This window comes from Myotis nattereri (assembly GCF_964212035.1).
Source record: "Myotis nattereri genome assembly, chromosome: 2".
Lineage (NCBI taxonomy): Eukaryota > Metazoa > Chordata > Mammalia > Chiroptera > Vespertilionidae > Myotis > Myotis nattereri.
The window spans coordinates 121,538,913-121,596,214 of record NC_138076.1 but is presented as its reverse complement, the minus strand read 5'-3'; the positions used below and the strand labels follow the sequence as shown (position 1 = coordinate 121,596,214).

At 41.9% G+C, this 57,302-nt stretch overlaps 1 protein-coding gene across 1 annotated transcript; it reads left to right on the top strand.

Moving 5' to 3' along the window:
* Window positions 1-1,958: 1,958 nt before the first annotated feature.
* Window positions 1,959-50,098, top strand: CCDC77 (coiled-coil domain containing 77; the record flags this gene model as incomplete). The annotated part of the gene is made up of 13 exons (XM_081084352.1): window positions 1,959-2,070; window positions 4,646-4,700; window positions 7,882-7,935; window positions 10,153-10,396; window positions 15,311-15,453; window positions 27,620-27,716; window positions 29,019-29,091; window positions 30,746-30,837; window positions 32,291-32,439; window positions 42,608-42,827; window positions 48,682-48,807; window positions 48,906-49,058; window positions 49,952-50,098. The coding sequence occupies exons 3-13, from the start codon at window positions 7,898-7,900 to the stop codon at window positions 50,096-50,098; spliced, it is 1,482 nt and encodes a 493-aa protein (XP_080940478.1). The 5' UTR covers window positions 1,959-2,070; window positions 4,646-4,700; window positions 7,882-7,897.
* Between the last annotated feature and the right edge of the window lie 7,204 nt (window positions 50,099-57,302).

The window sequence follows — 57,302 nt, the reverse complement described above, 5'->3', positions numbered from 1 at the left end:
GGGGTGTCCCTCAGCCCAGCCTGCATCCTCTCCAATCTGGGACCCCTCGGGGGTTGTCCGACTAACGGTTTAGGTGCCATCAAAGCAGTGGACAGGAAGGCAGCTGGAGCTAGCAAAGTTACCAAGTCTGCCCAGAAAGCTCAGGCTAAATGAATATTATCCCAATACCTACCACCCCACTCTTAATTAGTGGTAAAAGAACAGTCTCAGAACTGTTTGTCTTGGTTGGCCATTTAAGTTTAATAGTATAAGACAGGTTAATGATTACAATTCATCGCAAAACCTTCAGAAGGAAAGGAGAATGTTTTGTGTATTTTGTGTGTGGCAACTTTTATTAGTTTTTAACATTAGTACTTTTTTAAACAAAATATATTTTTATTGATTTCAGAGAGGAAGGGAAAGGGAGAAGAGAGAAACATCAATGATGAGAGAGAATCATTGATCATCTCCCTCCTGCACTGGGGATGGAGCCCACAACCCAGGCATGTGCCCCTGACTGGGAATCGAACCGTGACCTCCTGGTTCATAGGTTGATGCTCAACCACAGAGCCATGCTGGCCGGGCAACATCAGTACTTTTTAATGGAAACAACTTGACCAAAAATCTGTCACAGAATTTTGAAATTCATTAAAACAAAGTTAATGAGAAAAAATATTTTAGTAGTTCAAGTGAAAGGTAATGAGATCTGCAGTGGAAATAAATAGGAAGATATATATTTAATAACCAACATGAAGATAAGATCACCATGATTTGGTTTTTAAAAATGTAGAGGCACCCTAGCCAGTTTAGTTCAGTGGATAGAGCATCAGTCTGCAGACGGAAAGGTCGCAGGTTCAATTCCAGTCAAGGGCATGTACCTTGGTTGCAGGCTCCTCCAGGCCTGGGCCCTGGTCAGGGCACATACAGGAGACAAACAATCGATGTGTTTCTCTCACATCGAAGTTTCTCTCTGTCTCTCCCTCTCTTTTCCACTCTCTCTCTAAAAATCAATGAAAAAATATCCTGGAGTGAGGATTAAAAAAAAAAAAAAAAATGGAGGGGCCAAAAGAGGGAAATATATATTGAACCAAGGTGTCTGGGAAGATCTTGATCTAACTAATAACGAAAATCACAAAAGGGGAAAAGTCAGGTTTAGGAGACGATGGCAAGTTTCTTTTAGACATCCTTAGGTCTAATATCGGTGAAGAGTCTCAGCTTTTCCATAGCAGTAGCTGCAGCTCTGAGACTAAAGTTTCTTTCCCCTGGCCAGAAACATTGGTTAGAGCATTGTCCTGATACACCAAGGTTGTGGGTTCAATCCCTGGTCAGGGCACATACAAGAATCAAACAGTGAATGCATAAATAAGTGGAGCAACAAATTGATGTTTCTCTCTCTCAAATCAATTTTTTTTTTTTAAGTAAAAAAATTAAGTTCCTTTTCCTCTACCCCTGGGACACCTTCTCTTCTGGAAAGATGAGACCACAATTGGCTTTTTAACTAGCTTATATTATTAAAGCCAAGTTTTCACATCTCAGGAATCTGCTATCTAACAAAAATAACAGCATTTATATACAGAATCCCCTGACTGTACAAATTAAGCCACAGGCCCTCTGTTGGCTCAAGACACCAGTGCACTGAAGGAGAAAGTATCTTATCTTCACCTTCTTGTACGTTACAACACATAATAATCCTGTGATCCTTTCCATGACTATGCATCGCCTTTCTGCATCATTTTTTCATGAAAACCAAGTCGTTGAGCAAAAATAAACTTGGAGGGCCCAGAACTAGTTGGTTCTGGCCTCAAACATCACACCGGGAGAGCTGGCTTATAGGCTCCTGACACCCCCCGCCCAGAGAGCAGTGTGCAGAAATAAACTACATTTCCCAGCATCTCCGCGCGGTAAGAGGCGGGCAAGGGTGGAGTGGGGCGTGCCCCTATGTGAATAACCTTCCTATTGGTGCGCACACCCATGGGTGTGTAAAGTTGTGGGCGATTGGACGAATTCGTGCACGTTCGGTGGCGCCGCGACGCTCCCCTATTTAACTTTTGTTTTTCCGTTGGGTTCTGCGACCCGGTGGCTTAGCGTGGCGTGAGTACGGTTTCGGGTTCTGGGGAGGGGGCTAGGCTAGGGCCCTTGGGGAGGAAAACCAGGTGAGGGAGAAGTAACTGCGGAAGAGAGGGGTCTGAGCCTGTAATATGAGGGGGAAGGGGGTCGTCAGGAGGGCTGGGGACCGGAAGGGGAAAGTTACAAGATGCTAAGATTTCGGGGTGTTAGAGCATTGAGGAGCTATAGCGACGAGGGAGTTGGAAACGGGATGGAATTGAAAAAAGAGTACAGAATTAGGACGTCCTGGAGATGGGTTCCGGTATGCCCTCACGCCAAGCTAGTCTAAGCTTCAGTCTCATTTGTTAAATTAAGGGATAATAAAAAGTACTTCACAGAGTTGTTGTGGGCTTAGATAAAGTAAATGTCAAAGTGCTAAACAAATGTTAATTATAAGTAGATAGGCTCTAAAAAATATACCTAAACAAGGGTGTCACAGAGGAGTAGGAATACAAGTTAGCTGAAACCCATCAAGCAAGGGCATTAGTTTTTTGGGGGGAGGGGGTACAATGAAGAGTGAGGCACAGTTTCTACCTGCAAGGGACGTGCACTGTCATGGAAGAAATGGTAGCAGCAAAGAACTCTAATATGTTAACTTTTAGAGAATTACAGCTGCAGTCCTTTTGCAGTTAGATAATTTTGATAGATCATTTTGGATGGAGAGACTCGGGAAAGAGATGAAGGAGGTACTATTGGAGTTTTTATGGACAGACTGGATTTCATTAAGTGAAATTATGAAAGTGGAGGGAGCTCTGTTCCAGTTGGAGGAACTGGAGGCGAGGAGGCGAGAAAGCTATCTGGAAACCAAGGATATGCTTAGGGAGAGTATAGGGAAATAAGGCAGGAGAGATAGGTTTGGTCCTTAGGAAGAAAGCAGTGACCTCTAGGCTGAGTTTGATTTAATGCATTTGGCTGTGAGATGCTACTGATGACTTTTATGATGTTTAAGAAGATGGTCCAGGGGAGACCAGGTGTGTGTAGAACAGTGAAGCCATTGTAGTAGAGTGGATAAGAGGATAGGGAGATCCTGAATTAGCACGGTTATTGTCGAGATAGGATATAGATGACTATTACATGGTTGCTTTAGAGGGTCAAGAGAAGTAGTAATGAAATAATGAATTAAAATTTTCAAGTTCAGGTTGCTTGGAAGATGCTGAATTTAGTATCTAAAATAGGAAAGTCAATGGAACATGTTTGGATGGAAAAGATGATATATTAGGTTTAGGAAGTGTTCCTTTTGAGGTGCTAAAAAATATATGATTTCAGTGATTTTTTTTTCCTCTTTTGGTTAAACATTTCATGCTCCAATGGGACATAAACATGAAAATGTCAATTACATAGTTGGAAATTCAAATCAGGAGATAGAAAGAGATCTATTTGTTCATTTAACAAGTAGTTGTTATTCTATGCCAGGTAGTGTTTTAATGATAGAGGTAATCACAAAAGCAGTGAAAATAATGATGTTTCCAAAGAAATGGATAGAAGTAGTAAAAAGAAAGTTGAGGACAGAACCTTTGAACCAAGGGAGGAACATTTTCAGTAAAAATAATCTGCAGTTACTGAGTGCCTATTGTGTACCAGACATTGTGCTCAGTCAGCCCTTTCATTCATTAGTTTATTTAATCTTTACACTGACCTATAACAAATATGCTGTTCTCCCCATTTTCTAAGAAGTAACTGAAGTTTAGAGATTAAGTAACTTGCCTGAAGTCACACAGCTTAAAAGGGACAGATCTTTGACTCAAACTCAAGTCTGTTTGATTTCAGAATCCACACTCTCAACTACAAAGCAATATTTTTTTAAAAGGGTGATCAACACTGACAAATTAAGCATACACATCAAGAAGGGACTTGTTGGATGATAGATAGGAACCCAAAAGAGCAACGAAATTTATTAAAATTGTATGTCTGCTGACCAAGAACAGATGTAGTAGAAGTTAGATTGTTAGCGATTATAAAAAAAAAAAAAAAATGTGTGTACAAGCAACTTTTTGTAGATTTGCAATAGCCCAGAAGGAATGAGACTATCTATGAGGGAGAAGAGATTGCAGGTTGTTGGAAGACTGTTTTAAAGTTCCAAGTTACTCTTAGTTAGTTTTAGAACAGTGATATTTATCTTTAAAATGTCACCCATATTCATAAAATGTAGTGTTATTTGGACATACAAAGGAATGAAGTACTGACTACAGCAAGTACGGAAAACATTATACTGAGTGCAAGAAGCCAGTCACAAAAGACCACATACTGTATGATTGCATTCATATGAACGCCCATAATAGGAAGGTCTATAGAAACAGAAAGTAGGGTAGTGGTTGCTTCGGGGAGGACTGGGTGGAGCACAGGGGTGATAGCTAAAGGATAAAGGGTTCCTTCTTAAGTGATAAAAATGTTGTACAATTGACTGGTGATGGTTGGGCCTATCTGTGAATATACTAATCATTGAATGATACACTTTAAATTACTCTATTGTATGGAATGTGAATTATATCTCAATAAAACTATATTTTAAAATGTCACCTGTATCTATCATACCAACCCAATTACCATTTTTATTTTCTAGGTTATTTTCTACTAGAGTCAAATTGACCCAATTTGGAGAAGTTTTGTAGAAGAACGTAAGTTTGAAGAAGAAAAGTAATCTTTTAAACAAGAGAATAAATAGGGAGACGGTGCCCTAGCTGGTTTGGCTCAGTGGATAAAGCGTTGGGACTGAAGGGTCCCTGGTTTGATTCCAGGTCAGGGCACATACCCGGTTTGCAGGCTCAATCCCCAGTAGCGGGCATGCAGGAGGCAGCCAATCAGTGATTCTCTTTCATCATTGATGTTTCTATCTCTCCCTCTCCCTTCCTCTCTCTGAAATCAATGAAAATATATTTTAATAAGGAGGGGGTGTGGTGCTGGCTGGTTTGGCTTAGTGGATGGTGCATCGGCCTGCGGACTGAAAGGTCCCAGGTTCAGTTCTGGTCAAGGGCACGTGTCTGGGTTGTGGGCTTGGTCCCCAGTGTGGGGTATGCAGGAGTTGGCCCATCAATGGCTCTCTCTCTCATCATTGATGTTTCTATCTCTCTCTCTCCCTCTCTCTTCCTCTCTGAAATCAATAAAAAAAAATTTTAAATAAATAAAATCCGAGTGGTTGTCAGATTGTAGATATGGTGGTGATAGAGTCATTAGGATTTGGTAACGATTGAGTATCCTACATAATAAAAGGCTAATAGGCAAATTGCCCCCTGGACTGGGAGTTCAACCATGGGGTGGAGCTGGCCGGCCAACCTCCTGCAGCCCCTCCCCCCAGCTAGCCCCGCCCCCGATGGCCCCCCACCCTGATGGGGGCGGGGCCAGCTCACCAACCACCCACGGTCCCTCCTCCCGGCCAGCCTGGCCCAATCGGCCTGATCGGGGCAGGCCGGCTGGACCCCATCCATGCACAAATTCGTGCACCAGGCCTCTGATAACATAAGACAGAGAGGAGTAAAATTTCTCTAAGTTTATTGTCCTAAACAACTGGTGGATTAGTGTTAATCATTACTGGAATGTTGAATTCTGAGAAAAGGTCAGGCTTGGTGGTAGGAGTTATATATCAGGAGCTCAGTTTTGGACTTAAGCTTATGAGACCTGTTAGACATCCAAATGGAGATATGAAGTAGGTGGTCAGATATGTGTGAATTGAGTGGAGGGCAGAGGAAGGACTGGAGGTGTACACCTGAAAACCATGAGATTTCATGAGGTCACCAAGGCAATCCTATATAATCAAAGCCTAATATGCTAAGTGTCCAACTGTTTGATTTTTCTGCCAGTCGCTATGATGTGCACTGACCACCAGGGGGCAGATGCTCCAACTGGTAGGTTAGCATGCTGCTGGAGTTCGGCCAAATGGGACTGGGCGAGATGGGCCAGACCTGCCCTGGAGCCCTCCCGCAGTTTCTCCCCAGCCCTGATCGTGCACCAATGGGGTCCCTTGGCCTGGCCTGTGCCCTCTTGCAATCCGGGACTCGTTGGGGGTTGTCAGAGAGTCGGTTTTGGCCCAATCCCCACAGGCCAGCCTAAGGGACCCCACCAGTGCACAAATCCGTGCACCAGGCCTCTAGTAAAGTATAAAGAAAAGGAAGAATTATCAGTGACTGAAAATTAATGACCTGTGAGGAAGGTGGAGAACCAGGAACATGTGGTGTCCTGGAAGCCAATGAAAAAATGGTTTCTATGATTATGGGGAGGCACTTGAGTTCATAGCAGGAAAATGGTTACAGAATTAACAATAGTGATTATCTCTTCACTCTTTTTCACAAAAATCTTCCCCAAAGGACTGAAGATTGTAAGCAGATATATACTAGGTAGAACACAAGAATAGGACATTACATCATTTTTTTTTCTTTAATATATTTTCATTGATTTTTAGAGAAAGGAAGGGAGAGGGAGAGAGAGAGAGAGAAACATCAATGTGACAGAGAAACATCAATCAGTTGCCTTCTGCACCCCAACTGGGAATCAAACCTGCAACCAGGGTATGTGCCCTGACTGGGAATCAAAACAGCAACCTCTTGCCCTGACTGGTTTGGCTCAGTGGATAGAGCGTCGGCCTGCAGTCTGAAAGGTCCCAGGTTCGATTCCAGTCAAGGTAATGTACCTTGGTTGCGGGCACATCCCCAGTAGGGGGTGTGCAGGAGGCAGCTGATTGATGTTTCTCTCTCATTGATGCTTCTAACTCTCTATCCCTCTCCCTTCCTCTCTGTAAAAAATCAATAAAATATATTAAAAAACAAACAAACAACAACAAAAAAAACAGCAACCTCTTGGTGCATGGGTCAGTGCTTAACCACTGACCAGCACTGGCCAGGGATACATCATCTCTTGACTGGCTCAGAATGGATTGATAAAGCATGCTTGATAAGAAAGCTTTCCCCAAAGCTAATTAAAAAAAACAAACTCCCTCTCCCCTATTCTCCCTTACTCTCTTTCTTCCCCTTCTCTCCTCCCCCTCTTTTCCTTCTCCCTGCCTCACTTTGGTATTCCTTCCCTGAGGTTTTTCTTCCTGTAAATCTCTGTGATAAGACTGTTCAAAGTAGAGGAACTGAGGATCTGTCTTCACAGCAGCTCTCCCTCTCAGTAGCTCTCAGTGCCTTTCCTTTCCCCTTCTTCTCTCAAGGGCTCTTTTTTGCTTCTATAACTTGTTTTCTGAGCCTACACAGCCTAGCTGGCTCACTTCTGCTACCTCTGTAACTTTATAAATAAACTTTCTCTAAGAAAAAAGAAAAGATCTATCATCAATTGGAATGGGGATTGTGAATGAACCTTTTAAAGCTTATAAGTATTATTTTTTTCTTTCTCTAAGATAAAACAGCTACAGCACACACTAAATAAAGATAATATCAATGGCTTTGTATTTATCTTAAAGTTAGCATAATGGGTCCTCTACCTTAATTTCCACTTACTATCTCTTGCTTATTATAAACTTTTTGCATCTCCCTTCTCCTATAATTTCAGCAAAAGGTTTGTAAGTTTGTTTTGCATTGTTGCAGATAACCTTCATACTCAGGAGGGTTTTCTTTTTGTGCTTATCCATTTAAAATAATAAATGCCATTCTGATTTTATTTGAAAATAATAACAAAGAATACCTTATGAAAATTCAAGAGTCATAGAACTTCAGGATTCAGAACTACTTTAAAGAATAGTACGACATTTTAAAACATCACATTCTACCAGCAGGCACGTGTAATGTTGGAGGGGGATCCAGTCTCTGTGTGCTATACTGTTTTGTTCTGTTCCTGCCCTCTCATTCTGAATTTTTATGTATTTGACAGGTGTGAAAAGGACAGCATGAACTTTACCCCAACATGTACCCCTGTCTGCAGAAAGTAAGACATTTGCTTATTTTATGAGTTGTTAAAGAATCAAGACTGTCCCGCCATTGTGGCTCAGTGGTTGAGCTTCAACATAGGAACCAGGAGATCATGGCCCGGTTCCCGATCCGGGCACGTGCCTAGGTTGTGGGCTTGATCCCCAGCGTGGGGTGTGCAAGAGGCAGCCAATCAGTTATTCTCTCATTATTCTATCTCTCTCTCCTTCTCTGTTTCTCACTGAAATCAATAACAATATATTTTTTTCAAAAAGAATCAAGCCCTGGCCAGTTGGGCTCAGTGGAAGAGCATCGACCTGCGGACTGAAGAGTTCTGGGTTCAATTCCAGTCAAGGGCACGTACCTGGGGTTGCAGACTCCCCCCCAGCCCTGGTCAGGGCTTGTGCAGGAGGCAACCAATCAATGTGTTTCTCTCACATCGATGTTTCTCTCTCTCTTTCCCTCTCCCTAAAAAAAAAAAAAAAAAAAAAAGAAAGAAAAATATCCTCCGGTGAGGATTAACAAAAATAAAAATAATTTTAAAAAAAAGAATCAAGACTTCTAACCAGTGTCATCCCAATAAATTTAATTTAAAAAAATTCAAAATTTCTGTAGCCTTAGTGCAAGTTAGTTTAGGAACTAGAAGTTTTGGCAACATACTTCCAAACTCTGGATTTGAACTATATTAGACTCATTTCTCTATTCGTCTGATGTGGAATTTAGATTAAAAAGTAGTGCATTTATTTTTATTTTATAAGTAGTGCATATGAAATAATAATACCAGAATCCAGACAGTTTGAATGGGCCTAGTAGATGCCAGTGCCTCCTGGATTACAGAAGAAACAGCCAGCATACACCAGGGACTTGGAATTCTGGTTCTGCCGTCACCTTGTTACTTGACACATCTTCCTCATCCTCACTGCCACAGCCTCATCTGCAAAATCTCAGGAATGCCTCTCAGTTCATCTGTTAACCTGTTCCCCAGAGTAGTTATTAGGCAGCTGCCTTGGAAACATGAAACATCAAGTAAAATACTATTTCTGTCACTAGCTTTTTTTTTTTTTTTTTTTTCAATTTTAAAATTGATTTTGAGACAGAGGGGAAAAGGGGAGGGGAGAGAGAGGAGAAACATCAGTCAACTGCCTCCTGCACACCCCTACTGGGGGTGGAACCAAACCAGCAACCCTTCTATACACAGGACAATACCCACCAACTGAGAGCCACACTGGCCAGTGCTCTCACGAGCTTTTAATGATTGAGATAATATTAGATTTTTTTTCTTCATATTAGTTGAAAGTACATTTTAATATCTCTTCTATACATGCTCACTTATTAAAAGTGCTGACCATAATCATTAACTACAACTCTGGACTTCTGGTATCAAGTTTCTCCACTCTGCTGTCTTTTTTCTTACCTGATAAATTGCAGTCAATTAGCCAAAATGGAATACTTTTCACATGAGGGTTTCTTCACTTCTGCATCATTTATTTTCTAACTTTCATTGTTTTGGCTTAAAAATGCTTCTCCTTCAATCTTTGATTACCCTTAGAACTTGAATAGTCATGGTCTGTGTCATTCAAATGTCTCCAGCGGTAGAGATTAGAATTTGATGTGGTTGTATGGTTAGTAACTTGGCTATAGTTCCTAATGCTGACCCTTTACATAATGTTACTATGAACATTTTCTTGTGTGTCACCTTGTGCATATGTGCATGAGTTTCTTTAGAACAAGAGGAATTGCAATTTTACTAGTTTCTGCCAATTCATTTATCTGTAGTTTCACCAAGTTGCATTTCACCAGCAGTGTATAATTATTCCTGTTAGTGTATATCTTATCGTATTAAAATGTCTAACTGTTACTATCTGGTCTTACTTTATATTCCATTTTTTAAACATGAATTTTAAAAATTAATTATACACACTTTAAGAACATAAACCTGTTTTTTTATTTAAGAAATTGTTTTATATATGTTTAAACAGCCGAAACCGGTTTGGCTCAGTGGATAGAGTGTCGGCCTGCGGACTGAAGGGTCCCGGGTTCGATTCCGGTCAGGGGCATGTACCTGGGTTGCAGGCATATCCCCAGTAGATGTGCAGGAGGCAGCTGATCGATGTTTCTCTCTCATCGATGTTTCTAACTATCTCTCTCCCTTCCTCTCTGTAAAAAATCAATAAAATATATTAAAAAAAATATGTTTAAACAGTTTAATTAATATGTCCTTTCTAATTTCACATAGGTCAAGAACTCTTCCCAAGCATGGTGCTGCGCATGGCTTCAGTGGTTCTACCAGGTGGAAGGGCGTGTCTTTCTCAGATTCAGTGGAGTCAACTCCTTTGCCTTCCATCGAAGATCGTCTGGCTGTTCTCTGCCCTTCCCAGGAGCTTCTGGAATATTATCAAAAGAAGATGGCTGAGTGTGAGGCAGAAAATGAGGACCTGCTGAAGAAACTGGAGCTGTACAAAGAAGCTTGTGAAGGACAGGTAAAAAGAGATGATGCATTTCCTTTTAGGACTCTGAGGAAGTGTAGTTATGACTGAGAGAAGATCTCAAAGTGACAGCTTGTATCACAAACAGATATTTTTCAATTCCCTTCTACCCCAGCCTCGCTACCTACCCTTTGGGTACCTCATTAGACCATAATACCCCAAAACTGCGCCACCTCTAAAATCTTAAACTTTTATGTCTTGGTCTCTCTTATACTTCTAGTTCTTTCAGCCCTGTACACCTGACTATTCTTATCTCCATGGCTGCTTGACTTTTCAGTTTTCCAAATGTTGCATGTCAGTTTCTAACATCATGTCCTTGCCTTCTAACCTGAACCACATCACACTTCACTTTGGTAATAACTCTAATGCCTGCACATGACCCCTTGCTTTTACTTTTTTTTTTTTTTTTTGAATTTTCTTTATTTTTTTCTAATTAAATCTTTATTGTTCAGATTATTACATTAGTTACTCTTTTTTCCCCCCCATAACTCCCCTCCTTCCAGTTCCCACCCCACCCTCCGCTCTCACTCCCCACCCACTGTCCTCATCCATAGGTGCACGATTTTTGTCCAGTCTCTTCCCACATCTCCCGCACCCCTTTCCCCCCAAGAATAGTCAGTCCATTCCCTTTCTATGTCCCTGATTCTATTATAATCACCAGTTCATTCTGTTCATCAGATTATTTATTCACTTGATTCTTAGATTCACTTGTTGATAGATGCATATTTGTTGTTCATAATTTGTATCTTTACCTTTTTCTTCTTCTTCCTCTTCTTAAAGGATACCTTTCAGCATTTCATATAATACAGGTTTGGTGGTGATGAACTCCTTTAGCTTTTCCTTATCTGTGAAGCTCTTTTATCTGACCTTCAATTCTAAATGATAGCTTTGCTGGATAAAGTAATCTTGGTTGTAGGTTCTTGGCATTCATCACTTTGAATATTTCTTGCCACTCCCTTCTGGCCTGCAAAGTTTCTGTTGAGAAATCAGCTGACAGTCGTATGGGTATTCCCTTGTAGGTAACTGAGTTTCTTTCTCTTGCTGCTTTTAGGATTCTCTCTTTGTCTTTTGCTCTTGGCATTTTAATTATGATGTGTCTTGGTGCGGTCCTCTTTGGATTCCTTTTGCTTGGGGTTCTCTGCGCTTCCTGGACTTAGAAGTCTATTTCTTTCACCAGGTGGGGGAAGTTTTCTGTCATTATGTCTTCAAATAGGTTTTCAGTATCTTGCTCTCTCTCATCTTCTGGCACCCCTATAATTCTGATGTTGGTACGCTTGAAGCTGTCCCAGAGGCTCCTTACACTATCTTCATATTTTTGGATTCTTTTTTCATTTTGCTTTTCCAGTTGGGTGTTTTTTGCTTCTTCGCATTTCAAATCTTTGACTTGATTCTTGCGCTCCTCTGGTCTGCTGTTGGGAGTGTGTATAGTATTCTTTATTTCAGTCAGTGTATGCTTAATTTCTAGTTGTTTCTTTATCATAACATCGAGGGTCTCATTAGATTTCTTGTAGATCTCATTAAGTTTATTGGCGGCTTCTAGACAGTTCTTGAGAGACCTTAAAAGTGTGGTTCTGAACTCAATTTTGTCCTGTATCTTTGTCTCTGCATTTTTTTTTTATGCTTTCTTGGTGCACCCCCTAGTGGTCTTTGTGCACAGTCTTGTTGTAGTTAAGCCTTGATTGTTGTAGTTAATACTGGGGGGATTTGACTTCCAGGCCAACTGGCTGTGAGAGTCAGCTGTTCTGCAGTGGGAAAACTTCTGTCCTCTGGGGAGATACTAATCTAGCCTTTGCCTGAGGCTATCCGGCAAATGGCTCTGTGTAGGGCTTGGGTGGGGCGGGTCGCACGGGATCAACAGGGTGGGAGGAGGGAGCAGTTATGGCTGCTCTCAGTCCTGTCCCCAGAGGCTCTGCCTTTCAGAGTCCCAGCAACTGCTGCAAACCTTGGAGAGAAAGCTGCGCTCGCGTTCCGACCGATGCCAGACAGTCCCGCTTCTCCCGATTGAGTCTGGGAGAAGAACTGGAGCTCAGGGCCTGAGCCTCCCTCCCGATTGAAAATGACAACCGTGCCCTCAGCCACCAGCCCGCTCCGCACGCACCTCTGCACCTTTGTATTTTCCGCACTGCGCCTCCTCTGAGTTTCGGTATGCTGTTCTCTTTCCTTCTAGTTGAAGAATTTCCCCTCAGCCAGCTTTCCTGTGGTTCTGGGTGATGTCCGTTCCGTCTTTTAGTTGTATTTTTGAAGTGGTTGTGCGAGGCAGCATTCTCCGGTGTTTACCTATGCTGCCATCTTGGTTCTCCCCCCTTGCTTATACTTTTGCTCCATGTGCATAACTAAAGCTCTAGCTATAATGGGATCTAGTCTCCTGGAGCAAGGTTTGTCAACCTTGGCACTATTAACATTTTGGCATTGGTAATTCTTTACTGTGGGGACTATCCTATGAATTGTAGTATGTTTAGTAGCATCCTTGGCCTCTACTTACTAGATACCAGTAGCACACATATGCACGCACACACCCTCACCACACCCCCTGTTGTGACCATCAAAAGTGCCTGCAGACATTGCCAAATTTATCCTGGGACACAGGAAAAATCACCTCTGGTTAAGAATCACTGTCTTAGAAAAGGTCCCAAATTGTTAGAAAATAAATTCATGGTAAACAAATTCATCTGTATTCTCAGTCACTATACAGCAGTTTCCTTACCTATCCCTAGTCAGTTCCTTCTCCCTCCCCACCTGTGCTGCTGTATCTTCTCTACTCTCTTCCAGCCTGCAGCCCCATTTTAGCCATCTCTCCTCAGGCAGTCTTGCTTCCTGGTTCACAGAGGAAAAACCAGCTATCATGAGTGACTCCTTCCCACCTATCCACACTGTTACCTCCCCGTATCCATCTCTTTTCTTTCTTATTACTTCAGGGATAAGATATCTCTGCCTCTTCAAGCTGAATTGATTCAACACTCTCCCTGGCCCACATCCTTTTTCTTCCTAATAAACCCTTCATCATCTCTCTTCTCTTTGTGTTTTATTCTTAACCTTTTGCTTAACATGGGCTTTTTCTCCCCAGTAGTTTATATAAACATATTCAGGTCTTTCCCAACTTAAAAAAACAACAACAAAAAACCACCATTCTTTTTTTTCTTCTTTTTTTTTTCTAGAAGGGTTGACATTTGAACTCCTCCATAATGTGGAGGTCTAGAATTTATATGATAAACACCATTCTTGAGTTGTGCTTCCCCCTCTATTCTCTTGTGTAGATAGCTCTTTCTTTTCTTAGCCCCACTTCTGGAGTAGTTTGACTTTATCACCCACTCATGACTCTGTGACTGCAGTTTTGTCTCTCTCCTTACTGTTCCACTAAAACTACTCTTATGGTCTCTAATCCCATTTGCCAAAATGATCTCTCCTCTCTGTGACCTCTGTAGTGTCTGTCACTATTGACCTCTGCTTTCTGGAAACGCTCTTCCTTTTTTGATTTCTGTGTCATTTTTCTTTTCCAGTTTTTATCTCAGCTCTCAGTCTCCATTAATGGTTCCCCTTCCTTAATCTTAAATGTCAACGTTTTTGCACATTCCACGTTAAATGGTCTTATTTTTATCCATACCACCTCAGGAATAACATCCAAATAGCTAATGTTGAGTCTTTTCTCCTGAACTCCATGTTAATATGTTTATATCTGAACTAAACTCCCTTTTCAACTCTATTCACACATCCACATATACCCCTACCATTTTCTTTCCCTCCATTTCTTACCTCTTCACTTTTCTTTACTCTGTGTCTTACTCAGTGGTATGATTGCCTGTAATTATGCCCAGCCCCCGTATTCAATTATTTAATAAGTTCTATTGATTCTGCTCCCTAAATATCCCTTAATCCATTATATCTTCACCATATTGCCTCAACCCTAGTTAAAACTCTCATTATAACTCACCTGCATTATTGCAATATCCTCTTTAACCAGTATCCCAGCCTCCAGTCTCATACCTCTTCAGCCTGCCTCTCAGTTTTCACGTCAGTAATATTGAAATACTTGTAGTTGTCCAAGCATTTAAGACTTTTTGATGGTTAGGTATATACTGTTCTCTTTCCTGAGAGTACCCATCCTCATCTTATCTCTAGCAGTCTTCATCTTTCAAGTTTCAAATGTTTTTTTAATCCTCATCCAAGGATATGTTTTTTATTGATTTTAATGAGACAGAGAGAGATATAAAGAGAGAAACATTCATGAGAAACATTGATTTGTTGCATCCCATACGTGCTCTGACTGGGAATTGAACCCGCAACCTAGGTATGTGCCCTGAACCAGGAATCAAATCCGCAACCTTTTGTTGTATGGAACAATGCCCCAACCAGCTGAGCCATTCAGCCACGGCTAAGTTTCAACTTTTTGATGGTGGCCTCTGACTTTCCAGAAAGGCTTCAGAGATTTTACTCCTGCTGTACTTCCCCCCCCCCCCCCCCCTATCATTTTACCAGGCATATTCCTCCATTAAATAATTATTTTAATTGTTTGCATGTCTGTCCACAAAATTCCTCAGCTCTAGGCAGGAAACATACCGTTTCATCTTTGTGTTCCAAAATTTCATAATGCTTATTGAATAGAAAGCATTTTTTAAAAATTGTGAATAGAACAGGTGAGTCATCTGGCATTCTGGATTTTGTAGTCTGTAAAAGGAAGATATGAGAGCTTTGACATTATATGCAAGCATCATACTCACCCTGTAGCTTTTAAACTCAAGTCAATATACAACTTATTGTTGCTGCCATTTGAAGTCTATATTGGTGAAAACATTCACATTGTAATATTTCTAAAAAACTCACTTTTCCATTTCTTATAAGTAATATCTCTTATCCAATAAGAGACTCCTGTGAGGCTCAATATCTTTTCAACTACTTTTTTTTTTTCCCCAGCACAAACTAGAATGGGATTTGCAGCAGAGGGAAGAAGAAATTGCTGAATTGCAGAAAGCTCTAAGTGATATGCAAGTCTGCCTCTTCCAGGAACGGGAACATGTTTTGCGCCTCTACTCAGAAAATGATCGACTGAGAATCAGGTACCAAGTAGGAGAAGGGAAATGTGGGAGTTATATTTCTAAATCAAGGTAAGTTTCTCTGTGGTAACCCTGTTAGGTTGTATTTCCAGGAAAAAGACTCTGAGATGGAGATTTGCCTGCAGGTTAGTAGGGAGACTCTCAAGAATGACATCTGTAAGGAGACTTGAGCAGGGGAAGAATTTGAACTGTGATACAGTGGTAACAGAGGCTTTAGCCAGCCCTGTAGGGAGCTCTGAGGCTGGGACAGCCTTTCAGAGGCGAAGGAGTCAGACTTTTGTACCTTCACAGTGATCAGTTATTTGATGTAGGCTGCCACCAGGGAGGGGGTGTAAACTTGAGAGTGGCAGCCCCCTTCAGGCAAAGGCAATTCCTGGAGAAGGACTCAACAAATGGAGGGGTAGGGGTCTTGGTCCTGAAGGTGGTATCTGGGCAGTGTTCCACCGCATCTACTATAGTAGACTTTTACAAAACAATAATTTTGTACTTTTCAGTTGCAGTTGATGTACAGTATCATTAGTTTCATGTGATCAACCCAATGATTAGACATTTATATAACTTACAAAGTGATCACCCCAATAAAACTGGTACCCACCTGGCACCATCTGCAGTTATTACAATATTATTGACTGTAATCCCTGTACTGTACATTATATCCCATAACTGTTCTGTAACTACCAAGTTGTACTTCTTAATCCCTTTGTTTTTCACCCATTCCCCAAACTCCCTCCCATCTGGCAACCATCAAATATTCTCTTACCTATGAGTCTGTTTCTATTCTGCTTGTTTGTTTATTCTTCCGATTCCACATATAACTGAAATCATATGGCATTTTTCTTTCTCTGTATGATTTATTTCGCTAAGCACAGTACTCTGTAGGTCCATGTTGTTGCAGATGGCAAGGCTTCATTATTTTTTTATGGCTGAGTCATATTCCATTGTATAGTGCAACATTTCTTTATCCATTCATCTATTGATGGACACTTAGGTTGCTCCTGTATCTTGGCTATCGTAATTATGCTGCATGGAACATATGGGTGCATATGTCTTTCCTTTTTTAAAAAAATCTTTATTGTTGAGAGTATTACAGATGTCCTCCTTTCCTTCCCCACTTCCAGTGCCCCCCTCCACCCATCTGCCCTATCCCAGGTCTTCATCACCCTATTGTCTGTGTCCATAGGTAATGCATATATGCATATAAGTTCTTTGGTTAATCTCTTCCTGCCTCCTCCTCCCTTCGCTCTGAGATATGTCAGTCTGTTCTATATTTTCATGCCTCTGGTTATATTTTATTCATCAGTTTATTTTGTTCATTAGATTCCTTGTTTATTTTGATTTTTAGGTTCAATTTTTTAAAATTTTTTATTGATTTCAAAGAGGAAGGGAGAGGGAGAGAGAGATAGAAACATCAATGATGAGAGAGAATCACTGATTGGCTGCCTCCTGCATACCCCCCACTGGGGATCCAGCCTGCAACCCAGGCATGTGCCCTTGACTGGAATCGAACCTGGGACCCTTTAGTTCGTAGGCCAACACTCTATCCACTGAGCCAAACCAACTAGGGCTAGATTCAATTTTTGATAGATATGTATTTATTGCTATGTTATTGTTCTATTTTTTATCTCCTCCTTTTTTTTTTTAATTAAATCTTTATTGTTCAGATTAATACATTTGTTCCTCTTTTCCCCCCCCCATAACTCCCCTCCTCCCAGTTCCCGCCCCACCCTCCACCCTCACTCCCCACCCACTGTCCTCATCCGTAGGTGCACGATTTTTGTCCAGTCTCTTCCCACATCTCCCACACCCCTTTCCCCCCCAAGAATAGTCAGTCCATTCCCTTTCTATGTCCCTGATTCTATTATAATCACCAGTTCATTCTGTTCATCAGATTATTTATTCACTTGATTCTTAGATTCACTTGTTGATAGATGCATATTTGTTGTTCATAATTTGTATCTTTACCTTTTTCTTCCTCTTCCTCTTCTTAAAGGGTACCTTTCAGCATTTCATATAATCCTGGTTTGGTGGTAATGAACTCCTTTAGCTTTTCCTTATCTGTGAAGCTCTTTATCTGACCTTCAATTCTAAATGATAGCTTTGCTGGATAAAGTAATCTTGGTTGTAGGTTCTTGGTATTCATCACTTTGAATATTTCTTGCCACTCCCTTCTGGCCTGCATGGTTTCTGTTGAGAAATCAGCTGACAGTCGTATGGGTACTCCCTTGTAGGTAACTGAGTTTCTCTCTCTTGCTGTTTTTAAGATTCTCTCTTTATCTTTTGCTCTTGGCATTTTAATTATGATGTGTCTTGGTGTGGTCCTCTTTGGATTCCTTTTGTTTGGGGTTCTCCACGCTTCTTGGACCTGTAAGTCCATTTCTTTCACCAGGTGGGGGAAGTTTTCTGTCATTATTTCTTCAAATAGGTTTTCAATATCTTGCTCTCTCTCATCTTCTGGCACCCCTATAATTCTGATGTTGGTACGCTTGAAGCTGTCCCAGAGGCTCCTTACACTATCTTCGTATTTTTGGATTCTTTTTTCATTTTGCTTTTCCGGTTGGGTGTTTTTTGCTTCCTCGCATTTCAAATCATTGACTTGATTCTTGCGCTCCTCTGGTCTGCTGTCGGGAGTCTGTATAATATTCGTCATTTCAGTCCGTGTATGCTTAATTTCTAGTTGGTTCCCCAATATAACATCGAGGGTCTCATTAGATTTCTTGAGGATCTCACTACATTTATCGGCGGCTTCTAGACAGTTCCTAAGAGACCTTAAAAGTGTAGTTCTGAACTCAATATCCTCCATTGACAGTTTTGTCCTGTTTCTTTGTCTCCGCATTTTGTTATGCTTCCTTGGTGCACCCCCTAGTGGTCTTTGTGTGCAGTCTTGTAGTTAATACCAGGGAGGGTTTGACCTCCAGGCCAAGTGGCTATGAGAATCAGCTGTGTCTGCAGTGAGAGAACTTCTGTCCTCTAGGGAGGTGCTAATCTAGCCTTTGCCTGAGGCTATCCGGCAAATGCCTGTGTGCAGGGCTTGGGCGGGGCAGGTCGCACAGGATCAATAGGGTGGGCCCAAGAGAGCAGTTATGGCGGCTCTCAGTCCTGTCCCCAGGGGCTCTGCCTCTCTGAGTCCCAGCAAGGGCTGCAATCCTCGGAGAGAAAGCTGCACTCGCTCTGACCGAAGCCAGGCAGTCCCGCTTCTCCCGTTTGAGTCTGGGTCCCTAAAGACTCGCCCGGATCTGGAGCTCAGAGTCTGCGACTCCCTCCCGATTGAAAACGCCAACCGCGCCCTCCACCGCCAGCCCGCTCTGCGCACGCGCTCCGCACCTCAGAATTTGACTTCAGCACTGCGCCTCCTCTGAGTGTCCGAATGCGTTTCTCTTTCCTCCTAGTTGTAGGACCTCCACTCAGCCAGCGTTCCTGTGGTTCTGGGTGATGTCCCTTCTGTTTTTTGGTTTCACTTTTGAAGTAGTTGTTCAAAGCAGCAAACTCCGGCGTTAACCTATGCTGCCATCTTGGTTCTCCCTCCTCCTTCTTTTTCTTCTTCTCCTCCTCCTTCTTCTTTTTCCTCTTTCCCCTTCCTTCCTCCTGCTCCTTCTCCTTTCTCCTTCTCTTCTTCTTCCTCCTTCCTCCTCCTTCTCTTTCTCCATTTCCTCCTCCTCCTCCCCCTCTCCTCCACTTTTCAACATTTCATGTAATACTGGTTTGGTGGTGATGAACTCCTTTAGCTTTTTCTTGTCTCTGATGCTCTTTATCTGACCTTTAATTCTAAATGAGAGCTTTGCTGAGTAATCTTGGTTGTAGGTCCTTACTATTCATCACTTTGAATAGTGTCCTTGCCACTTCCTTCTGGCCTGTAAAGCTTCTGTTGAGAAATCAGCTGATAGTCATATTGCTGTTTCCTTGTAGGTAACTAACTGCTTTTTTCTTGCTACTTTTAAGATTTTCTCTTTGTCTTTAACTTTTGGCATTTAAATTATAATGTGTCTTGGTTTGGGCCTCTTTGGGTTCATCTTGTTTGGGACTCTCTGCGCTTCCTGGATTTGTAAGTCTATTTCTTTCACCAGGTGTAAGGGAAGTTTTCTGTCATTATTTCTTCAGATAGGTTTTTAACTTCTTGCTCTCTCTCTTCTCTTTTAGGAAGCCCTATGATGTGTATAGTTGGCTTGAAGTTGTCCCAGAGGCTCCTTAGTCTTCATATTTTTGGATTCTTTTTTCTTTTTGCTGTTCTGATTGGGTGTTTTTACTTCCTCATATTCCAAATTGCTGATTTGATTCTCAGTGTCCTCTACTGTTGATTCCTTATGTTATTCTTTTTTTTTATTTTTTTTTATTTTATTGATTTTTTTACAGAGAGGAAGGGAGAGAGAGAGTTAGAAACATCGATGAGAGAGAAACATCGATCAGCTGCCTCCTGCACATCTCCAACCGGGGATGTGCCCGCAACCCAGGTACATGCCCTTGACCGGAATTGAACCTGGGACCTTTCAGTCCTCAGGCCGACGCTCTATCCACTGAGCCAAGCCGGTTTCGGCTCCTTATAAGTTATTCTTAATTTCAGTCAGTATATCCTTCATTTCTAACTGATCCTTTTTTTATATTGTTGATGTTCTCACTAAGTTCCTTGAATTTCTCATTAAGTCCTTGAGCATCTTTATAACCATTGTTTTGAACTCTGCATGTGGTAGTTTTCTTGCTTCCATTTCTTTTACTTCTTTTTCTGGAGATTTATCCTGTTCTTTCATTTGTGACATGTTATTTTGTCTCCACACTTTGGTTGCTTCCCTGTGTTTGTTTCTATGTATTAGGTAGAGCTGCTATGTCTCCTGGTATTGGTAGAGTGGCCTTGTGTAGTAGGTGTCCTGTAGGGCCCAGTGGCTCAGCCTCCCCACCTGAGCTGGGCACTCTAGGTGTGCCCCTGTGTGGGCTGTGTGCACAGTCTTGTAGTTGAGCCTTGATTTGGTGTTGGCATCACTGGGAGGAATTGATCCCCAGGCCAGTTGGCTTTGAGGACCAGCTGTGACTACAGAGGAAGAGCTGCTGTGTGGGATACACCCCTACGGAGCAGGACTTTCTTCAATGGGGCTTTGGTGCTCACTGAGTCTGTCCCTTGAGTGTGTCGCTCGTGAATGTGTAGAATTGTAATCTGGCATGTTCTGAAGCTGTCCACTGGGTGCACTGGCTTTGGGGCCCTGTAGGAGGTACAAAATCAGTCACTGCCTGTGCCCTGCCTGGGGCTACCCATGAGGAGCTACAGAGCGATCTGCCCATGGCTGCTACCTGTGTTGGGCTTGGAAGTGCCCAGGAGAGGCCAAGCTGTAAAGCAAGGCAGGCTGTTGCTAGTGCTGGGCGTGGGGCCTCTTCTTGAGTGGTATGGGACATGCTGACGCCAGCTGTTGGTTGTTTGAGAGTTTTTAGGAAAGTCTGAAGCCTGAGCCAGGACAGGCCATTTATATGGAAAAGCCACTGCAAACAGCTTGGGTGGGGCTGCAAATTGGGTGAAGCAGGGTCTCAGTGAATCACCAGGACAGAGCTAACAGTATGAGCCAGGTTGATGGAGACTCAGATATGGCCCCTGCCAGTCAGCTCTGGGAGAGGGGGAGGTCTCAGCATAGGAACAGTGACTGCTACGAACACCCCAGTCTGGGACAAAGCCACCCTCAAGTTCTTGCTCCAATGCCAGACAATCCACTTCTTCCCTGTATGTCCCTGAATCCCCCATAGCCACTGCCCCAGCACTGGAGCTCAGAGGGAGTGAATCCGGGTATGTCCGTCCATGGTCCTTTAAGAGGAATTGTCTGGGTCTCTATTAGCCACCTTGTCACTCAGCCACAATCTCTGCTGGTTTTTATAGCCTGAAATTATGGGGGCTTCTCTTCACAGCACTAGAACCCTAGGCTGAGGAGTCTGGTGTGGGGCTAGGATCCCTTGCTCCTCAGGGGAGGCCTCTACAACATAGGGGATTAATATCCAAAATATATTTTAAAATTCTTAAATCCTTTCCAATTAAAGAAACTTATCTGGCTGGCATGGCCCAGTGGTTGAGAATTGACCTATGAACCAGGAGGTCATGGTTCAATTCCCAGTTAGGGCACATGCCGGGTTGTGGGCTCGATCCCCAGTCCAGGAGGCAGCCGATCAATGATTCTCTCTCATCACTGATGTTTTTATCTCTCTCTCCCTCTCCCTTCCTCTCTGGAATTAATAAAAAATATATATATTTTTAAAAATATATGATTAAAAAAGAAAAGAAAAGAAATGCCAAACATAGGTGTTGGACTTGCCTGATACATGCCTCCACCCCTCCTGCCAGTCTCAGTGTGGCTTCTTCTTTAATTCATTAGTTGTAGAGCCTCCATTCAGCCAGATTTCAGGTGGTTCTGAATGCTAGTTCTGTATTTTAGTTGGAATTTTGATATAGTTGTGGAATATGGCGAGTACCGAGCTTACTTATGCTGCCATCTTGGTTCTCCCTCTGTCTTTTCAATTTAGTGTTTTGGGTTTCATCAGATAAATACCCAGAATGGAATTGCTGGGTCAAATGCTGTTTCCATGTTTAATTTTTTTGAGGTACCCTAATACTGTTTTTCATACTGGCTGTACCATTTTACATTCCCACCAGCAATGCACAAGGGTTTCACTTCCTTCATATGCATACCAACATTGGTTTTCTATTTTTTTTTTTAATATATTTTATTGATTTTTTACAGAGAGGAAAGGAGAGAGATAGTCAGAAACATCGATGAGAGAGAATCATCGATCAGCTGCCTCCTGCACATCTCCCACTGGGGATGTGCCCGCAACCCAGGCACATGCCCTCGACCGGAATCGAACCCGGGACCCTTCAGTCCGCAGGCCGACGCTCTATCCACTGAGCCAAACCAGTTTCGGCGATTTTCTATTTTTTGAAATAATAGCCATCATAATGGGTATGAAGTAATAGCCATCATTGCATTAGGGCAATGCAAATCAAAACTCAAATGGTTTTGATTTGCATTTCCCTAATTAGTGATATTGAGCATTTTTCACATGCTTATTCGTCATTCATATATCTTCTTTAGAGAAATGTCTGTTCAAGACATTTGACCATTTTTAATTGGATTGTTTGCATTATTTTTGCTGTTGAGTTTTAAGAATTTTAAAATATATTTTGGATATTAATCCCCTATCAGATGAGTGATTTGCAAATGTTTTCTCCCATTCTGAGGGCTTTCATTTTACTCTGTTGATATTGTTCTTTGATGCATAAATTTTAATTTCCATATGGTCCAATTTGTATATTTTCCTTTTGTTGCTTCTGCCTTTGGTGTCATATTCAAGAAATCATTGTCTCCAATTCCCAAGAGCCGTGGTCAGCAAACTGCAGCTCGTGAGCCACATGCAGCTCTTTGGCCCCTTGAGTGTGGCTCTTCCACAAAATACCACGTGCGGGTGCACGTACAGTGCGATTGAAACTTCGTGGCCCATGTGCAGAAGTCGGTTTTCGGTCTGGGCAAGTCTATTTTGAAGAAGTACTGTTGATATTTGGCTCTGTTGACTAATGAGTTTGCCGACCACTGCCCTAGGGGAATCGGGCCTAAGCCGGCAGCTGGACATCCCCAAGGGGTCCTGGACTGCGAGCGGGCACAGGCTGGGCTGAGGGACCCCCCCTCCCTCCCCAGTGCACAAATCTTGTGCACCAGGCCTCTAGTTTTAAATAAAAGTTGCAAATGTGGGCACCCTTGTCTTGTCCGAGATCTTAGAAGAAAACTTTGTCTTTCACCATTGAGTATGATGCTTGCTTGGGTTTTTCATACAGAGCTTTTATTTTATAGAGCTTATTTTTTTCTATTCCTGGTTTGTTGAGTGTTTATATCATATAAGGGCATAGAATGTTGTCAAATGCATTTTCTTTTATCAATTGATGATTGTATGTTTTCCCCTTTCATTCTGTTAATGTGGTATGTTACATTGATTGATTTTTATGTTGAAGTATGCTTGTATTCCAGGAATAAACTGCACTTAATCATGGTGTATATCCTTTTAGTATGCTGCTGAATTTGGTTTGCTAGTATTTTGTTGAGAATTTTTGCATCAGTGTTCATAACAGATATTGGTCATTAGTAGTTTCCTTTTCTTACATTATCTTTGTCTGGCTTTGGTATCAGGGGAATGCTGGATTCATAGAATGAGTTAGCAAGTGTTGCCTCTTTTTCAGTTTTTGGAAAAGTTTGGGAATGATTGGTGTAGACCTTTAAATGTTTGGTGTAATTCACCAGTGAAGCTATGAGGTCTAGGGTTTTTGTTTGTCAGGTTTTTTTTGTTTTTGTTTTTTTTATTGCTTAAAGTATTACAAAGGGTATTACATATGTGTCCATTTTATCCCCCCGCCCTAGACAGTCCCCTAGCCTCCCCTATCCCCCAGTGTCTTATGTCCATTGGTTATGCTTATATGCATGCATACAAGTCCTTAAGTTGATCTCTTACCCCCCTACCTCCTGCCCCCCAACCCTCCCCGGCCTTCCCGCTGCAGTTTGACAATCTGTTTGAGGCAGCTCTGCCTCTGTATCTATTATTGTTCAAAAGTTTATAATGGTCTCTATTATCCATGAATGAGTGAGATCATGTGGTATTTTTCCTTCATTGACTGGCTTATTTCACGTAGCATAATGCTCTCCAGTTCCATCCATGACGTTGCAAATGGTAAGAGTTCCTTCCTTTTTAGAGCAGCATAGTATTCCATCGTGTAGATGTACCACAGTTTTCTAATCCATTCATCTACTGATGGGCACTTAGGCTGTTTCCAGATCTTAGCTATGGTGAACTGTGCTGCTATGAACATAGGGGTGCATATATCCTTTCTGATTGGTGTTTCTGGTTTCTTGGGATATATTCCTAGAAGTGGGATCACAGGGTCAAATGGGAGTTCAATTTTCAGTTTTTTGAGGAAACTCCATACTGTCTTCCATAGTGGCTGCACCAGTCTGCATTCCCACCAGCAGTGCACAAGTGTTCCTTTTTCTCCACATCCTCTCCAGCACTTGTCGTTTGTTGATTTGTTGATGATAGCCAGTCTGACAGGTGTGAGATGGTACCTCATTGTTGTTTTGATTTGCATCTCTCGGATGATTAGTGACTTTGAGCATGTTTTCATATGTCTCTTGGCTTTCTGAATGTCCTCTTTTGAAAGGTGTCTATTTAGGTCCTTTGCCCATTTTTTGATTGGATTGTTTATCTTCCTTGTTAAGTTGTATGAGTTCCCTATAAATTTTGGAGATTAGGCCCTTATCAGATATGACATTGGCAAATATGTTTTCCCACACAGTGGGTTTTCTCGTTGTTTTGTTGATGGTTTCTTTTGCTGTGCAGAATGTTTGTCAGGTTTTTTATTAGTCATTCCATCTCCTTAATGGGTCTAGCTTTGACCTAATGCAGAACTTTTCAACTGAAAGCTCACCTTCCATGTCACTTGATATATGGGTCAGAGCATTATTCAAAAGTATAGAACATGTTTTCTCCAGAACCTGAAGAGTCCTTCTCGGCATTATGCTTCCTTCTTGGTGATGGTAGGTGTGAGATGCAGTAATTTTTCCTTTACTTTGAAGGGAATGTTCTGGCATGCATAGAGTGGACCCCTAAAACTTCACTGATGTGCTTTGTAAAGTTATGTCAAACCTTCTGGAGCACATGTATCTTACTAAGGTTCAAATGCATTTGCCATTTCTTTTAATTTTTTTTTTTTTAGTGATTTCAGAGAGGAAGGGAGGGAGAGATGGAAACATCAGTGGTGAGAGAGAATCATTGCTTGGCTGGCTGCCTCCTGCAGGCCCCCTACTGGGGATCGAGCCCACAACCCAGGCATGTGCCCAGATTGGGAATCGAACCTTGACCTCCTGGTTCATAGGTTAATGCTCAACTACTGAACCACACCAGCTGGGCACCATTTCTTGTCTATCCAGTCTGATTTAATATATCACCAATAGTGAACTAATGTAATCTATAGCAGTGGTCACCAACTGGTAGTCCATGGCCCACTGGTGGTCCGTGAGGTCTGAAAGGTTGGTGACCACTGATCTATAGGATGGTCAGATCCTGGTCCCTTTGGACTGATTTGATAGAGAGCAGAAAAGACTTGGTCCTAGAGAAAGACTACAAAGGTACACTGTTTTTCACCACACATGAATGAGAACGGCTTGTGGTCCTGTTAGGAATGGGTAGGAATACATGAGCTTAATCAGTAGCCAATTACCATATATCTAAAACCAAGTTAATCTGCTATAGCAAAAATAATACATTGAGCATAGTTACTGAATTGGGACCTACTTTGTAGTTGTCTACTATTATCAATCTGGTTTTGCATAGGTCATACTTGTGAATGAAATGAGGGTTTGATGGAGGCCTTCACCTGTACATTCTTTGGATCTTTATTTACCATCTTGGGTTGAGGAAAGGGCAGTTACCGAGGCTTCCAACTTAGCATAACCCAGAAGCCAAAAAAACAATTTGGAGGTTTGGCAACTACAAAATATGTTCATTCTAATTACTCATATGGAGATGGGAGAAATGATCACTGATTGAGCCTGGATCCAGTGGACCCATTGTAAGCTGGACCTGGACTAAAATTCCATTTATTACATGGTTCCCATATGCCCTAGTGCCATGATAATGCTTCAAGTCACCAGGTATCAATGTCAGCTCAGACCATATATCTAGCAATCTTTGAAATGCCTGGGTGTTTCTTTTTCCCCATTGTACAATTACTTGAATAAATGGCCATAAGCCCTTTGGGGAAGGACCAGGGAAATCATTATCATGTACACTTGCTTTGGTGTCACTGGGTGACCCAGTTCATCCTTCAGGTCATAGTCTCTGGGTCTTAAAACTGGCTGAGGTGTGGAAAATGGAGATTGTGATTTTACATAGGGCACCATGAACAGCCTCCCTCCCTCTTTGATTTATTTCAGTTGTTTAAGTTATACCCTGTTTACCTGTTGAGCCCTCCCATCTGTTTTGCTGCTAAGAATATTATGTTCCATAAATCATCTGCTTATCACTGGCTCTGAAAACTCAGTTTAGAGTTTGTGTATCTATATATATAAAAGCCTAAGCAACTGTTCAACTGTTCAACTGGTAGCTTGATGCGCTCTGACCAGCTGGGGGCAGATGCTCAAAGCACAGGCATGGAAACATGGAACAGACTAATGAATCTCAGAGGGAAGGGGGAAGGGGGGAGGGTGGGAAGAGATTAACCAAATATCTTACATGCATACTAGAGGCCCAGTGCATGGATTTGTGCACTGGTGGGTTACCTTGGCCTGGCCTGTGGGGATCAGGCCAAAACTGGCAGTCCGAGGGACCCCACAAGTGCACAAATCCATGCACCGGGCCTCTAGTCTGATATAAACTGTCTTAGGTTGGGTTCCCTGGAAAACATACTCTGCAGTGGAAATTTACTTGCAGGAGGTTTATTGGGGAGTGTTTTCAGGAATAACTACTTATGAGGGAATAAGGAAAGTTTGGGCAGAAGTTGAACTGTGATTCAATTACAGCTGACTCAGCCAATGCCACAGGGTATCTCAATATCCTGAATTAAGATAAGGGGATTGGGCTTTTGTACCCCTCCTTATCGAGGCACTGGGTGCAGACTGCCCTTTGGCTAAGGCAGTCCCCCTTGACTGATGTCAGTTCTGGAGAGAGATTCAGCTGTGAGCATCAGCCTATAGTACAGCTGATAGTTAGGAGAATCCTATATAATAAAAAGCTAATATGCAAATTGTCCCCTCAACTGGGAGTTCAACCAGGGGGCAGGGCTGGCCAACCTCCCGCGTCCCCTCCTTCCAGCCAGCCGGGCCTGATCGGCCCTGATCAGGGTGGGCCAGCCAGACCCCACCAGTGCACAAATTCGTGCACCGGGCCTCTAGTGAACTTATATCAGTCCTGAAGAGGAGCAATGTGCCTTCCACCCACAACAGTGCTTTTCTAGAACCAGCTAAGAAATTAGTTTCTGGCCCCTTCTCTCTGAATTCCTAAGTATAAGTACCTGATGTTTTCAAAATTAGTGCTGAGGTCTAAATAAATCCTATTCAATTTTAGTTTGAGGTTATCATTATTTAAACAGTAACTCAGAAGGGAGATCCTTTAAAAAAATTTACTTACTCTGGATATAATGTGTGCTTACTCTTTATGACAATTACAGGGAGCTAGAAGACAAGAGAAAGATTCAGAATCTCTTGGCCCTTGTGGGAACAGACACTGGAGAAGTGACCTATTTTTATAAGGAGCCTCCCAACAAAGTAAGTAATCTTTGGTATAGATAGCATGGTAAACATGTCTTTAACAAAATATGGTCTTGGGTCCATAATCAGAGATATTTTGGTGCTTGCTATAGAAGTTAGAAGGAGAATTAGTTATCATACTCCCATGTCTACATAAGTTCTCAAAGCATTTTGTATATAGTTACAAAATGCTTTTTGATTTTATTCTTTTACTTCAAAATTTTTGGAAAGTTGCATTATTTACCCATTTCAATACTTGGAAGTCTAAAGCACAGAGGAGATGTTTTAGATGAGATTAGAAAGGAAAATTGGTTGTTTTGTGGTGGTTTTTTTTAATCCTCACCAAGGATATTTTTTTCATTGATTTTTAGTGAGAGGGAAGGGAGGGGGAGAGACAGAGAGAGAGACATCGATGTGAGAAAGACGCATTGATTGGTTGCTCCCACACACACCACTTACCAGAGTCAGGGATCGAGCCTGTAACTGAGGTATGTGTCCTTGACTGGAATCTAAAGTGGGACCCTTTTGTCCATGGGCTGACATTCTATCCACTGAGCCACACTGGCTAGGGCCAGACTTAAGTTTCAATACTCAAGTTTCTTTATTAATCTTTGTTTATGCTGACTATAAAAATAATGCATGGTCTTTATTAAAAATAAACACAGAAATCTATCATAAAAATGGCAGTCTCCCATATTGTAAACCCCAGATATAAAGCTGTTTTTCCATTCATATAGGAATATATGTGTGTATACTATTTCCTTTTTTTTTTTTTTTTTGCTTCTCTAAACAGTGTCCCAGTGAGCATCTTTATCCATATCTACATATGTATACTTCTATGTTTCCATTACTTTCCTAACGGCCCTTGTCAAAGACCACTTTTTAAAAAAATATATTTTTTTATTGATTTCAGAGAGGAAGGGAGAGGGAGGGAGAGATAGGAACATCAGTGATGAGAGAGAATCATTGATCAGCTTCCTTTTGCACAGCCCTGACCTCCTGGTTCCTAGGTCAATGCTCAACTACTGAGTCATACTGGCTAAGCAAAGACCACTTTTTAAAAACCAGGTATTACTAAATTATTCTGAAGGTTTTCTTTGTTTGTTTTTAGTTTATATTACCAACACTGGGTTTTATCTATTTTGTTACTTTGTCCACTTTGATCTCATATGTGTGACATTCCTATGTGAGTATATCAATTTTGACCAATTTAATTTATGAATAGTGTTGATCTGTGGCACTAAAGCTCAAAAGTAAAACATTACATACATAGAAAGGCTATTTCTTTACTTTATTTATTTTTTTTTTTTGCTTTTTCAGGTGAGCATTCTCCAAAAGACTATCCAGACTGCAGATACTTGTGAACAGAATGAATCTTCAGCTTTCAAAGCAGGTACAAACCATATTATAAATTCTCACTGGTGCAGAATTCAGAAACACAGTGCAAATAATTAGGATTTTTTTTTTTCTTACTATACAGTGATAATGAATGTTTATAATAATGCCTCTTGGTAAGCTTGAGGTTGTTTTTTTGTTTTTTGGGTTTTTTTTACCTTTCCATGGTATTTTTGTTTGTTTATTTAATTAGTTTTATTTATTGATTTTAGAGAGGGGGGAAGAGAAAGAAAGAGAGAGAAACATTGACCTGTTGTTCCACTTATTTATGCATTCATTGCTTGCTTCTTTTATGTGCCCAACTGGGGATTGAACCCATAACCTTGGCATATTGGGCCAACACTCTAGCTGAGCTACCTGGCCAGGGCTCCATGATGTTTTAATGGAGTAGAAATAAAGAATATATAATTGCCCCAGCTGGTTTGGCTCAGTGGATAGAGTGTCAACCTGTGGACTGAAGGGTCCCAGGTTCACTTCTGGCCAAGGGCACATGCCCAGGTTCCGGCTTGGTCCCCAGTGTGGGCCAGCAGGAGGCAGTTGATCAATGATTCTCTCTCATCATTAATGTTTCTATCTCTCTCCTCCTCTCCCTTCCTCTCTGAAATCAGTAAAGATATTCAAATGTATATATAGATATAGATATAGATATAGATATAGATAGATATTTATCTATCTATCTATATCTATATATATATACACACACACATACATTTTTTTAAAAAATATATTTTATTGATTTTTTACAGGGAGGAAGGGAGAGAGATAGAGAGTCAGAAACATCGATCAGCCGCCTCCTGCACATCCCCCACTGGGAATGTGCCCGCAACCCAGGTACATGCCCTTGACCGGAATCGAACCTGGGACCCTTCAGTCCGCAGGCCGACGCTCTATCCACTGAGCCAAACTGGTTTCGGCTACATTTTTTTTTTTTTAACATGCTTATGGTGACAAGTTATAAAACAGACTTAGACAACTTCTGGAAGCACAGAGTATTATTTAGCCTCTCTAAACCTGTCATCTTATCTCTCTCTTTTAATGGAAATCTTAATTTTCTTTTTTTTATTGAGATACTAGAGGCCCAGTGCACGAATTTGTGCACGCGTGGGGTCCAGCCGGTCCGCCCCAATCGGGGTCGATTGGGCCAGGTCGGCCTGGGGGAGGGGTCGGGTGGTTTGCCTGCCTGCCCTTCCCCCGATCAGGGGGGAGAGGGGCCCTGGTTAAACTCCCGGTCAAAGGGACAATTTGCATATTAGCCTTTTATTATATAGGATAATTGAAAATACAACATTATATTAGTTTCAAGTGTACAACATAATGGTTTGATATTTCTATATATTACAAGATGATTACAACAGTAAGTCTAGTTAATATCCATCATCACACATAGTTATAAATGTTTTTCTTATGGTGAGTTCTTTTAAGATTTATTCTCTTAGCGTGAGCTTCTTGAATTATCCAAAGAATTAAATTTTTTTCTGTACAATTTTAGTGTTGCTTTTTAAAATATCCTATATAATAATCCCTAATATGCAAATCAAACAGTGGAACAACCAGTCGCTATGATGCTCACTGACCACCAGGGGGCAAACGCTCAATGCAGGGGGGGAAAAAATGTAAATAAAGGTCTTTATTATTTTTGTTTTCTATTTTAGATTCTAAAGTGAGCAAAAGAAAACCAGCAATGAGAGAGAAGGAAGAACATTCTGAGCAGTACCAAAGAGACATACAAACACTCATCCTACAGGTAAAGAATTTATTTTGACAGATCAGAGCAGCTTCTACCCATGAGCTTAGCTTTGCATTCCATGCCTTCACTGCCATGTAAATATCTCCTTGCACACATGTTATATCTAGGCATCATGTGATTAAGAAAACTGAGGTTATTCCTACTTTACAGAAAATAATTATTCTGTATTAACCATTCTAGAAATGTTATTCTGAATCTTCATTTCACTCAGCTTGTATGCTAGGCCCTCCGAACAAAACCATCATACAGTAAGCATTCCCTTTATGGTTGCCTGAGAGATACACAGAGTAGTTGCAGTTGTGCTGAAACATCAGCCTTTGGGAGGTATATAAATTTATTGAGTGTGTGTGTTCTAAGTCTGGGAAAGTCACGAATCATCCTCTCACTACCTAGCAATACTCTGTCATTTGAAGCCATGTTTTTTTCATCTACTTGCCCTCAAGCTCCTGTCCTTATCAGGGGGGGTCTATTGATTTAAATGACAGTTTCTGTCTTTGGCTAGTACTGTATCTCCATTTGTTGTCAGCCAGCCAGACTCAGAGAAGGAAGGAAATTACATTAAATTCATTTTGGTCCACTTTTTAGATGAAAAAAACAAAGAAAAGAATCATTCTGTTTCTGTGCAACTAGGGAGTATTTAAAAGGAGACAATGCTAAAAGTTTAAAGGGGGAGATAGTGAAGAGGTGAGAATCTTAGGGTAGGGGAAACTGGGCTTTCATGCTTTCTCTGTGTGATGCAGATGCTTTGCTCTGTGTGAACAGTCTGCCCTGTGTAGCCTAACCACATTTACAAGTCACTAAATAAAGAGGAGTGCCTGTTGAGGTTTTTCTTCTATTTATTTTGCTGCTCTGCTTTTGTTTTTTTATTTATAGGTTGTTGTTTTTGTGTAAATCCTCACTGGAGGGAGTGAAGGAGGGGAAGAGGGAGAAAAACATCAATGTGAGAGAGACACATCTATTGGTTGCCTCCTGCACACACCCGACCAGGCCAGAGATGGAACCTGCAACCTAGGTATGTGCCCTTGCCCAGGAATCGAACTTGAGTCCCTTCAGTGTATGGGCGGACACTCTAACCACTGAGTAATGCCTGTGAGGGTTGTTTGGGGAGGCAGGGTTGTTTGTTTTTTAAATTTTTCTGGAGAATGGCTCACTTTTAGAGATAAGGACTAAGAGGAGGCAGGGAGGAGTGGATACCTCACCCTAGCTGGTTTGGCTCAATGGATAGAGCGTTGGCCTGCGGACTGAAGGGTCCCAGGTTCGATTCCGGCCAAGAGCACTGCCTGGGTTGCGGGCTCGATCACCAGTAGGGGGCATGCAGGAGGCAGCCAGTCAATGATTCTCTCTCATCATTGATGTTTCAATCTCTCCCTCTCCCTTCCTCTCTAAAATCAATAAAATATATTAAAAAAAAAAAAAAGAGTGGATACCTCACCCTTTCTGGCCTGTCTAGGTGGAAGCCCTGCAGGCTCAGCTGGAAGAACAGACCAAACTTTCTAGAGAGCAAGTTGAAGGGCTCATGGAGGATAGACGGATCCGCATTGAGGAAATACAGGTTCATCACCAAAGAAATCAGGACAAAATCAAAGAGCTTACCAAAAAGTGAGTGTTGAAGAAAGCTGTACCTAACAGATTTTTAAATTTTTCTGAGTGGCTTTAAAGTTAACGGTCCTATCCTTTTAGCAGCATAGTGTCATAGAACTGACAGGGACCTTGAAAAATTGTCTTTATCAGACACCCCTGCGCCTAGGTAGGTAGGGATCCAGGCTTTTCTAGGAATGCTATTCATTCTTCTCTTGAAGAGCTGTTGGGTACGTATTTCACATGCTTAATTTAATACATTTTAGTACTTCAGCTTGATCTTAGTGATTAAGAACTGTACTTTATCCACTGATATGTTACCTGACAATATAGTAGAGCCCTTTTCTTTTATTTTGTCCTTCATGAATCTGGGAAAACATGACTGTACATTGTGTATGTACTCACTGCTTTTGTTTCTTACCTGCCTGTCTTTCCTCACCTTTCTTTTCTTTTTTTTTTTTTAATTAAATCTTTATTGTTCAGATTATTACATTTGTTCCTCTTTTTTCCCCCCATAACTCCCCTCCTCCCAGTTCCCGCCCCACCGTCCGCCCTCACTTCCCACCACTGTCCTCATCCATAGGTGCACGATTTTTGTCCAGTCTCTTCCCGCATCTCCCACACCCCTTTCCCCCCCAAGAATAGTCAGTCCATTCCCTTTCTATGTCCCTGATTCTATTATGATCACCAGATTATTTATTCACTTGATTCTTAGATTCACTTGTTGATAGATGCATGTTTGTTGTTCATAATTTGTATCTTTACCTTTTTCTTCTTCTTCCTCTTCTTAAAGGATACCTTTTAGCATTTCATATAATACTGGTTTGGTGGTGATGAACTCCTTTAGCTTTTTCTTATCTGTGAAGCTCTTTATCTGACCTTCAATTCTGAATGATAGCTTTGCTGGATAAAGTAATCTTGGTTGTAGGTTCTTGGTATTCATCACTTTGAATATTTCTTGCCACTCCCTTCTGGCCTGCATAGTTTCTGTTGAGAAATCAGCTGACAGTCGTATGGGTATTCCCTTGTAGGTAAATGAGTTTCTTTCTCTTGCTGCTTTTAGGATTCTCTCTTTGTCTTTTGCTCTTGGTATTTTAATTATGATGTGTCTTGGTGTGGTCCTCTTTGGATTCCTTTTGTTTGGGGTTCTCTGCGCTTCCTGGACCTGTAAGTCTATTTCTTTCACCAGGTGGGGGAAGTTTTCTGTCATTATGTCTTCAAATAGGTTTTCAATATCTTGCTCTCTCTCATCTTCTGGCACCCCTATAATTCTGATGTTGGTATGCTTGAAGCTGTCCCAGAGGCTCCTTACACTATCTTCGTATTTTTGGATTCTTTTTTCATTTTGCTTTTCCAGTTGGGTGTTTTTTGCTTCTTCGCATTTCAAATCTTTGCCTTGATTCTTGCGCTCCTCTGGTCTGCTGTTGGGAGTCTGTATAGTATTCATTATTTCATTCGGTGTATGCTTAATTTCTAGTTGGTTCTTTATCATAACATCGAGGGTCTCATTAGATTTCTTGAGGATCTCACTACATTTATCGGCGGCTTCTAGACAGTTCTTAAGAGACCTTAAAAGTGTGGTTCTGAACTCAATATCCTCCATTGACAGTTTTGTCCTGTTTCTTTGTCTCTGCATTTTTTATGCTTTCTTGGTGCACCCCCTAGTGGTCTTTGTGCACAGTCTTGTTGTAGTTAAGCCTTGATTGTTGTTGGCAATACCGGGGGTGATTTGACCTCCAGGCTAACTGGCTATGAGTGTCCGCTGTGTCTGCAGTGGGAGAGCTTCTGTGCTGGATCTCTAGGGCGGTGCTAATCTAGCGTTTGCCTGAGGCTATCCGGCAAATGGCTCTGTGCAGGGCTTGGGCGGGGCGGGTCCCCGGGGATCTACAGGGCAGGCCAGAGCGAGCAGTTAAGGCTGCTCTCAGTTCCGTCACTAGGGGCTCTGCCTCACAGAGTCCCAACAACCGCTGCAAACCTCAGAGAGAAAGCTGCCTTCGAGTTCCGACCGAAACCAGACAGTCCCACTTCTCCCATTTGAGTCTGGGGCCCTAGAGACTCGCCCGGATCTGGAGCTCAGAGTCTGAAACTCCCTCCCGATTGAAAACAACAACCGCGCCCTCCGCCGCCAGCCCGCTCCGCGCACGCACTCCGCACCTGAGTATTTCACTTCAGCACTGCGCCTCCTCTGAGTCTGGGTATGATATTCTCTTTCCTCCTAGTTGTAGAATTTCCACTCAGCCAGCCTTCCTGTGGTTCTGGATGATGTCCGTTCCGTCTTTTAGTTGTTTTTTGAAGTGGTTGTTCGAGGCAGCAATCTCCGGCGTTAACCTATGTCGCCATCTTGGTTTCTCCCTCACCTTTCTGTAATGTGATTTCATCCCCATCCTTTTCTAAGCATACCCTTTCTAGGGTCATCACTGACTTCTTAATTTCTCTGACCAGTTCTTTTTTTTTTTTTTTTTTTTTAATGATTTAATTTTTTAAATTTCTTTTATTGCTTTCAGAGAGGAAGGGAGAGGGAGAGAGAGATAGAAACATCAATGATGAGAATCATTGATTGGCTGCCTCCTGCATGCCCCCTGCTGGGGATTGAGCCTGTAACCTAAGCATGTGCCCTTGACCAGAATCGAACCCGGACACTTCAGTCCCCAGGCCAATGCTCTATCCACTTAGCCAAACCGGCTAGGGCTGACCAGTTATCTCTTTACAGTCCTCATTGTAATTAGTACCTTTTTGTATATTTGGCACCTTCCATAACTCTTTGAAGTTAATCTCTTTTGGTATCTGTAACACCTGTCTTTTTGGTTCTTCCTATCTAATCCTCCTCAGCGTTTTTCTGTTTCCAGTGGCCTGACCTGTGCTCTAAAGTCATCTTCAGTTGAATATGTTTGAACACCTCAAATTGACCATGAAACCAGTCTGCTGTGTGTTTTCTTTTTCCCCAACAAGCACCCCTTCCCCCATCTCAAACCTCCCACTTCATTCTCTTTCCCATTTAGTTTAATGACATCACATCCAGTTTCCCAGGCTTGAAACTTCAGGATTATCTTCAACTCCCCACTCTTATTCCCTCTATCCAGACCCTATTGAGTGCAAGTCTATGAAGCCTCTCAAATCATTCTTTGCCTTTTCATTCTTACCATATTGGTTCAAGTTATATTCTTGTTTATAGTGTTGAAATAATCTAAGTGTTCTTCCTAGCATTGGTCCCTTTGTATTCATTCTATAGTCTTCCTCACTATTACTAGTAGCTCCTGCAGTAGAACTTATCAAGTGCTTAAAAACATTTGATAGTTCCCTGTTTAGCTTATGATAAAGGCCTAATACCTTAGCATAAATTATTAGGTACTTCATCTGGCACTAAATTAACCTTTCAGTCTCACCTCCTTTTCTGTTGCTGTAGTTCACCTGGTCCTTCAGCCAAAATAATAATATCTGTTGTTTATGGAAACTTGCTATATGGTAGATACCTTATAATGCAGTGTTACTTCTTCTCTGAAGACTTCCCAAAGCAGAATTAAATTACTCCTCCTCCACATTCCCATAATGATTAGCATGCTTCTACGATGACACTTATCATCGCCTATTGTAATTACTAGAGGCCTGGTGCATGACATTCATGCACTGGGGGGTGGGGGATCTCTCAGTCTGACTGCGCCCTCTTGCAGTCTGGGACTCCTTGAGGGATGTCCCACAGGAGGAGCAGGCCTAAACCAGCAGTCAGACATCCCCTGAGGGGTTCTTAGTGCTGCCTTGGAGGCAGGAGAGGCTCCCACCACCGCCGTTGTACTTGCCAGACATGAGCCCAGCTTCTGCGCTCCCCCTGTGGGAGCGTACTGACCACCAGGGGGCAACTCCTGCGTTGAGTGTATGCCCCCTGTTGGTCAGTGAACGTCATAGTGACTGGTTCTGCCGCTGTTCGGTTGATTTTCATATTAGGGTTTTATTATATAGGATGCCCTTTTTCCTGCAGTGTCTTGCCCTGTGTGCATAATAGGCGCACAATAAATATCTGTTGAATACTTGGTGATGTTTATCAAGTTGCATTTTACCACTTCTTTTCTATGTTAAACATTCCTATATTTTAAAATACTTATTCATATATTCTTCATCCCTTCATTGTTTTTTTATTGTCTTCTCAAACTTACCTAGTGTCTCTTCCTTCATTTTAAAGTGTTCATGATTAGAGTTGCATATTCAAATTAAGATATTCAAATTAAGATTTATGACCAATGCAGGCTAGAAAATTTCCTATCTTAGGTATATTGTACTTATGCATAATAGCATTTTCACTTTCCACTGGATTGTAATTGTTTTTAAAGGAACAGTATTTTTTTAGCTCTTTATTATTGAGTATTACAGATGTTCCCCCACAATTTTTCCCCCAATTGTCCCCCTCCACTGGATCCTGCCCCACTCCAGGCATTCACCAACGTATTTATTGTCTGTGTCCAGTGGTAATCCATGTATGCATGTAAGTTCTTTGGTTAATCTCTTCCCATCTTTCCTCCTCCATTCCATCTGAGATTCATCAGTCTTTTCCAGGGGTCCTCAAACTTTTTAAACAGGGGGCCAGTTCACTGTCCCTCAGACCGTTGGAGGGCCGGACTATAGTTTAAAAAAAAACTATGAACAAATTCCTATGCACACAGCGGCGGCAAAAACACCCGGCGGGCTGGATAGATGTTTTCGGTAGGCCGCATGTGGCCTGCGGGCCGTAGTTTGAGGACCCCTGGTCTATTCCATGTTTTCAAGCCTCTGGTTCTATTTTATTCATCAATTAATTTTGTTCATTAGATTTCTTGTTCATTTATTTTGATTGTTAGATTCAGTTGTTGATAGATATGTATTTATTGCCATTTTATTGTTTATATTGTGATCTTTTTCTCCTCCTTCTACTCCTCTTTCCTCCTTTTGCCTTTCTCCTTCCTCCTCCCTCCTCCTCCCTTTTCTTAAGAATACCCTTTAACATTTCATGTAATACTGGTTTGTTGATGATGAACTCCTTTAACTTTTTCTTGTCTATGAAGCTCTTTATCTGACCTTTAATTCTAATGAGAGCTTTGCTGAGTAGAGTAATCTTTGTTGTAGGTCCTTGCTATTCATCACTTTGAATAGTGTCCTTGCCACTTCCTTCTGACTTGCAAAGCTTCTGTTGAGAAATCAGCTGACAGTCATATGGGTGCTTCCTTGTAGGTAACTAACTGCTTTTCTCTTGCTGCTTTTAAGATTTTCTCTTTGTCTTTAACCTTTGTCATTTAAATTATAATGTGTCTTGGTGTGGGCCTCTTTGGGTTCATCTTGTTTGGGATTCTGTGCTTCCTGGACTTGTACTAGTATGTCTATTTCTTTCACCAGGTAAGGGAAGTTTTCTGTCATTATTTCTTCAAATAGGTTTTTAACTTCTTGCTCCCTTTCTTCTCTTTTGGGAAGCCCTATGATTTGAATAGTTTGCTTGAAGTTGTCCCAGAGGCTCCTTAGTCTTCATATTTTGGGATTCTTTTTTCTTTTTGATGTTCTGATTGGGTGTTTTTACTTCCTCATATTCCAAATTGCTGAGTTGATTCTTGGTGTCCTCTACTCTACTGTGTTTTTTATTTTATTTTATTTTATTTTATTTTATTTTATTTTATTTTATTGTTTAAGGTATTACAAATAGTACATAAGTCTCCTTCCCCTCCCCCCCCGCATTGACCTCCTCCCGGCCTCCTCTACCCCCCAGCCCTCACCCTCTCCCCCCCAGTGTCTTGTGTCTATTGGTTGTGCTTATATGCATGAATACAAGTCCTTCAGTTGATCTCTTACCCCCTCCCTCTCCCCTGCCTTCCCACTGTAGTTTGACAGTCTGTTCAATGCTTCTTTGCCTCTATTTTTGTTCAACACTTTATAATGTTTTTTATATTCCACAAATGAGTGAGATCATGTGGTATTTATCTTTCACTAACTGACTTATTTCACTTAGCATAATGCTCTCCAGTTCCATACATGCTGTTGCAAATGGTAAGAATTCCTTCTTTTTTACAGCAGCATAGTATTTTATTGTGTAGATGTACCACAGTTTTCTAATCCACTCACCTGCTGATGGGCATTTAGGCTGTTTCCAAATCTTAGCTATTGTAAATTGTGTTGCTATGAACATAGGGGTGCATATGTCCTTTCTGATTGGTGTTTCTGTCTTCTTGGGATATATTCCTAGAAGTGGTATTATTGGGTCAAATGGCAGTTCCATTTTTAAATTTTTGAGGAAACGCCATACTGTTTCCCACAGTGGCTGCACCAGTCTGCATTCCCACCAGCAGTACAGGAGGGTTCCTTTTTCTCTGCATCCTCGCCAACACTTGTTGTTTGTTGATTTGTTGATGATAGCCATTCTGTCAGTTGTGAGATGGTACCTCATTGTTGTTTTGATTTGCATCTCTCAGATGATTAGTGACTTTGAGCATGTTTTCATAGGTCTCTTGGCTTTCTGAATGTCCTCTTTCGAAAAGTGTCTATTTAGGTCCTTTGCCCATTTAATCTACTGTTGATTCCTTGTAAGTTATTCTTTTTTTTTTTTAATATATTTTATTGATTTTTTACAGAGAGGAAGGGAGAGAGATAGAGAGTTAGAAACATCGATGAGAGAGAATCACCGATCAGCTGCCTCCTGCACATCTCCCACTGGGGATATGCCCGCAACCCAGGTACATGCCCTTGACCGGAATCGAACCTGGGACCTCTCAGTCCGCAGGCCGACGCTCTATCCACTGAGCCAAACCGGTTTCGGCCCTTGTAAGTTATTCTTAATTTCAGTTAGTGTATCCTTCATTTCTAACTGGTCATTTTTTATGTTGTTGATGTTCTCACTAAGTTCCTTGAAGTTCTCAACTTCCTTGAGCATCCTTGTAACCATTGTTTTGAACTCTGTATATGGTAGGTTTCTTGCTTCCATTTCTTTTACTTCTTTTTCTGGAGATTTCTCCTGCTCTTTCATTTCTGACATGTTTCTTTGTCTCTGCATATTGGCTGCTTCGCTGTATTTGGTTCTATATTAGGTAAAGTTGCTATGTCTCCTGGAATTGGTAGAGTGGCCTTGTGTAGTAGGTGTCCTGTAGGGCCTAGTGGCTCAGCCTCCCCAGTCATCTGAGTTGGGCACTCTAGGTGCACCCCTCTGTGGGCTGTGTGCACCATCCTGCTGTAGTTGAGCTTGATGGCATCACTAGGAGGAATTGATCCCCAGGCCAATTGGCTGTGCGAACCGGCTGCAACTGCAGCAGAAGATCTGCTCTGCAGGAGATGCCTCTATGGAGCAGGACTTCAGTGGGGCTTTGGTGCTCATCAAGTCTACCCCTTGAATATGTCACTGGTTGATGTGGTAGGGTTGTAATCTGTTGTGGTCTGAAGCTGACCACCAGGTGCTCTGGCTGTGGGTCCTCCTGCCTGGGGCCACCCAGCACAAGCTATAGGGTGATCTGCACATGGCTGCTACTTGCATTGAGTTTGGAGAGGCCAAACTGTGAAACAAGGCAGGCTGCTTCTAGTGCTGGGCCTGGGACCTCTTACTGAGTGGTATGGGACATACTGACACCAGCTGTTGCTTGTTTGAGAGATTTTAGGAAAGTCTGAAGCCTGAGCCAGGACAGGCCATTCATATAGAAAAGCCACTGCAAACAGTTTGGGTGGGGCTACAAATTGGGTGGGGCAGGGTCTCAGTGAATCCAATCAGGGCAGAGCTAACAGTGTGAGCCAGGTTGAGGGAAACTCAGGTATGGCAACTTCCTGTCGGCACTGTGTCTCAGCAAAGGGACAATGACCTCTGCCAGCACTTTTGTCTGAGAGAAAGCTGCCCCCCAGTTCTTGCCCTGATGCCAGACAATTTAGTTCCTCCCTGTATGTCCCTAGATCCTTTCAAGCTGCTGCCCCAGCATTGGAACTCAGAGGGAGTGAGTCAGAGTAAGTCTGTGTACCGGCCCTTTAAGAGGTACTGCTTGGGACTCCAGCAGCCCCCATGTCACTCATGGTTTTTACAGCCTGGAGTTATGGGGACTTCTCTTCCCAGCACTGGAACCCTGGACTGAGGAGTCTGGTGTGGGACTGGGACCCCTTATTCCTTACAATGGAGTGAGAAAATGAGGGGGGGCTCTGTGGCCAACTTATCCCTCTGGATTAAAAAAACTCCACACCCATTCCACACCTCCCTCCTTCCTACCAGTCTCAACGTGGCTTCTGCTTTAATTCTGCAGTTTGGGGCCTTCCATTCAGCCAGATTTCAGGTGGTCCTGAATGATGGTTGTTCTGTGGTTTAGTTGTAATTTTGATGTGGTCGTGGGAGGATGCAAGAGCCGCTTTTACCTATGCCGCCATCTAGGCTCCTCCTCCTGGGAACAGTATTTTTTAATTGTCATAGTAATTTGTAATTTTATATTTGTTTTTCAGAATATTAATAACCACCCTCGTTTAGCATCATCTGCATGTCTGACTGCGTGATCAGTTCCTTCCATTATGTCATCCTAAGGATATTAAATGGCATGAAATCCAAGTGCCCTTTTGGTGTCACTTTCAAACCATTGATACATTAACAAGACCATACTTCCCAGTCTGTAATTGAGAACATAATGTCAGATAGAATAAAATAACTCATTGAAAGGAAGAGATAACTTTGTGGTAACTCAATCAGTCTCTCCCTCTTTATACACATACATATATCTAAATATATATATTTTAACTTACTGACAGTTATTCTACTTTGTGCCTGGCGTTAGGCTATCATTTTTCTCTTATCTTTTACTCATGAAAAGAACTAAATGGATCTGACATTATTTGTTCTGTGGAAAATTATAGTGATTGTCTCACAGTATTTAATATTCTTTGCAAACAGCTATATTATTTGATACAGTATTTTTCTAGGTGTTGCTATTAAATCAATGGGTTGCTTACTTCTAGGGATATTTTTTGTTATAGAGAGAAACATCATTTTTCTATATCTCAATAATCGGCAGGAATCTGTTTAATACCTTGTGTATGTCTATTAGTTTGGTGATAGTGGGACAAAGATATATGATAAGTAAGTATGTGGTTTCACTCAGGTTGGAAAACATGCATGTTGATAGTTAGAACCTGACAGTTTATAAGCAAGTTGAATTATAACACAGGAGACTAGATTTTTTTTTAATTGATTTTAAATGCAAATCATTTACCCTTTTTTTAAAAAATATATTTTATTGATTTTTTACAGAGAGGAAGGGAGAGAAATAGAGAGTTAGAAACATCGATGAGAGAGAAACATCGATCAGCTGCCTCCTGCACATCTCCCACTGGGGATGTGCCCACAACCCAGGTACATGCCCTTGACCGGAATCGAACCTGGGACCTTTCAGTCCGCAGGCCGATGCTCTATCCACTGAGCCAAACTGGTTTCGGCCATTTACCCTTTTTTTAAAAAATATATTTTATTGATTTTTTTACAGAGATGAAGGGAGAGAGATAGAGAGTTAGAAACATTGATGAGAGAGAAACATCAATCAGCTGCCTCCTGCACATCTCCCACTGGGAATGTGCCCGCAACCCAGGTACATGCCCCTGACTGGAATCGAACCCGGGACCTTTCGGTCCGCAGGCCAATGCTCTATCCACTGAGCCAAACTGGTTTCGGCAAGGAGACTAGATTTAAACTGATAAAGAATTTCAGACAATGGAGAAATTAAATGGCCTGAAGTTGTCTAGATGACTGCAGAGAGGAAGTTGATCTTGAAAACAAAACAAGATTTGATATTGTGCAGTTTACATGTGGAGCACAGCATAAACACAAAGCTGTTTTTGATATTTTAGAATTTGTGTTAACCCTCAGTCAGAATGCTATGAGTTACTTCTTTATCATAGTCTAGTGTCTTGGGATAGCCCATACTGATGCAGGCTATGTGTAAATATTTCTGTAGTCCTAATAATTATATAACCTGCAATTAGTACTCGGAAAAATATATGTAAAGACCAGTTTGTGAAACAGTGAGCATGGGTACATACATTACACTTTGTTCAATAAAACTTCTGTCGTTGTCAGTACTCAGATTGTATTTTTTAAAACTGCTAATTATATTTTACATAACTTATTGTATAATTTTTAAAGAATCTATATCTTTTCTTTGTTTGGAATAACTGTGTCGTATGTGCTATGTAAGCATCTTCATGTCCACTTTTGTACTTTCTTTCATAGTCTCCATCACATCCAAGAACTGCTCTATGAGAGCACCAAAGACTTTTTGCAACTTAGATTTGAAAACCAAAAGAAGGAGAAGTCGTGGATGCTTGAAAAGGATCAGTTGATGTCAAAGATTAAGCAATACAGGGCACAGTGTAAGAAGAAAGAAGATAAAATTGGTAAAGGTTGCCCAGTTGTTCATGAGAGTCATCGCAAGCAAAATGAATATATTAAGGTAGTTTCTGTATATTTACAGAAATTCTTTTTTGTTTTTTCTGCAAGAATTTGAAAAACTCAGAGAATTCCAAAGAACCCCAGAATTATCATATAAGATCCATTTAGTCCAGGAGCTGATGTAGCAATAAACTCAAGAAACAGGTTTCAAAGAATAGCTCATCATTACAGTGTTTAGAGATTTAGAAAATGAAATGATTGATTGATCGATCAATCAATTGATTTATTCATTCATTCATTCATTTCTTTTTTTCTTTTTTTTATTAAATCTTTATTGTTCAGATTATTACATTTGTTCCTCTTTCCCCCCCCCATAACTCCCCTCCTTCCAGTTCCTACCCCACCCTCCGTCCTCACTCCCCACCCACTGTCCTCATTCATAGGTGCACAATGTTTGTCCAGTCTCTTCCCGCATCTCCCACATCCCTTTCCCCCCCAAGAATAGTCAGTCCATTCCCTTTCTCTTTCTCTTTTTTTTTTTCTAAAATATATTTTATTGATTTTTCACAGAGAGGAAGGGAGAGAGATAGAGAGTTAGAAACATTGATGAGAGAGAAACAGCGATCAGCTACCTCCTGCACATCTCCCACCGGGGATGTGCCCGCAACCCAGGTACATGCCCTTGACTGGAATCGAACCTGGGACCTTTCAGTCTGCAGGCTGACGCTCTATCCACCGAGCCAAACCGGTTTCGGCCCATTCCCTTTCTATGTCCCTGATTCTATTATAATCAACAGTTCATTCTGTTCATCAGATTATTTATTCACTTGATTCTTAGATTCCCTTGTTGATAGATGCATATTTGTTGTTCATAATTTGTATCTTTACCTTTTTCTTCTTCCTCTTCTTAAAGGATACCTTTCAGCATTTCATATAATACTGGTTTGGTGGTGATGAACTCCTTTAGCTTTTCCTTATCTGTGAAGCTCTTTATCTGACCTTCAATTCTGAATGATAGCTTTGCTGGATAAAGTAATCTTGGTTGTAGGTTCTTGGCATTCATCACTTTGAATATTTCTTGCCACTCCCTTCTGGCCTGCAAAGTTTCTGTTGAGAAATCAGCTGACAGTCGTATGGGTATTCCCTTGTAGGTAAATGAGTTTCTTTCTCTTGCTGCTTTTAAGATTCTCTCTTTGTCTTTTGCTCTTGGCATTTTAATGATGATGTGTCTTGGTGTGGTCCTCTTTGGATTCCTTTTGTTTGGGGTTCTCTGTGCTTCCTGGACCTGTAAGTCTATTTCTTTCACCAGGTGGGGGAAGTTTTCTGTCATTATGTCTTCAAATAGGTTTTCAATATCTTGCTCTCTCTCATCTTCTGGCACCCCTATAATTCTGATGTTGGTACGCTTGAAGCTGTCCCAGAGGCTCCTTACACTATCTTCGTATTTTTGGATTCTTTTTTCATTTTGCTTTTCCAGTTGGGTGTTTTTTGCTTCTTCACATTTCAAATCTTTGCCTTGATTCTTGCGCTCCTCTGGTCTGCTGTTGGGAGTCTGTATAATATTCTTTATTTCAGTCTGTGTATGCTTAATTTCTAGTTGGTTCTTTATCACAGCATCGAGGGTCTCATTAGATTTCTTGTAGATCTCAATAAGTTTATCGGCAGCTTCTAGACAATTCTTGAGAGACCTTGAAAGTGTGGTTCTGAACTCAATATCCTCCATTGACAGTTTTGTCCTGTTTCTTTGTCTCTGCATTTTTTATGCTTTCTTGGTGCACCCCCTAGTGGTCTTTGTGCGCAGTCTTGTTGTAGTTAAGCCTTGATTGTTGTAGTTAATACTAGGGGGATTTGACCTCCAGGCCAACTGGCTGTGAGAATCAGCTGTGTCTGCAGTGGGAAAACTTCTGTCCTCTGGGGAGGTGCTAATCTAGCGTTTGCCTGAGGCTATCCGGCAAATGGCTCTGTGCAGGGCTTGGGTGGGGCGGGTCTCACGGGATCAACAGGGCGGGAGGAGGGAGCAGTTATGGCTACTCTCAGTGTTGTCCCCAGAGGCTCTGCCTCTCAGAGTCCCAGCAACTGCTGCAAACCTCGGAGAGAAAGCTGCCCTTGCGTTCTGACCGATGCCAGACAGTCCTGCTTCTCCTGTTTGAGTCTGGGTCCCTAGAGACGCGCCCAGAACTGGAGCTCAGAGTCTGCGACTCCCTCCCAATTGAAACAGACAACCACACCCTCAGCCACCAGCCCACTCCACGCGCACCTCCGCACCTTTGTATTTTCCGCACTGCGCCTCCTCTGAGTCTCGGTATGCTGTTCTCTTTCTAGTTGTAGAATTTCCCCTCAGCCAGCTTTCCTGTGGTTCTGGGTGATGTCCGTTCCGTCTTTTATTTGTATTTTTGAAGTGGTTGTTCGAGGCAGCAAACTCCGGTGTTTACCTATGCTGCCATCTTGGTTTCTCTCCATTCATTCATTTCATTCAACAAATATTTTTTTTTGTAATTGTCACCAAAGGATACCTTTCCATTGACTTTTGAGAGGGTAGAAGAGAGGAAGTAAGGAAGGAGAGAGAGAGAGAGAAACATAGATGTGAGAGACACATTGATTGGTTGCCTCCCACATGCACCTCGACTGGGGCAAGGATTGAACCGGTACCCAGGTACGTGTCCTTGGCTGGGAATCAAACCCACAACCCTTTAGTCCTTGGTCCGATGCTTTCCCACTGAGCTACACCAGCCAGGGTTCATTCAACAGATATTTAAGGCACTCCTATTATGGGCTAGGCTCTGGGTCTATAGCAGTAAATAAGCTTGACCAGGTCTGCTTATCATGGCATTTACATCTCTTTAAAAAATATGTTTTTATTGATTTCAGAGATAAAGGGAAAAAGACAGGGAGATAGATACACCAATGATGAGAGAGAATCATCTATTGGCTGCCTCCTACATCCCCCCACTACCTGGGATGGAGCCTGCAACCTGGGCATGTGCCCTGATTTGCAATTGAAGTGTTACTTCCTGGTTCATGGGTGCAGGCTCAGCCACTGAACCATTCCAGCTATGCATCGCATTTATATCTTAATGGGTGAGAAAACAGAAGCATTAACAATCAAAAAAGGGTAGCCCAGACCTAGCTGGTTTAGCTCAGTGGATAGAGTATTGGCCTATGGACTGAAGGTCCTGGATTCGACTCCAATCAGGGGCACATGCCCAGGTTGCAGGCTAAATCCCAGTGTGGGGCATGCAGGAGGCAGCTGGTTGATGATTCTCCCTCATCTTTGATGTTTCTATCACTCTCTCCCTCTCCCTTCCTCTCTGAAATCAATAAAAAATATATTGAAAAAAAAGAAAAAGGATAGCCCAGCTGGCATGCCTCGGTGGTTGAGTGTCGACCTATGAACCAGGAGTTCATGGTTTGATTCCCAGTCAGGGCACATGCACAGGTTGCAGGCTTGATCCCCAATGTGGGGCAGGCTGGAGGTAGCCAATCAGTGATTCTCTCTCATCATTGATGTTTCTCTCTCTCTCTCTCTCTCCCTCTTCCTTCCTCTCTGAAATCAATAAAAAAATATATTTTTTAAAAAAAGGATAGATGAGCTGGGTCAGGTAGTTAGAGCATTGTCCTGATTACCAAGGTTGTGGGTTTGATCCCCTGTCAGGTCACATACAAGAATCAACCAATGAATGCATAAATAAGTGGAACAACAAGTAGATGTTTCTTTCTCTCTCTCTCCTTTCTCTTTCTCTAAAATCAATAAATAAAAATAAAAAATTTAAAAGAGAAAATTATTATGATAAATTGATGTTAAGGAAGTAAAAGGATTATATGAAGATGATATGTAGTTGCTGGAAGTCTAGTTTTATGGAGTAACAGAGACACTCTCTTAAGCCTCGTGTTTTTACTGAGGCCTGAAAAATGGGATTTAGCTTGCCGTTAGATCTAGGAGGGAGCATTCCAGGGAGAGGGAAGAGCAAGTTTAAAGGCCCTGGAGTATGTATGTTTAAAAAGGAAGTGTTATACAAGGAGGTTGGAAGGGTGGCCCTCCATGACTGGCTGCTACACACACCCTCAACCTCCTGGTGTACCACTTCCTCCTTGCTTATTTCTCTTTAACCTTATATTCTTCCTTTTGCTTGTCCATACTCCAGGACCTTTAAACTTATTCTTTTCTCTGCCTAGAATGTTCTTTCCCCAGGTCTGTATTTAAGGAAGTAACACGATCTTACTTAGCTTTTTTTAAAGATCATTCTGACTTCTCAGTGTGACATGTATAAGTATTGTTTTGTTGTTGTTGTTGTTGTTTTAAAATATATTTTATTGATTTTTTACAGAGAGGAAGGGAGCGAGATAGAGAGTTAGAAACATCGATGAGAGAGAAACATCGATCAACTGCCTCCTGCACATCTTCCACTGGGGATATGCCCGCAACCCAGGTACATAACCTTGACTGGAATCGAATCTGGGACCTTTCAGTCCGCAGGCCGACGCTCTATCCACTGAGCCAAACCGGTTTCGGCATATAAGTATTGTTGATGTTTCTTTCTTCTTAAAGAACTTCAGAAATGTGCCCCCAAACATGTACAGTAGTTCCTTGGTATCTGCAGGGGATTGGTTCCAGACACCAAAATCCATGGTTGCTCAAGTTCCATATATAAAATAGCATAGTATTTGTATTAATCTATACACATCCTCCCATATACTTTAAATCATCTCTACTCATAATACCTAATACAATGTAAATGCTATGTACCCCAGTTGGTGTTGCTCAGTGGTTGAACATTGACCTATGAACCAGGAGGTCATGGTTCGATTCCCACTTAGGGCACATGCCCAAGTTGTGGGCTCCATCCCCAGTAGAGGGCATGCAAAAGTGGCAGCCTATCAGTGATTCTCATTATTGATTTTTCTATTTCTCTCTTCCTCTCTGAAATCAGTGAAAAAAATATTTTTTTAAAGAAACAACTATGTAAATGCTATGTAAATGGTTGTTATACTGTATCATTTAGGGCAGCGATTACCAACTGGTATGCTGCAAGAATTTTAAAATATTCAATACCTGACTCTTTGGTCAGGGCACTGACCTCTTTTCCTTTAGGTTGTCAAATTGAAAAATGACCATAGCCGCCCTAGGTGATTTGGCTCAGTGGATAGAGCGTTGGCCTGTGGACTAAAGGGTCCCAGATTCGATTCCGGTCAAGGGCACATGCCTAGGTTGTGGGCGTGCAGGAGGCAGCCGATCAATGATTCTCTTTCATCATTGATGTTTCTATCTCACTCTCCTCTCCCTTCCTCTCTGAAATAAATAAAAAAATATTTAAAAAAAAATGACAACAGCCAACACAACAATCGCCGTCTGATATGAATGAACCAAAATTATACCTTTTTTTTTCAAATCGGCAAAAAATATATTTTTGGTGTGATGCAGAATTTTAGTTAAAGTTTATGTGTGCCATGAGATGGAAGAGGTTGAAAATCATTGGTTTAGGGAATAATGACGGGGGGCGGGGGTTGCGGAGGAATCTGTACATGTTAAGTAGGCCTAACTACATAGTATGTGTCAGCAACAGTGTACCTTTTGTTTGTTTGTTTTTGTTTCCTGTTTGGTTGAATCCATGGATGTGGAACCTGCAGATCGGAGGGTCAACTATATTATTATGCCTTACTCGGGACAGTTCTGAACTTCATTACCAATTCTTCAAAGAGCCAAAAATATTTGTTTTATTTTAAAGGATTTCTACTGTGTATACTTTAGAAAAAGGCTAACAGAATCGTCTTTCAAATGTTCTCCAAAGTCCCTTGCTGTCTTGTTACTTAACTCATTTGTACTGGAAATCCTTTCATTCCTTTTTCTCTTTACCTAAATGCTATTTGAATTATCTAAATTATAGAACTGAGTGTTGTTTTTCACTTTTGACCTGCAGTCCCTAAGGGATAAGTTAATACAAGAGAAAAAGCTGTCCAACATGTACCAAGAACAGTGCATTTCCCTAGAAGAAGAACTTGCCCGAATTCGTGAGGAAGAAGGAATGAGGAGAGAGATCTTCAAGGTACAAAATTCTCTGCCACTTATGATAGTGTGTGAAGTCTGATGGCTCAGGGAATGCTCCCCTCATCTTCATATGCCTTTCCATTTCCCTGTATTTAGGATCGCTCTAACAAGATGGGGAAGCGTTTACAAGTAATGACAAAACGCTATGAGGCCTTGGAGAATCGGCGTACCTTGGAAGTAGAAGGCTTTAAAACAGATATTAAGATTCTCAGGCAGAAACTGAAAGACTTGGAACAAATGCTGTATAAGGTAATTCCTGAGCCTGAATTACTAAAAGGGGTACAAGTGAGAAAACATGGTCAGCAGGGCTCCTCAGAAGAAAGATGTGCTGCTTCCCTGATAGTAGGTACTGATGGATCAGCATCCTTTCAGTCTCACTAAAATTAGTTTAACAAGTACATACTAGCCCGACTGGCGTGGCTCAGTGTTTGAGTGTCTACCTATGAACCAGGAGGTCATGGTTTGATTCCCATCAGGGCACATGCCTGGGTTGCAGGCTCGATCCTTAGTGTGGGGTGTGCAGGAGGCAGCTTACCGATGATTCTCTCTTATCATTGATGTTTCTATCTTTTTATCCCTTCCTCTTTCTCTCTGGGATCAATAAAAAAATATTTTTAAAACAAGTACACACTACAGAGAAGACAAAAATAATTGAATGACTGCATCATTATACTTTTATTTAAGCTAAAATTAACAGAAATTTTCATCCCTCCCAATTCAAGAAGTAGATTCAAAGAACCATGTTTTTTTTTACAAGCAAGGAAAGTGAGTAATTGAATAATAAAATAATTTTTCCCTACCAGACACAGCTTTATTTAGAAACAAAGTTGCCTCAAGAACCTTTTTACAGAGACTTAAATTAGTTGTCCACCTATCATCACTATACTCCAAAGTTGCTTGTAAAAAAGAAGAGGTACTTTCTTTGACAAATTTACCAGTGATGTTTATATTGGGCTCTTTTATTCTACATTACTATCTTTTTGTTAATCACTAAAACTAAGAACTGAATTTTCCTTGTGTACCAAATGTGTCATAAACTATGATGTCCCATAATAGTTTGGTCTTTATGACTAATTCCTCTCCTCTGGCATATGCTGTAATCCTTTCTTCTTCTTCTTCTTCTTCTTCTTTTAAATCTCTAGGTAACAGTTAATTCCCGGGCAAACCAGGATCTTGCCATTCTGTGTGAGGTTCGTGACAGCAATAAACGAGCACATAAGATACAAGGAGAACTGAAGAACCTAAAGTCCAAAGTATTTGGTCTGGAGAATGAACTTAGACTCTGTTGATACTTACTTTTAGAAATGGCCCTGGTCTGTAGTGAGTCTTTTTGTGAAATCTGAGAAAAATGTCATCTTCTCCCAGAAACTGTGGGCAGAGTTGACTAGAATGGTGGTACCCATTATTATAAAGACAGGGTGAAGAATCAGGGACCACTAAAAAAAAGCCATTTGTGCATACTAAACTGTATCATTTTTGCTGTCCTATTCACCGTTTTTGCTTTTTTGTATGCGTGTTTTGTTAGTCTGGATTATAACCTAAATTACTTAGAGACCACATATTTTTCCCATTTATAATGAGAGGTTTTTGTTTTTTAAGAAGACAGTGACCGTGAAAACTTAAGAAGGAAGGATGTTTGCTATGAGCGTGGCTGAGTGTCATTAGGAGGAACACTTTCCTTGAGGAGACAAAGGAGTGTGAATAGGCAGTAATTCTGTTATGTAATTTTCTTCACTTGAGAGTTGGGAGGCCTGAATTACTTTTATGGACACCCAATCTCAAAGTTTCACCAGAGGGCGATAGAGACCCTGCTCTTAGGCAAAATGTATCTAGGAAAATAAAGTTGCCACTTTGGTTAAGAGTGAGTAAAACTTAAATAATCCTTGTATGAAAAGTTAAGTATTGTACCAGTAACATTTTTAAATAATTTATATATTTTAAATTAACTATTTTTTAATAAAATATGTAATGAAAATATTGTCTTTGAGTTTTCTATAATTTCGTGTTAAAAGCACATTTATACTTTATTAGTGACTTGGTTTACTTACTTGTTCCATGGTCTCTACAGTTCTGTACAAGTATTAAAGTTTTCCTAAATGTGTCCCTTGAAGTTGTCTGGTATTGGAGGTAGCAAAGATAGTACTAAAGATGGTGACACTAATACTTTTTCATTTTTCCATCTATATCTTTTGGGAAAATTGCTATGCATTTGAGACAAAGTAATTGTGTGTGTACCTGGACAGCCTCTGGGAAATTAGTTAGTCTTAGCTTAGTATGGCATTTTATGATTTACCCAGGACAAACCCATGGAAAGAACTTGGGTTTTCATATTTGTGTTAAGGAAAGGGGTAATTAAGTGGTCGGTAGGAGATGCTACCTTAAAAAAAAAGAGCTGATGATAGCAGATCAGGTTTTTTTCACTAATAAATTGGGACAGAAATTCCTAGAGGGACCAGTCCTAATGCTTTAGAGCAGCAGTTCTCAACATGTGGGTTGCGACCCTTTTGGCGGTTGAACGACCCTTTCACAGGGGTCGCCTAAGACCATCCTGCATATCAGATATTTACATTATGATTTATAACAGTAGCAACATTACAGTTATGAAGTAGCAACGAAAACAATTTTATGGTTGGGTCACAACATGAGGAACTGTATTTAAAGGGCCAGAAGGTTGAGAACCACTGCTTTAGAGGGATGTACATAGTGGATGGTTCTTCCTTGTGTCCTAATACTTTAGGAATTGGCTTTTCATTACTTACTGTTTTGATGCTGGGCAAAACACAGACTCTACTGAATCATAATTTCAGAGAAAGAAGGAATTAGAGATCATCCTATCTAATAATAGACAAACATGGTAATTGACCGTACCTTCACTACTCCTCCCATGGGCTAATCAGCGCTATATGCAAATTAACCACCAACAAAGATGGTGGTTAATTTGCATACATAGGCTCCAAGCAGTGGAGCGAAGCCTGACAGCCCTGGGCCGGTGGAGCAGCGAGGCCTGACATTTCCAGGGCCAGTGGAGCAGCGAGGCCTCACGGCCCCGGGGCCGGCGGAGCAGCTAAGCCTGACGTTTCCAGTGCCAGCTCCGGCCAGAACTTGGCCAGAGCGAAGGCCTGGGCCCCGGATGCCGGAGGCAAACCCGTGCCAGCAGCCAGGGGAAAGGAAGGCCTATTGCACAAATCTCTTCGTGCAACAGGCCTCTAGTCTATATATATAAAGGCCTAAGTGACAGAATGACCGAACAACTGAACAACTGGTTGACTGGTTGCTATGATGTGCACTGACCACCAGGAGGCAGACATTCAATGCAGGAGCAGCCCCCGGGTGGTCAGTGCACTCCCACGCAGGAGTGCCTCTCAGCTGACCTACGGGTGCCAGACGCAGGGCTCACAGCTGGCCACCGCAGCCCAGAGACCACAGCAGAGCAGCAGCGTGCCTACCAAGCAGTGGTGGCAGCAGGCACAGCAGGACCAAGATGAGTAGGAGTGGCAGTCAGCATTGGACTGCCGGTTTTGGCCCGATCCCCACAGGCTACGCCAAGGGACCTCACCAGGGCACGAATTCGTGCACGGGGCCTCTAGTATAATATAACTTTTTAATTTTATGTATGACTCTGAGGCCTACCACCATTGACTTCAGCTATCAGTTGATAGTTATTAACACCTGGGCCTCAATTCCAAAGACATTCATTTTCATATTAACTGCCCACTAGTGTAGTCAATCTCTAAACATCATCAGTTAAAACTACACCATCATCAATAAGCAGTATAGAGTAGTGGAAAGAGCCTGCGTGGGCTTTGGAGAATCACACATGTGGATTCAATCATGCCTCTTCTTAAAACTCAAGGCTCTAGTCCAGGGGTCCTCAAACTTTTTAAACAGGGGGCCAGTTCACTGTCCCTCAGACGTTGAAGGGCCGGACTATAGTTTAAAATAAAACTATGAACAAATTCCTATGCACACTGCACATATCTTATTTTGAAGTAAAAAAACAAATGTTTTCGGCGGGCCGCATGTGGCCCGCAGGCCATAGTTTGAGGACCCTGCGTCTAGTCTCTTCACCTGTAAATTAGAGGTGAATCTACCTACTTCAGCAGAATGATTATGAGGATTAAGAGAAAATCTAGTATCCAAAATATATAAAGAACTCTTACAATTTAACAATAAGAGGAAAACAACAAAAAATGGCCAAGGGATCTGGATAGACATTTCTTTAAAGAGTATGTATAAATGGCCAACAAGCACATTAACAAATGCTCACCCTGGCCAGTGTGGTTGGGTTGACCATCATTCTGTGCACCAGGAAGTTGCTAGTTCGAATACTGCTCAGGGCACTTTGTGTGGGTTGGGGGCTCAATCCCCAGTAGAGGCCGCGTAGGAAGCAGCCAATCGATGTTGCGTTGTCACATTGATATCTGTCTCCCACTCCCTCTCTCTAAAAATCAATAAAAACTTATTTTTTAAAAAAATTATGCTCAGCCCTGACCGGTTTGGCTCAGTGGATAGAGCGTCGGCCTGCGGACTGAAGGGTCCCTGGTTCGATTCTGGTCTAGGGCATGTGCCTTGGTTGCGGGCACATCCCCAGTGGGGGGTGTGCAGGAGGCACCTGATTGATGTTTCTCTCTCATTGATGTTTCTAACTCTCTATCCCTCTCCCTTTCTCTCTGTAAAAAATCAATTAAAAAAATATATTTAAGAACATTATGTTAAGTTAAAGAAACCAGACACAGAGGCCACACATTGTATAAGCCCATATACACGAAAAGTCACAATAGGCAAATCTATAGAAATAAAGTAGGTTAGTGGTTGCCAGAGGCTGAGGAGGGGGGTTTAGAATGAGGAGTGACTGCTAATAGGTGTAGGGTTTCTTTTTGGGTTCACGAAAATGGTGATGGTTACAAAACAATAAAAGCCACTGAATTGTATAATTTAAAAGGGTGAATTTTATGGGTTGTATATTTTTTAAAAGCTTAGTGAAATAGCTTAGTTTTGTGCCTAGCAAATAGTGGGTATTCAGTAATAGTTAACTATTATCTATATTTTGGCTTGAATTGACTTCCTATCAAGAGCCCACCATTGTTAGTCAGATTCCAACATGCATTTATCTTTTTTAAAAATATTTTTATTTATTTTTGGGAGAGAGGAAGGGGAGGGAGAGAGAGATAGAAACATCAATGAGAGAGAAACATTGATTGGCTGCCTCCTCCACAGCCCCCACCAGGGATTGAGCCCAAAACCCGGGTATGTACCCTGACTGGGAATTGAACTGGCGACTTCTTGGTGCATGGGTCGACACTCAACCACTGAGCAACACCAGCTGGGTGCAACATGCATTTAATACCATTCATTTCTTCATTCAGCATCTTATTCTGAGACTAGAGGCCCAGTGTACAAAAATTTGTGCACTCAGGGGGAGAAGGAGGGGTCCCTCAGCCTGGCCTGTGCCCTCTCGCAGTCTGGGACCCCTCGGGAGATAACGCCCTGCTGGCTGAGGCCTGCTCCCGGGTGGCAGAGGGCAGGCCCAATCCCTAGGTGCAGCCCCTGGTCGGGCTCAGAGCAGGGCTGATTGGGGAGTTGGGGCAACACCCCCTGTCATTCACAGAGCAGGGCGGATTGGGAGGTTGCAATGCCAACCTCAGTCACGCTCAGGGTAGGGCCGACTGGGGGGTTGGGGCACCGCCCCCTGTCACACTCAAGGCAGGGTTGATGGGGAGGTTGCGGCGCCACCCCCTGTCACTCACAGAGCAGGGCCCATCAGGGGGGTTGGGGAGCTCCCCCCTGTCACGCACAGAGCAGGGCCCATCAGGGGGTTGAGGAGCTCCCCCCTGTCACTCACAGAGTAGGGCCGATAGGGGAGTTGGGGCACCGCCCCCTGTCACACACAGAGCAGGGCGGATCAGGGGGTTGGGGCTCCGCCCTCTATCACCCACAGAGCAGGGCCGATCAGGGGTTTGGAGCGCCTTCCCCTGTCAGGAACAGAGCAGGGCCGATAGGGAGGTTGTGGCCCCACCCCCTGTCACACACAGAGCCGCAGGGCGATCAGGGGGTTTGGGCACTGTCCCCAGTCACACTGATCCCGGTGCCGGGAGGCCTCGCGGCTCCGCTCATCCCAGTGCTGGGAGGCATATTACCCTTTTACTATATAGAATAGAGGCCTGGTGCATGGGTGGGGGCCGGCTGGTTTGCCCTGAAGGGTGTCCTGGATCAGGGTGGGGGTCCCCACTGGGGTGCCTGGCCAGCCTGGATGAGGGGATGATGGCTGTTTGCAGCTGGTCACACACCCTTCAGGGTGGGGGTCCCCACTGGGGTGCTTGGCCAGTCTGGGTGAGGGGCTGAGGGCTGTTTTCAGGCTGGGACTGAAGCTCCCAACTGCTCCTTTTTTTCTTTTTCTTTTTTTATTCTGGGCCAGCTTTAGCTCTGGCTCCAGCTATGAGGCTTCAGCTGCTGAAAGCAGGTATCTGGTTTGTTTAGGTTCTATAATCGAAACAATGTATAACTCCAGCTCTGAGATCCCGGCTCGCTGAAAGCAGGTTTCTGGGGTTTTGTTTAGCTTCTATATTTGTTACAATGTTTCTTAAACTTCAAGCTCAGAGGCTGGCAAGGCAGGTGGGGAACGTTGCAGTCCTCCGTCACTGAAGCAAGCAAGCCTCATGTTCAGTTTAAGCTGCCTGGCTGCCGGCCACCATCTTGGCTGGCAGTTAATTTGCATATCACCCTGATTAGCCAATGGGAAGGGTAGCGGTCGTACGCTAATTACCATGTTTCTCTTTTATTAGATAGGATGTTTTGTATGTACTAGAAATTGTTCTGAATCTTAAATTTATAGAGAACTTGAAAACAGTCTTTGGTTAGGGCACATGCAGGAGGCAACCAATCAATGTGTCACTCTCACTTTGATGTTTCTCTCTCCCTGCCTCATTTCTTTCCCTCTCTCCCTCCCTCCCTTCCTTCCACTCTCTCTAAAAATCAATGGGAAAAATATCCTCAGGTAAGGATTAACAACAACAAAACACACACACATACAACAACAGAGAAGGTGACTTAAATGAGGTCATATTTGAGCTGAATTGTAAAAGTGAATTTGGAGTCAGACAAGAATTTGGGCATTCTAGGTAGAAGGACAATATGTATGAAGGCATGGAAGAATGGAATATTTTGGAAAGTGTAAGGACAGGAGACAAAGTTATGTAATATAGGACAAAAGAAATACATGAATTTCATTTAATACAATAATGTGAAGTCAAATATTTCATTACCTTTTGCATGAATTGAAAACTTAAAATGGGAATAAACGGCATCAGAAATATTTAGTGATATTCATGCATTGAAAGAATTTGAAGTGCAAACTCACTTTCTTAAAAGTTAGGGTGGAGCAGAAGCGTCACACATTAACAAATAAATGAAATGTTTATTTCCTAAACTGCAGATTAAGGCAAGGAACAGTCACTTAATACCAGGATTTACTGCAGGATCTGCAGGAACAAAGCAAAGGATGGTGCAAAAGATCTTTACAAAAGAGCCATCAGTGTCATCTGCTTTGCCTTTTCAATTTTGTCTTCTAGCCTACGTATGAGTAACTTAATAATAACTCATCTTTTTAAAAATATATATTTTTTTATTGATTTCAGATAGGAAGGGAGAGAGAGAGAGAAACATCAATGATGAGAATCATTGATCGGCTGCCTCCTGCACGCCCCCTACTGGGGATGGAGCCAGCAACCTGGGCATGTGTCCTTAACTGAAATCAAACCCGGGATCCTTCAGTCCCCAGGCAGATGCTCTATCCATTGAGCCAAACCAGCTAGGTCAAGTCACCTTTTTATCCATGGAAATATATGTGATTTTTTCCCAACAGAATAGCCTATTACTATGTTATTTTGGTCCAGTCTTATGCTTCTCACTGCCTCTCCACCCACACCACACTAATTGGACTACTAAGATTTACTATAATATTTGAGCAGACAGTACTGTCACAGCTCACTGCATACAGAAAACAGACAAGAGGAGATGGCTAGCATCCCTATCCAGAACAGAAATTCAAAGCCTGAGATAAAGGGACATTGGGAATAGAGAGGAAGGGACAGATTTAGAAGTAGAGTGAACATTGCTTCCCTATAATGGATGAGATATGAGGGTTAGGGAAGAGTTAAGGATAATTCTCTAAATCCAAAGTTTCTGGCTTGGGGAACCATGTGTAATGACAGCATTAACTGAGATATAGCATATGTGAGAAGCAAATTTCCAGTAAATTTGAAATGAGGTATTAGTGATAAGGGAGATCAGAAGAGAAGTTAAGATTAAAGATAGAGATTTGGAATTATTGGTATACAGAAGATAATTTAAATCATTGATTCAAATTAGGCAGTGGATGAGTCAGAGATGGGAAGCATATAGAATAGGAGGGCCAAGAGAGATACCTAATGATCAGAGGAGATCCCTAGTAATAAAAGAATGGTCTGAATAACAAGTTTTCTGGAAACCTATAGA